Genomic DNA, 64,644 nt, shown 5'->3' with positions numbered 1-64,644 from the left:
TATAACCAAATTAATTGTCTATAAGATTATAGTTTTCGGGGTTTTGTGAAACGCAGCGAGCAGGAGCTACAGTTTTCCGAACTTCCATGAAACGCAGCATCGGCTCGGGTTGTCTGTTTAAGCCTTGCAAACGCGATGCAGTCCACAAGGCGCAAGTCACCGAATGCGAATGACTTCTAAGAGATGAAGCTTGATATAACTTCGGACGACGATGTCACAAAGCGTCCCGCTACTGAAACGAATCAAGGTGCACCAGCGTTCTTCAACTTCTGGTAAATAGGTAACAGTATTTCACTCATTTCTGCTCCAAATGTAGATGGTTATTGATCAAACTCAAACAACACAATGTCTGAAATATCCCTGGTCCATCGAGACCTCAACCATGTCTGTGCGTACCAGAGTTGCCGTGTTTGCGATTTCAGCAAGACATCAATAAAATATTCAGAGACTTTTAAAATAAGCGATATCACTCAGAAGATGAATCAAATATATCAAACATAAACTCATTCCTCGATGATATCGACCTCCCAAAACTATCTACAGAGCAGGCTACCACATCAGATCAGCCACCTACTCTAGAAGAACTCAGGAAAGCTCACCTGGATCAGATGGCTACGCAGTGGAACTCTTTAAACACTTCTGGCCACTTCTATCCCCATTATTCATCAGAATGGTTACAAAGATTAAGGCAACCTCCACCACGCCTCCGCACATGAATACTGCTATCGTTTCGGTTTTGCTCAAACCCAATACGGACCCAACCCTCACCTCCAGTTATAGACCAATAAGCCTAATTTATTGTGATTTAAAGATTATGAGTAAAATACCAACCAACAGAATCGGAAAGGTAATTCCATTCATAATTCACCCAGACCAAACAGGCTTTGTCAAGGGCAGACACTCATCCAGCGATATGTACCGTTTATTCAGTCTGATCAGCATATCTCAAAGGAACAACTTAAATACTGTTTTTGCCTCTTTAGATGCTGAAAAAAGGATTGGACAGAGTTAATTTGACGTATCTCTTCTCCACCCTCAACAAGTTTGGCTTTGGAGAGTCACTCGGAATCCTGTACAACTCACCATCTGCTTCTGTGACCAATGGTTGCACTTCACAGCATTTTCACTGTACAACTTGGCCCAAGACAAGGATGTCTGCTCTCCCCTTTACTATTCTCCATCTTTATTGAACCCCTCGTGGCGGCCATGCGTCAAAACAGCAATATCCTTAGCATACAAACAGGATACTCTGTTCACCAAATCAGTCTGTAAGCAGATGATATTTTGTTGTATTTACGGAACCCAATATCACCCCTACTGGAAGTGTTCAATCTTATATCTAAATTTTCAGCTATCTCAGACTATTCAATGAACTGGATTAAAACCACCCTCTTACCACTCAGAGGGGAAGACTGGAATGCTGTAACCCAGAAACTTCCCTTAATGATCATAACGGGCAACATTAGATACCTTGGTATTGATATATTCACCAATCCGTCAGATTTGTTTACCCTTAACTTTACTCCATTGCTCAAGCCCACTGAAAAAGACCTCATTGGATGGAACAACCTACCCATCTGACTAATTGGTAGAGTAAGCAGCAGTGAAAATGAATATACTACCAAAAATAAACTACATATTTTCAATGACCCCAGTCCAACCAACAGTACATTGGTTTAATACTCTAGACTCAATAATCAATAAATTGTATTGGAAATACAAGAAACCGAGAATTAAGATAGCAACGCTACAGAAAAACAAAGACTGTGGAGGCCTAGCAGCCCCACACTTCAGATCCTACTATTTAGCGAACCATATTCAATTCATAATTAAATGGTTACAACCAGCGGCGCTCACCGGGTAGAGCGTACCATATACAAGGCTGAGTCCTTAACACAGCAGCCCGGCTTTGATTCTGGCACGAGGCCATACGCTCGCATGCCGTCCCCTGCCTTCCCTTTCTCCCCGCACTGTCACTACCAGAAAAGGCATGAAAATGCCCAAAAATATATATCTTAAAATGGTTGGCGATACATTGAACAAACATAATGTCAGGAGTTATCAATGTCTGATCTCCCATTTCTTACTGAATCAATAAGGAATCTCCAAACAAATTCACCCCAATCGGGCACAACCCATATTTTCTAGTTTAAAACAGACAGATAATGTTCAGGTCTTGGAAAAGACAAGGAATTACTCATCTGGAACACATTTTTGAAAACAATTTGCTTATATAATTCCAAACCTTAACCCAAAGGTATAATATTGGCGGCCACAGCTTCCGTCGTTTGCTTCGGCTACAGCCGTCTCTAAAAGTTCAAACTGACGAACAACATCCTACAACCACCTCCGACGATTGAACATCTTACTCAGGTAGGTCATTTTAAAAATCCCTTTTCCAGATGACATTTTATCTTTTCCTACCATGGAATGGGAAAGAGACCTTGCTGTTTCCACCGATATCAACCTGCGGAAGCTTATTTGCAACAACACTTCTATGACCCCGCAATCCCAAAATGCAACTCACCCAATGTAAGGTTCTGCACGGAGCTCATATCGGCCAACACAAAACATTTTTTTGTGGATAAAGACGTTTGCTCTCACTGTTCCCTTTCTACCAGAGATAACTACTTTCATGCCATCTGGCTCTGCCCACCCATCCAAACCATCTGGACCAACATCACTGAGAAGCTATCAACCCTTCTGGGTCACAGCATTCCAGTCTCCCCGACCGTACGTCTCCTCTGTGACCTCTCCTCGGTTGACCCACAACTCAAACGCCGCCAAACCCGTTTTAATCGCCTAAACAAGCCAAGAAATGAAATGATATTACTCAAGTGGAAAAACAGAGATCATCTCACCACATCCCAATGGTTACATTTATTAATAGAATAACGTCTCAATTTCAAAGACTATTGGCAATATCCAAAAACAGGTTGATTCATTTCATGAAATATGGGCTACTTTTATTACTGACATACAGTAACTCCATCCACTAATACTTGAGTCTTCCTCAGTCAGGGAATTTTGTGGTGTTTTAGGGCATTTGGGGGGGACCCCCTGGTCTCACCCGGAGGCTGTGGGGACGTCCGCGGCGCTTAGTCTTGTGGTTTTGGGGGGCCCCCCGGGGCTCCACGGGGGCGTGAGGAGGGCAGGGTGGTGGCGCCCGCTCTTGTCCCCGGGTTGAACTGGCCTGAAGAGGAAGAGGGGGAGGTAGAGAGAGGTGAAGAGAATGGAGCAGGGGACGAGAAAAGAGGGGGAGAAGGGGGGGGGGCAAAGGAGAGAAACAGGGGATATAAAGGGTAAATAAGAGGGTATAAAGGGTATAAAGAGAGCAGGGTAAAGGGTGAGGAGCAGCCTGATGATTATCTCTCTCCCTCCCTCTCCTTCTCTATATAAATATGAGATAAAATAAAAATAGCCATGCAGATCCTGATTACAAAATACAAAAAATATAGTATGAATTGTATGTATGTACAGCATATAATATTAATAATTTAATTATTGTTTAATATATTATTATTATTATTATTATTATTAATAATAATAATAATAATAATAATAATAATAATAAAATACTGTCGTACATGTAGAATCGTATTCATTTACAAAATTAACGTGACTGTGTGTGAAATTTAGTAGAGTAGAAAGTACAGGTATATTAGAAATGTACAGTAGAGGAAAAAGTAAAAAGTACAGATATATTAGAAATGTAGTAGAGTAAAAAGTACAGATATATTAGAAATGTACAGTAAAGTTTAAAAAAATACAGACGTATTAGAAATGTAATAGAGTAAAAAGTACAGTTATATTAGAAATGTACAGTAAAGTTAAAAAAAATACAGACGTATTAGAAATGTAATAGAGTAAAAAGTACTGTTATATGTGAAATGCACCAGAGTGGGATTTCTAGTACAGCACAGATACTGTATATTGCTTGATGCTTGATGCGGCCACCAGGGGGAAGTTCCTCCACTAGTTGTTGTTCCTCCTTTCCACTCCTTTATGTTCTGTTTCTCCTCCCTTTTCCAAGTGTTTCCATCTCCCATCTCCCATCTGTCTGTCAAGAGGTGGAAAGTAACTAGTTAAAGTAGTGGATTATATTTTCAACCTGTAAAAAAGTACTTCATTGAGTATAACTACGATTCAGTGACTATACCTTTACTGCAGATCCTGATCAAAAAATACAAAATTCATAGTATAAATAGTTGATAGTATATTTAATTTTTTGTACATGTAGAATCATATTCATTTACAAAACTAATGTTACTTTACTGTGTTGAAATTTAGTCTGGCTAAAAGTACAGCTATATTAGAAATGTACATTAGAGTAAAAAGTACACATTTCAGATATGTAATGGAGTCAAAAGTACAGTTGCATTAGAAATGTAGTAGAATTAAAAGTACAGATGTATTAGAAATGTAATAGTTAAAACCACAGATATATTAGAAATGTACAGTAAAGTTACAAATTACAGACATATTAGAAATGTAATAGAGAAAAAAATTACAGATGTATTAGAAATGTAGTAGAATAAAAAGTACAGACATATTAGAAATGTAATAGAGTAAAAAGTACAGATATATTAGAAATGTAGTAGAGTAAAAAGTACAGATGTATTAGAATACTTAAGTACATTTTCAAGTACCTGTAGGCCTACTTACTTAAGTATATTCAGTTGAGGAGACTTTTTACTTTCTTCATTACATTCAGTGGCGTAACCACCATATACGCAGGTAATGCAGCTGCACTGGGACCTGCAACAATTTAGGGCCCACACACACGGGCCCCTCTATATTGCACGTCACACTTGGCGGGTGTGTCGCTGGGGCCCCAGGGACTTGCAGTGTCGAATTTGGTGCAATTTGGACGCGCGACACGTGTCATATTGATAGACAACACAGCAGCAGGGCGGGGCCTCATGGCTCACAAAGACTGTGTTTCCCGGGCGATGACTTACCCGCAGTTCCGTCTTCCATATGTGGAATGAGCAATGTTGTTTATGAAGAGGTGCTGATGAGATTAGGGATTTACAGTCCGCACAAACAGGACTGAGACAGGAAACCGTATATGCCTATACTTTCTTGCAAAGTTGTCCACACATTTTATTACGTTGTGCCATTAAATGTCTGAGAAAGTGTTAAATTTTGAAGCCGCATGTACTAGTCTTATATATAACAATATATAAGAGCCCGATCACAAGTTATTTAGTGAACTAGGCTGCTATTCTGGCAGAACAATCCGTACCGAAGGGAGAGGAAGGAGGACGGCAGAAGAGGAAGGAGGACGGCAGAAGAGGAAGGAGGACGGCAGGAGAGGAAGGAGGGAGAGGACTGCATCACTATGCATTATGACGCAAAGTGATGGGGCCAGCCCGTATTGGCGAATTAGTACAGCCTTGCAGTTTTGATCTTGCAACACAAAATACATTTTAAATGGTTGAAACGCTGTAGTACCACTTTTTACCATATTATCGCCTCTCGGGGCACTGGATATGACAAGTACATTAATGTATAATACTTTAAGTATTACTTTGATTCGTTTGTGGAGCGGGCGCCAAGTGACATCTTCCGATTTGTTACGCATGTCCAGGTTGCGGCTCTGGGAGGCCCTGTGGGGCTGTACGATCGATCATATTTTCATCCTCAACGCGAGATAAACATGAGCGATAAGCACATTGCAAAAGACTGCCTGAAACGTGATGAATAACAATAATATTTTTATTAAAGAAATATATATATTTTTTTTTTCGATGAACCAGTGGACTCGTTCTCTGCAGGAGAACTCGGAAAGCCCGGAAGTAGTGCTGCGTTCAGTGGAACTGCAGTTTGCGTTGTTCTCCACCGGATGCTTTTGTCGCGTTTAAAAATAATTGTGCCATGAGTTGTGCCATGAAATGATTGCACTTTTGTGTGTTTTCGTCTTCCCGACGCTGGTCTAAGGCGACAGAGAGCGCAGCGGGTAGAACGTACGCGTTGTACCGTGTGAACTGGGAAACGTGTAATCGCTGTCGGTAGGAAGTGATGCTGCGTTTCGTGTATCGCTGCATGCCGCTGGATTTATTATCAAAACTATGAAAAAACTGTCGACGTGTAAATGTACTCAATGAATTAATACATGTCATAAATAAACACTTTGTGTGCAACACTGAAATGCCCCCGCTCCCCCGACTTCCGGTCCGGCGGCCGAAAAAGCGGCGCGCACGCCGGAAACAGAATCATGACCGAAAGGAGCTGAAGCGTCAAAACATAAACAGAGCAGGACCGCGCTGCAGCGCCGTCCCAGCAGCACCGCCCCAGCAGCCCGCACTCCCTCATGTCGTCCGCCGCCTTTCTCTCCACCGTTTGCACCCGCGGCACATAGGCAGCCCCGTTGGCCGAGGAGGAGACCGTAAACCAACAGAAAAGATTAGGAACGCACGGCACAAGTAGCGCCTCAGCGGGCCTTCCAGGAGAGGTAATGCTAACCCCGCTAGCTGCCTGCTAGCACCCTGCTAGCTGCCTGCTAGCTGCCTGCTAGCTGCCTGCTAGCTCCACTGGGCACTCCAAGTGACTCCAGCTTGTTGTCGTGACAAGTCCCGATCACCCGTGTTTGAGAGTCTGTCGTCATTTAAATGTACCGTTGGTAAAATACTTGAATAATAAAGAATGTCCTGTGTGTATATAACCGGTGTATACATATTCTTCTGTATCTGTGTAATAATTATCATTACATTGCATTTAGCAGACGCTTTTATCCAAATCATAACAACTTTATTGTTGTTATTATTATAACAATTAAAACATTGTACTGTTGCACAGTGTATGTGGATACATACATATACATACATATATTTTGATTATGCCTTTATATGTTTTTCATATTTTGTTAATTTTATTTTATATTTTTCTACCTCCATGGTTTTGTGCAGCCCTTGGGAGTTTTCCCTTTTTATCATTTCACTGCCCACTACTTGTCCAACCCAGCTATAGAAATTGAGGTTATATGCTGTTATCGGTGAAATTATTGTTTGTTTAAATTTGTCTCTGACTAGTAGCTCTGAACTTCACTTATTCTGGATTTTGTTTTTTTTGTGTTTTCAAGGCTGTCCTTCGGGTCCCAGGACAAAGGAGACGGCATGGCAGAAACTGACGGCACGTCCGGCATCCTGAACGGTATAAGGGATCACAAGCATTTGGGATCAGTAGGCCTTTTGATAAATTAATGCTAATTAATTTTTCCCACCTCCTGATGTTCTGGGCTTCTGCCAGGTTGCTCTGAAGAAAAGGAGCTAGCGGAGGAAGAGCCGAAGGAAGGAGACGCCTCTGGAAGTAAAGAGGGAGAAGAACAGGACCGATCTCCAGAAGGTAGATGATTGTTCTCTCATATATGTAAATGTCTACCAACAAAAGTTACGTGTTTAACAGTGCGGGTCCCAAATATCTGCGGCTTTTAATGTTTTATTTTGTCAATTCCAGGAAGTCTTTCTCTGACCTAAACTCTTTTTTTCCCCTATGTATTGTTCAGCCCCCAAACAGGCAGGAGAAGCCTCCAGAGTCAGACTCATGGCCGGTGCAGAGATCGAGCTAGGGGCTGAAGGAGAAGAGGACGAGGAGGAGGAGGAGGAAGAAGAGGAGGAGGAGGAGGAAGACAAAGAGGAAGACACAGACAGCATGGACGGCAGCGGCCTCTTCTCTCTCACCGAGGATGCCGAAAGAAAGAGCGAGGGAGGCAGAAGACAGAGAGCCAAGGAGAAGGACGGCGAGAGGAGGGCGGCCCGGAAGAGGAACAGACCCGGCCTGGGCACCACCCACCACTCGTCCAGCTCGGACGACGACGACGATGACGAAGATGAAGATGAGCCTGAGGACGAGGAGGAGGAGGACAAGCAGTCGATGGAGGCTTGGCTGGGCTCGGAGCTGTGCGACCTGCGCGGCCCCACCTGGCGCGCCGTGCCCTCGCTGCGCTCCCGGGAGATCGGCCGCGACACGCCTCAGTTTGTGCGGCGCGTGTGCGGTGCCCGCGGCCTGGTGCAGCGGCTGGAGCTGCAGGGACGCCTGGAGCGCCACACGGGCTGCGTCAACACACTGCACTTCAACCCCTCGGGCACGCGCCTGGCGTCTGGCAGCGACGACCTGCGCGTGGTCATCTGGGACTGGGCTCTCCGTCGCGCAGAGCTGGAGTTTGACAGTGGCCACAAGAGCAACGTCTTCCAGGTGACGTATAACAACGAGGGCTGGGACGTAATGACTGGAGCAACGTTTCCCAACCTTTATTCTGCCAAGGCCCACTTTTACAAGGAAGTAATCCCACAGCGGAACGCGCAGTCTCCCTGTTATGCACGGGCGCTAATTATGGATGTGGGGAGACAGGTCCCGATCTATACCTGATCTGAGGTCTCCTATAGCCTTCTCTCCTCTCCTCCCGTGATAAGCAAACTGTATCACGGGAGGAGATGACTAAACTGTGCTGCGACTCTTCTGTGCACGCACGAGCAGACACTTTCGGTTTCACTTTTATAGCGTCAGACTAAGTACGCTTACTTTACAATTTTTTTGTCATTTGATGAACATTGGCGCCGATACAAGAAAATTAACTAAATGTTTTTATTTAGGTTTTATTTTGATTTAAAAAAAAAAAAAAAAAAAAAAAAAAAGGCAAAACAAGTGGGGGCTGTGGAAAAGTAATGTACGCCATTACATTACTTGGGGGGGGGGGGGAATATGTCAAAATGTTCACTTGTATTAACTGTTTTCACTTTCAGTGTGAACCTTGAGCTTTTTCTGACGAACACAGAGCTGCTGTTCTGCTGGAAGTCATGAATTAGTGCCGCCATGCAATTCTTATCTTGAACATAACCGCTAAATTCCATTCTTTCTTTTTTTTTTTGTGGAATTTGAAAAATGTTCACAGCACACTGTGCTGAAAAACACTGGACTACATCAAATATCAAATCATTAGTAATGAGGATATTTTGAACAAGCAGCTAGATGCGTTTTAGATCAGTCTAGAACAGTCTGATGTTTAGAAAAGTGTATGACTTAACTGTAATTCAGCCTTAAACACAACATTTAACTATATTACGATATTACAATGACCAAAATCTCAGACAATAATTGTTTAGTCTCATATCGCCATTTCAATATTATATCACTATACCACGAAAAGGAACGCGCAAAAACCTGAACCCTAAATATTAAAACAGTTTCCCCAAAGAGAATTGCACATGGAAATGATTCAGAAAGCCTTTGAGGGAACGGCTCGCAGACCTGTTGAGTCGATGAGGAAGGCACTAAACTATTGTACAAACACACCATCTTCCTAAAGTTGGTTTCAATTTGAGTGATTCCAAGGTGAAAGTTTATTTTTTGAATTTCTCCTTGTCCTTCCTGGTGCTCAGGCCAAGTTCCTGCCGCACAGCGGGGACTCCACCCTCGCCATGTGCGCTCGAGACGGACAGATCCGCGTGGCCGAGCTCTCTGCCACCCAGCGCTGCAAGAACACCAAGAGGGTCGCACAGCACAAAGGAGCCGCACACAAGGTACCGATCGATCAATGGACCAATCCATCGATTAATCAACCTTCATTTCACGTCAAGGTTTGTGCTGTGATGGCTGTGGTCACCGTACCTGGTACAGGAGATACACAGCATCCTATTGGACCTGCAGCCCCTTGAAGTGTGTGTGTGTGTGTGTGTGTGTGTGTGTGTGTGTGTGTGTGTGTGTGTGTGTGTGTGTGTGTGTGTGTGTGTGTGTGTGTGTGTGTGTGTGTGTGTGTGTGTGTTCCTGTTTCTGTTCCTGTTCCAGCTGGCCCTGGATCCAGACTCTCCCTGTTCCTTCCTCTCGGCTGGAGAAGACGCTGTGGTGTTTGGCATCGACCTACGTCTGGACCGGCCCGCAAAGTGAGTGACAATAACTGAGGAGGGGATTCTAAAAATTATTTTATGACTAGTCTCTCTCTGTATCTGTGATTTTATTTGATGTGTTTTTGCTTAATTATATTGTATTGTTTTTGGTGGAGGGCCAGGGTGTTGGATAAATGAGGATGTTTTTATTTACAAACAAAAAATCGACACATTATAGAAGTGAATACCACAAAATCATTAAAAACAATTTTTGATTCAAATGAATACAATAAATGTAAAAAAATATATATATACGAATGAAGAGTTTAGAATCCTCCGGAAGGTCAATGCAAGTAGAGTCCAGGTGTAACTTGAAGAGATGGCAGCCATATTAATTTCCAAAAAAAAAGCTACTGTTTGATGCACAGCTGATTTGGATAAAAAGAAAACCGCACATTTGTCAAGATTTTTATTTTTTTAGCAAAACGTGCACAACGTGTCTCAAAAGAAGGAGATTCAAACAATTAATTTCACCACTTAGAGTTGTGATGCGGTGGCACCCATCCTAAGCATGCGCAATATCCAAAACTCTGGGAGCAAATAGAGATTCGGGATGAAGGTTTTTTGGGGTAGGCAGTAGCTGGTAGCCGCTTTAGCTACACAAAGAACAAACCCTGGATCTTTCTCCAGCAGAGCTCCTGTGAGTGAGAAACGCATCTCTAAATAAGGATCTCTAGCCCCCTTTGCCAAAAAAAAACAAACAAAACTCTACTAATGCTTCTTATTCCTAGAGAAGCTCTAGCTGTCATTATACTATGTACAGTGGTTTGTTACAAAAGACAAAATGTACTGTTTGTAAGTTGCTTTAGACAAGAGCACTAAATTATGTTACGTAATCTTTCTGCACCATGGCAAATATTAACCAAAGGCAAGGCATGTAAGAAATACTGGATTACACTATAATTATTATTTTGTCATTTGTTCTTATAAAGTCATGAATAGAGTTGTCAGCCAAAAGACTGATTCACGTATCAAAATGTCACAACACTAGTATAACTTCCATGCAGGGTCTGCCAATGTTATGAAGTGTAATTGCATATCGCTTTCTTTGGAATGGATTAAATCGCGTTAAACCTGTTTCCTCTCTCCTCTGCGTCAGTAAACTTGTGGTGGTGAAGGAGGGAGATAAGAAAGTGGGTCTCTACACCATCTTCGTCAACCCGGCAAACACCCCCCACTTCGCCGTGGGAGGGAGGGATCAGTACATCAGGTAGTGTCTGTTTCACTCCCTTTGATCTATGAAGTAAATTAAATAAAATCGAAGTATTTTCTTGTTTCACACATAACCCCTAGCATCTGTTATCTCATTGATCAGCTGTTGAGGCCTCTCTCCTCATTTTCTGTCCTTCACCATAGATATACAGTATATAAAAATACTTAGTATAAATTATTATTATTATTTTCTTTTAATTTTTTTCAGGATCTACGACCAGAGGAAGATCAACGAGAACGATAACAACGGCGTCCTGAAGAAGTTCTGTCCGTCTCACCTGGTGTCCAGCGAGTCCAAAACCAACATCACCTGCCTGGTATACAGCCACGACGGCTCGGGTAAAAACACACCTGCATCGAGAGGAGTCATCATCATCATCATCATCAACCTTTATTTTACCAAGCAGGTTAATTAGGGAATGAATATTCAGAATTAAAGGAAGTCGGTTTAAACTTCTCCAAGTAGTTTTAAAACCATTAGCTTAGCATCAGTTAGTGCTGCTGCCACCGTGGAACCACCAAAACACCTGCGTTGGTTAAATGGAAACCTAAAAGCTACTTTGACCCTCCAATATTTTACTTTTTCATTATTTGGCAACAAGGTGTTTTATGCAGGGTTGGCAGAAATAGCTGAATTCATTACTTATTTGTGTTAATAATTACATTTGGAATCATTTTGAGTGGACTACTCGGACCAAATGACTCCCTGGGAGAGATTGGGTTCTAGTTTTTTGATCATTTATACTACAAAAGGCAACACCTCCAAAGTGCTAAAGCGAAACCTAGTACCAGACGTGATTCATGGGATTTTTTTTTATCTCCTTGGAGCAATAACAGCTTACATAAAACAAATAGGCTATAATAACAAAAAATGACAATATATGGAAAATGTGGATATATACAATAAAAAAAAATAACGGTTAACTAACTGTAACTGCAATAAAATATGACAATATACACTAAACCTAATGATAAACAACAAAATATATAATCTAAAAAAAGACTAAAAATAAATACAGGAAAAACTGAAAAATGTGCCTAAGATGAGAGGGGGAAAAATACTATAAAAATGGCAATGTACGATAAACCTAATGACAAAAACATTAGATATAAACCTAAAAATTGGGACAATAACGTTATGATTCTATAGGATGATAAGATGGCTGCCATATGTACAAATGAAGTGTTAAGATTGTTTTACGAGCTTATTTTTCTGACACCGCGAGCAGCAAACAGTCAGCGTCTCTCGGGGGTTTCCGCTCACCGGGTGTGTCACTGGTCCCCACAGAGCTGCTGGCCAGTTACAACGACGAGGACATCTACCTGTTCGACTCCAGCCACAGCGATGGCGCTGGCTACTGCAAGAGGTACAAGGGACACCGCAACAACGCCACAGGTACGACCAACATTTTAAGAAACGTCCTTAAATTAATCGTTAATAAAAACACAATAACGGAATGATTGAGGACACCTCGTGCAGGTTTTTCCCTCTGATTAAAGCTTAATCTAAACCGTATTACTTGACGGTATACCTTACCTTGTCATTTAAAACATGAAGGACTTTGAAAATAGGGAGGGGGGGAAAAAAAAAGTGATTTTGTCTTTAGACTTTCTTTTGAAAGGAAATTTATAGTAACAGAAACGCAGATGTCTCTCTGTGAGCGTAACCATCCTCCCTGCCGCAGTGAAAGGGGTGAACTTCTACGGGCCGTGCAGTGAGTTTGTGGTGAGCGGCAGCGACTGCGGCCACATCTACCTGTGGGACAAGTCCTCCGCCCGCATCGTCCAGTTCATGGAGGGAGACCAGGGTGGAGTGGTAAGAGAGTCCAAACTTTTCTTGTTTGGAAACGAGCGTGGGGCTGAGTGCAAGGCTGCCTGCACGCCAACTCCTTTATATCACTGTGAATTCTTTTAAACACCGTCTCACCCTCCTCCTCCTCCCCCTCTCAGGTGAACTGCCTGGAGCCCCACCCCCACCTGCCCGGCATGGCCACCAGCGGCCTGGACCACGAAGTCAAGCTGTGGGCGCCCACGGCCGAGCAGCCCACTGGACTCAAAGGCCTCAAGGAGGTACACGTCTGGCTCTGTTTTTATTTCTAGGTTTTTGTCACCGTTTCGAACAAATTTCTGAGCCGGTGGTTTCAGGGGTTCTCAATGTGGGGTCCTTCCCGGGGGTCCCCAGCAAAATGATTGATAGTTAAACGTCATCGTTATTTCATTTACAAGACGTCAGAGGATGTTGATCCAAATTTCTCTGTACCCTCTTCCACACCTGTCTGGCTGTAGTACAGACAGGTGTGGAGGTTTGGACTGACTCATATCTAACGATAAAAAAATCTTCTCAGATTGGGCTTCCAGAGACTGGGGGCGCTTCCATGACTGTGGGCCATTTGTTTTGTTCCGAATTGTGTTTTGTTATTTTTCTGACAGTTGCAATCGCCCCTGGGTTTGTTTTGTTGTTCGTTGACGCTGCAACATGTTACAGCTTGGGGGGGGGGGGGGGGGGGGAGGTTGAAAACCCCTGATCTGTTCCTTCCAGTCCTTTGGCGACATTTGATAGATCTGATGAATGAGTCGTTCCGAACATTTAACTTCCAGACGATGCCCGGATGCTCTGGAGGCGGCGTGGGGGGGCTTTGAGGGCGCCACAATTAGCGACAAAGGCAATCATTTCTCTCTAGTGAATTTGTCTCCCGAAGTTTCACGGACCCCCTCGAAAAAAAAACCAAAACGGAAATTCTTACCAGAGGACTTCTGACGCCCGCGTCTCTCTCTCTCCCCCCCCCCCCCCCCCTCACGCGGTGTTTTGAAGGTGATGAAGAAGAACAAAAGGGAGCGTGATGAAGACATCGTGCGTCACGGCGACCAGTACGACACGCAGCTGCTGTGGTTCCTCATGAGGCACATGAGGAACAGACGGCCCCAGAGGGTGAGTCGCCCCAAACGTACAAGCTCTCCTTGTTCATCTAGTTGTCCGCTGAATCAGGCTATTCATGAAGGTTAATTATAACGTCCTTAAAAAAAACCATTGAGCCCGACTATCAAGCGGTTAAGGCCTTAAATTGCGTGAGGCGGTCCGAGTGAAACTGAAAAATCGCGTTTTCATGTGAATAATAATTAAAACTAGACTTTTATTGGGCTTTGTTGGAATCATTAAAATTCCTCTCTAACACGGGGGGGGGGGAATCCATATGCATGGGTAATAACGAGCAGCTTCAGATATCATTTTGCCTGATCATTAAATAATTGATGTAATAATGTGTTAATATTCGTTCATATTAAAATTACATTCAATAATAGATATAATTTAATGCTTAAATGATTTAAATCACTTTTAAAATGCTCAAAAAAAAAAAAAAAAACTTTGAAGGTAAGAATCTCTGACCCAAGGACGCGCAGTGTCCTATTTGGGTGTATTTCGTACACGACACGTGTATTGTTAATAGAGTTTCAATGAACAGCGACCCAGCGGTGGGCGGGGCTTCAGGGCTCTGCGACTGAGTCACAAACAGTGTCTTTCCCCGGTGAATGACTCCAAACGGCAGCTTCTTCTTCCATTGTGGAACATGGGACTGAATCACTCACCTTTTATTTAAACCCTCATTAAAATGTTTGTCAATATATACATGATGCAAAGTTGATGTTGAATTTCACTGTTTCAATGACACTATTAAAAAAAAAAAAAAAAAAGGGGGGTTTAAGGTTTGGCCCCTGAGACCCACATTTATTTTGAATTTATTATTATTATTATTATTATTATTATTATTATTATTTATTATTTTTTTATTTTTTTTTAACCTTTCTTCACTAATGTCCCTAAACGTTCACCTCCTCCTTCAGACCCGTCGCGAGGGAGAGGGAGACACGGACGAGTCGTGGAGCTCCCCGGACTCCTCCGATGAAGAGGACGGAGGCCCCGACCACGTCCAGTGCATGTCCTCCTGAGCTGCGCGCGCACGCACACACACACACACACACACACCCCTTTATCGCCCTAGCATCAACGCTCCTAGACCAGCACTATCACACACACAGCAACAAGGTTTCACACACCCATGTATACGATCTCGGATCTGAGAGCCGGGTTTTCCGCCCGGCAACCGGCAACAAACACACTTCCTGTTTTGTTTTTGTTTTTTTTGTTGTTGTTTCTTTTTATTATTTTTTGGGGGTTTTAATTTCTGACCTGGGCAGAAAGGAGCGTGCCAAGTACTCACAGCACACACTCCCCTATGGAACCACTCAGACCCCCCCCCCCCCCCCCCCCCATATCCTTAAGCCAAAACATTCACGTATGGCGCCCCCTGTAGGAAAGCTGCGCTACCACGTCACCAGCAAAAATCCAAATTCACAATTCTTTTGATTTCCCGCCAGCCTAATCGTGATACATCTACTGTTATTACTTACTGGTATTTTACTGGTATTCAGAGGGGGGCGGGGGGGGAAATAAAAACAAAGGAACCCCACCTCCACTTTCCAGCTCTGCCCCCTTTGCACTAACTCAGTTGTTCCGACTACTTGGCCTCTCTCTCTCTCTCTCTCTCTCTCTCTCTCTCCCTCCCTCTCTCGGCTTTATCCATAGGCCTCTCTCGCCCACTACTGAGTGCACTTTGAATCAGGGATGTTTGTGGAATCGAGACGCAGACGAAAACGTGCACTCAAGCTGGGGTTAGATTAATTAAGTTTGTGTGTCAGGAGGCTTATGAATAAAAGTACTTATTTCAGAGGGGCTTTTTTTTATTTTTTATTTTGTTTTGTTTGTTTGTAGTCTTTTGCACTTAGAGATTGATCTGAAGGGAAAAGTTTCCCTTTTTGCTTCCACCGGCGTTCCCACCCCCCTCGTCCTCCCCATGAGCCGCCCCCACCCCCTGCACCCAATCCGTTGAAGTTCAGCCCCGTTGAATTGGGAATTGTGAACTGACCACACGGGGGCGCTGTTTTGCAGTTGAGTCGGGCCGTGGACTTGTCGTCGATCAACTCCCATTGCTGTAGTTCCCACGGACCTGAGCTCAGCTTGCAATTTAATCGCTGCCTTCGTGTCGAGGACTTAACTGGCAACCCCGAAGGAGCAGGGTTGCCGGTTGCGGAATTTCTGCAATCCCCAATTCTACGCGAGTTCCGTCGATCATGAGTTCCATCGAAACGGCTTGGACCCGGGTCCGCTCATCAACTGACGAGAAGGAGAAGGAGTTGGGTTGCCAGTTGCGGTTCAATCTCTGCAGTCCCCTAATGATAATCGATTTCATTTGAAAGTTTCAAATGGTGTTGGACCCAGGTTTGGTGTTGACCCAGGTCCAGCTGACGAGTGACCGCAAAAGGAGCAGGGTTGTCAGTTGTATCATTTCTGCAATCCCCTACTGCTAAGCGAGTTCCATCGATCATGAGTCCCATGGAAAGATTTCAAATGGTGTTGGACAACGGTCGGTGGTCTGGTTCTGACCCGGGTCAGGTTTTATGCGAGGCCGGAGGCGGTGGAAGAGTTCAATCCGCTTTGCGATATCCTTTTGTTGTGGGAGAGCGATAAAAGTCCAGCTTTTCTCATTTTCTATGAGAACCAATGTAGTTGAATCTATATGTACATATATAAATATATGTTTAAAAAAAAACTGTAAAGAATTAATAGAAAAGCAACTTTAGCAAGTGAGGTTTGAAATCCAAGGAGAAAAAAAAAAGTCTAAAAATTTGATTGGTATCCATGCAGAGATTTATATTCTATACGAGGACAAAGTACTTTTGAAACGGACTTCAGAAATCTGACTTGAGAAATAATTTTTTTAATTTCACTTAAGAGACTACGTCCCAGTTTCGCAGTCAGTTTGACGGAGAAAATCACTTTCGGTTCCTTTTCATGTTCGGCAAACAATGTCTCCCTTTTCGACCTAGAACTAGAGACAAATTGTTTCCAGGTCCTCCTGGCTGTAATAGTTTGTGTTCTTTATTCATATTTAGGCTTGATGAATGACTTTTTCTTCCCACCACTGCCTAACATCGCATTCTGCCAGTTCAGTTTGAGAAATGTACCATTTGTGCAATAAACAAAAAGACAGCGCTGTGTTGTAACTTTTTTTTTTAATGCTCTTCCGACCTTGATTGTGAACTTTACTTTCAGAGAATGTGCAGGGGAGGTGGTTTCTAAACTTAAAGCCATAAGATGAACAATGATTAGTCATTTTGGATCATTGGCTGAAAAATACATTTGTAATCACAGCTGAAATGCAGTTTTCAGGTCCCTATGATCAACCATTTGTCTTTTTATGAAAAGAATTAAACACTAAATGTAACAATCTTTAAATCATACATTTTCGAGGTCAATGTTTTGTCAAGTCCCTTTTTATAAAGTAATCAAATATTTTACCTACAATTTCCAAGGGATTCTTGTCACGACATTCAAAACATCCAGTTACCCACAAGGGTAACGTTACAAGATTTACATAGTTGATCAAAGGTTTATGATTATCAATGTTTTTGCGGTGGTGCATCTCAAACTGAAGAGCCTATAGTTGGGCTCGGTCATCCTTAATGAAGAAAAGTTGATGAGGTGGAAAAAAAAAAACCCCAAAAAAAACTGCTGTGTTTTATTCACCCGGTGTCTCGGTGGGTTTCCAAAAAAAAACCCAATGTAAACACCTATCCCCAGTCATTCCTGACATCCAAATATGAAAAAGAACTGACAAAAACAAATGAACCTCAATCACCAAATCTCATCACAGTAGAATCCCAAGAGAACAGAAATAGTGGGTTTAAAAATGTATACAAGCAAAACATCCTCATGTGGTGAAGCAGAGCGAGAGAGATGAGCACAACAGTTTGGAGCCGTCACATCGTCTTTACTTCTTCGTAGCAAAATACAAATTTGTCTCTCCAAAAAAACTTTTTTTTATACAAGGTAAAATGTACACGCAGCATCAAACAACTGTCGGTGGCGATGTTCTCACGGTACTGGAGACCTGAACACAGGAAGTTCATCCAACTCCCTGCAAAGAAAAAAAAACCTGATGCTCCAGGTCTGGAAGGATCTTCAGGTTCCAAGGACCTTCCAAACATGATTCTCCGTAAAAGTCATAAATACAAAGAGGCCCTCGGTAATCCACCTGCGTGGGTGGACACACACACACACACACACACACACACACACACACACACACACACACACACACACACACACACACACACACACACACACACACACACACACACACACACACACACACACACACACACACACACACACACACACACACGACTTGAGCGTCACGGAGGCTGGACTTGAGCGTCACTCCTTGTAGTCCAGGAAGTGCTGCAGCCTCTTCCTGTGCTCAGCCGACAGCTTGACCGAACTGAGGGAAGCAAATGCATTGAGGACAACGTTAGTATTGGGGTTCGGCGGCACCATTGCTCAAATCGTTGCCGAGATGAAAATGCAAAGGGACGCGATATCCCCTCCGCACCGAACCGGCCCATCGGAGGCCTTTAAAACACGGGACAAACTCAGCAGAATGACCAGAGCGATACGGGCAAGTCTAAAAGCCAAAATGGACACATTTGTTAAGAGGAATTCCGCCCATTGGCATCTCATTCAAGTTGCCATTAGTGAACCGAAATGCTTTGCGAGTACAAGCCATATTGTGCACCTGGAAGCCAACTCTGAGATGAGGAGCGGTGCCTTGCAATTAAACCGAAACCAAGCTCTGGGTCAAAGCGCGCGTCTCCCGCCCCTGAAGCGCAGCGTGGCGGGCGGCAGCTATTTACTTGAGGTGCTCCCTGAAGGTGCTGCTGATCCTGTAGATGGAGGTTTTCAGCGTGGCCCTCAGAGCGAAGCGCAGCGTCTTGTACGACGAGTCCCCCATGCTGCAGTGCCACCGCACCGCCTTACTGGAGGCGTGGGGGAGCTTGAAGTGACGGTCCACCGCCTGCAGACAGACAGGTTATTGAATCAAACATTAGTTAATTAAACAAATCCATATTTATTTCAGTGTTCCTCCCCACTGGTCGCTCGCCATGTCGGCTCCTTGTATTCTGTTGGCACTCAAGTGTACAAATGCAAATGATGCCTATGTTTTTGTTTTTGTTTTTTTTTTTTTTTTTTTTTTTTTTAAATTGGAAATGACATACACAGCATCCAAAAGCAAGACAAGTGGGCATAAAAAAATTAAATAAAATATAAAAAACTAGAATAGAATTTTCCATTTCTAATGAATTTTGTTCATTGTGGCGTTTTGACAGGGGGCAGCCCAGTCACTTCTCAAACAGGAAACATGTGCACAGCTCAACACCGGCAGCAGATCACAACTACAGCACGGTCCTTTCACAGCTTGGACTCATAACAATAGTGTTGTGAAACATAAAAGTTTGCCAATGCACAGCGTGTCCCGTCACTTCTCAGCTCGACGCCACCCAAACTGGGCTGGACTGTGACGCTGTGTTGGAGCGCGGGACCGGCCCCACCTCCTGCAGCAGCAGCATGCTGCTGAGGATGCTGGGAAGCGTCGTCTGCACCACCCCAAACTGGTCTTCTGAGAAAGAGGCCGCTACGAGGTGAGACAGGCCTGGAGGGAGGATTATTTTTTATTTTTTAAGTACGTATAAGTGTATATATTTACATAAAGGAATTTAAGAAAAAATATATACATATACAAAGCACATGACTAATGTACCTTCCAAAGCCCAGATGTGAGACTGGCTGTCTGCAAACAGGGCTTGACTGGAGGCCTCTGGGAGCTGCAGGTCAGGAGGGATGAAACCAAGTGAGCTGTTGGTGAAGTGATGGATGCACTACAGCAGTGATTCACAATTTTTTCATTTTATGATAGATAGACACACACACTACTCACAAAAAGTTAGGGATATTCGGCTTTCGGGTGAAATTTCAGGATGAAGATACAATGCACTATAACCTTTACAGGTGAACTTAATTTGACCTTCTCTAAACTTGTGAATGCACATGTCCAACTGTTCAATGTTTCAGTACTTTTTGCACAGCTTGCTGTTCTCTAACAAGGAGCTGAACGGCAAAATTCACAACAGGTGTTTGATCCATGAATTGACCAATACATTTCCTGGTTCAATTAGAATTGGTATTTAAACAGTCACCTTCATCATGCTGTTCACATTTTGACATCATGAAACCAAGACGACATCTAACAATTGATCAACAGTACCTCGCCATAGCGAGGCTTCAAACAGGATGTTCTCAGAGGGAAGTGGCCACTGAGCTTAGAGTGTCATCAGCAGGTTGCAACAGAGATAGTCACAGAAAGGCATAGAAGTGGACGTCCTTTGGCCACATCCCACACTGATGACCGCTTCATTGTGAACAGTGCCCTGTGGAACCGGATGATGAATGCCACTCAACTCCAGGCACATTTAAGGGAGGTGGGAGGCACCAAGTGTCACGTCAGACCGTTTGAAACCGTTTACATCAGCATCGTCTGTTTTGCTAGACAACCTGCAAGGGTACCTGACCACACCACCAGGCACATGCATCATCGTCTTGCAGGGGCCAGGGAGCATTGACGCTGGACGAGGCACCAGTGGCCTCAGTGCTGTTCTCTGATGAAAGTCGATTCACGCTGAGCAGAAATGATGGCCGCCAACAATGTTGGAGACGTCAAGGAGAGCGCTACGCATCAGCCACTGTTGTCACCAGACGAGCCTTTGGTGGTGGTGGTGTTACAGTGTGGGCAGGTGTGTCTAGTCAATACAGAACTGCCCTACACCTTGTGAATGGTACAGTGACAAGCTCATACTACCTGAATAACATCATTAATCCAGTCATTGTGCCCCTGCATGAACAACACAGGCCTCATTTCATCTTCATGGACGACAATGCTCCAGCTCATGGAGGTGGCATCATTAGGGAACGGCTGCTGGAGACTGGGGCACCTCAAATGGAGTGGCCTGCACTTTCTCCAGACCTGAATCCCATAGAAAACCTGTGGGATCAGCTGAGTTGCCGTGTAGAGGCTCGTAACTCTGTACCCCAGAACCTCAATGACCTGAGGGCCGCTCTTCAAGAAGAGTGGGGGGCCAGGCCTCAGCAGACAATAAGTTGACTTGTGAACAGCATGAGACGTGGTTGTCAGGCTGTAATTGATGCTCAAGGGCACATGACAAGTTATTGAGACATTGACATTTTTGTTGTGGTAAACCCACCACTGTTGTTGGCTTTTGTTTCAATAAATTGTTTGAGATGAGGAAATCACCATTGCTTGCTTCTACTTAAATGCCCTACTTTCATGATATATCACTGTAGCGTGAACCTTTACACACACACACACACACACACACACACACACACACACACACACACACACACACACACACACACACACACACACACACACACACACACACACACACACACACACACACACACACCTCAAACCTCAAACCTCAAACCTCATCAGAAACTGCACACACACGAATGCCGCACACTCACCTTGTTGAACAAATACATGATCAACACCCGCTTTGACAGGAATCTTTTGACCTGAAGGGGACAGACGTGGAAAGACAATTCAAGTCGTCGCTTTTTAAATCCCCCCCCCCCCCCAAAAAATGTAATAACAATGAGACTGTGCAGAGAGTGTCTCAGCTGGGTGGGGGTTCAGGACCTGCTCCTTCCTATTGTGGAGGAACTGAGCCAGCAGGCTGGGCTTGCAGACGGCCGGCGCTGGGCTGGGCAGCGAGGCCGGAGAGGAGACCAGGCTGCAGTTGCTCTGCGACTCTGGAGGAAGGAGGAAAAATGTTTTGTTTGACAGGACACGGCAGCTGTCGCAGGAGAGCAGTGCGACATTAGTGTTGTTTAACATCCACATTTGTTTATTACAAAAAATTTAATATTTTTTTAAAAAGGAGGTTTCAAAGTCTGTTTTGCTCTGATAACATATCTCAAAATATATATTCAGTACAGAGTGTGAATTATTTCAGAATGACAATTGCTTGGAGTAGCTCAAGGCTAACAATTTGAGGCCAATAATTCCAGACTAATAATGACTGAAGATCATCCGTTGAGGATCAACCGTGACCCAAAACCGAAAGAGAGGATATTAAGTCACTTTCATAAAAACATTTTGCTTTGTTAATCGTTGCCATTTGATTGTGTTGTATTGATGTGAAGTACTTTGAGCTGCATGTTTGCATGCAGACGCATGTATGAAATGAGGTTTTCAACTCGGGTTAGTATTATAATAACACTGTCACCACTAGTGTCGCACAGCGAATTGTTCCGTCTTTCAAAATGTGCTCCTTCCTCCCTCACCCGTGGAGGCGGACCACAGTTTGGGTCCCCTCCTCATGACGTGGGGGCTCTGCAGCGTGTTGCTCCAGGGCGACAGCAGCTCGGCGGCGTTGGCGGGGCTGGCGGGGCCGGCGAGGCGGCGCACGGCGGGGGAGGAGAAGGGGCTGTCAAAGTCGGGGGTGAAGGGGGCAGTCACAGGGCTCTGAAGGCCACCCAGGAAGGGATGAGACAAGCCCAACGCAGGGGTGCGCAGGAGGACGCTGGGCCTGGGGGTCAGTAGGTGTTCTGGAGCGGAGATATATATATATTAAAAAAAAAAAAAAAAAAGGTCCAAAATTAAAAAGACCATTTGGAATGTCTTAGATCAGTGGTTCCCAAGCTTTCTACAGTCCAGTGCCCCTTCACACATTCAACCTCCAGTTGCATACCCCCTCAACAGGGCCAGCTCTTGCCATTTTGCCGTATTAGGTAGAAACAGGGAGGGTTATAAACTAGATGATTCTAAGAACTGTTTTGTGTCACGGCTCAGTATGTTTATGTTGAAATTAAGACCTCACCATTTCATACTTAAAACTATCCAATGGTCAAAAGTTACTGTTAAACCAGGTAATATAAAATTAAAATGTACTTACAGGCAAAATTAAATCTTTGTTTTCTCCAATTACTTTAAAGGGGACCTATTATGCAAAACTCACTGTAGTGTGGGGGTGGTCTGGTGAGAAAACTAAACCAAATTAAGAGCAGAATTAACACTGCTTTATTTTTTGCGCATTACACATGGAGAGGGTGAGATCGAGGCACAATCTGGGCTTGCCGCGCCATTGTCACTAACTCAGAGCAGGGTCTCATGCATGTGTGAGCCAGGCCAGAGAGGGAGCCAGCCCCGCCCCCCTCACCCATATCTCCGGCGAGGGGAGAGAGAGGGGTCTCCTGATAATAGCGAAAATGCTTAGACAAAAATCGTAACCTTATTGCAAGTTAAAAATGAGGTACAGAGCCTAAATAAAAAGAAAATATATATATTTTTTTATTTCTCCAATACTGTTAACAGTACCGGTAACATTGGAGCTTATCGATACTACAGTCTTTAATTAGCCCCGGGCCCATTTAATACCGGGTCGGTCGGTACTCGTGGCCTCGGGAGGGTGGCTCCTCCCACTTAAACAGAGCGTCAGGAACACGATGGATTTAGAGGCATATTTAGAATGGCTAGAATGCATAATCTGAGTGGTATTTTCTGCAAAAAATAAAAAAAATAAAATAAAAAATGAAATTCAAAAACAATATGTCCTCTTTAAGACATAGCATAGGAAACTTTCTTTCTCATCCAAATTGTCTTCACATGGCAACTTCCTGTTTCCATGTTTGTATGTGTCCATGCAGCGTAAGCATCCTACCTGATCCGTCGGAGGAGCTGGACCTCTTGTCGCAGCCGGTAGACTGAGTCTTGGCTCTGCCATTGGTCGCCACTGTGTCATGGTGCGCGACCAGTCTGTGAGTCAGATCAGCCAGGAGGGACAGGCACTCGCCGCTGATGGCGTTCCAGTTGTGCGGGTGTCCACCTGACCAAGACATTAATATGATGTTACGGAACAGAACCAAAACAACTGAAGAAATGATTTATTGGGATTTATTAAATAGTGACGGTGGACCTGGCTGACTGAGGCTGAAGACCTCGAGGCGTTGTGACAGGGAGTGCTGGGACAGCAGAGCTAAGTCCTGCAGAGCTAAAAACTGAAGAGGGAAATGACAAATCATTGACCAAGAACAACAACTCATGCAAATAATTGTCTTTTGGGTACAATGCACAATGAATGGGAGGTTTGCAATGCTGCCATGTCTAAAATGTTTCTTTTACCTTCAATACCATGGAATGTTTGGCGGTGAGGACTTTAGGAAGGCACTGGTGGGTGTTCTCAACAAACAGGGATTGCACAGGAAAACTGTACACCTGGAAGTAAACAGAAGGCATGAAAACTACTGCCTTACATAACTTCTACAAAACGACATTCACCGTATACACATTAACACAATCCAACTAATCACTTTGAAAAGGATTTCTGTTCTTAAGACCGTGTCACAACAATAACATTCCTCTCCTTGTGGTTTGGATAAATTCTTTGAGCACATCCATGTTAATTTGCAGAAAAGAAAATGCAAAAACGCCAAGATTGAGTCCAAAATGGAATCCGAGCATACTGTTTAGGATGCCACGATGATATAGTGCATCCATTGAAATACTGTAGTGTGCAAACATTGGACACTAGGGGTTTCACGACTGTTTTTTATGAGTTGCCAAGTTTTTCTTTTCTAAAAGTAGTTGACTTTTACTTATTATGTGAGAAAGAAGCAGAGAGAGGAGTTCTAGGTAACAATGAACGGCGAGCCGATCAGCAGTGACGTCACAGTTTGCCCTTTGAGGCGCGCGTGCTCGCTGCCATCTTCCATTGTAACAGTGTGAATCACAAACACTACAAATCAATAAAACAAGCTACATATTTCCGTCAGCGGCGCAAAACTGGAAATTAATGATATAGACAACTGTTCAACTCCGTAACAGTAACGCTGATCAGACGCACTGACAGCCTTTATGCCGTGCGTTCACACATCCCTTGTCTTGGATCTGTACTCGCGACAGACGGCCTGTTCCGCGGATGGCGGTGTGTCCGTAAAGGCGGTTCGATAGTTTGGTCTGAGAGTTTCATACTACATAGCTTAATTAAGATAAAAATGTAAATACATGTGTAGGCGCTGGATTAAACATCTTCATAAATCTTTGTTTGGTAATGGCTGGAGTGAGGAGGTGCAGGCTGGCGATGTCAGGAATCCGTCTCCATTTATTTCTCAACACAACAATGTCGCCTTCATCCTGACGTCACCGACCTGAGCCTCCTCGCTCCAGGCATTACCAACCTAAAACGGTTCAATCCTCAATCCATTCCTTGAAATCAACAATGATGATGAATTAGTGTGGCCCAGCTGAACGTACCTCAGTGAGAAAGATCCTGAAGAGAAGTACGGTGATGTACCAGGTGAGGAGGAGGAAGGTGCCACTGATCCACAGGTGGTAGAGCAATGAGAGGTCCAGCAGCCCGCCAATGGTGTCGACGGGGTACAGAGAGCTGAAGGACGGGGCGGCACAGTGCACAAGTTACAAACCGATAACAAGTGCTTAAAGGCTGAATGGGAACACAAGGCTTGTTTTGTTGTATCCAAACGACTGTACCGACCTGTTTAACTGCAGATTCAATGTGTTACAGATCCATGATCTTGGAATATAACCTGACATAGAAAAAAAGTTTAAATGGATTAATAGCAGGTTTACAAATTAAACACAAAAAGGAAGTAGATCAAGATTCGAGAGTACTTAAAAAAACATAAAAATAAAACAAAAAGACCTACCCAAAAAGAAATAAACAACAAGGTAGTTCCTGATGGCGTAAAAGGCTCGAGTTGCGCTGTATTTCACCACCGAAGGCAGAGCTCCTTTAAAACGAAGATACTTGTATTGCTGGAGCGACAAAAGTGAAAGGGTCACCATTAAAAGCAAAATGTCAACTTATCTTTCATCAAATGTATAACTTTTCAGCGTGAGTTAGAGAAGAGCAAGAGGCAAACTATGACACTACCTGCACAGGGTGGAAGGACACATAATTCATGTTGTGGATCACACCCAACAGACTGTGACTGTAGCCGATGAACGCTCCCGACAGCAGTAACACAAAGTGGTACTCGTTTAGGCACATCTGAGGGCTACTGCAATTAAACAGAGACCAATGATTAATTCCATGGCATCTAAATGTATAGCACTCACACAGCAGGGGGGACTATTTAAAATGTTAATAGGGTTTTATAGCGTCTTACCCATCATCCGATGTGCAAAGGGAAGAAAGTGTCCAATATCTGGGTCCGATGGTGATGGCGCAACACCAAGCCACGATTACGCCGAGGGCACAATGGACCAGAGAGTGGAAAAACTGACGTGGGTGGAGCAGCTGCCCCAACAGGGCAATTTTGGAGCAGGCAATGGAAGGGATGACTTCAGACGAGAAAGGAAGGGAAAAGTTTATGAACTATGAATCAATCATGAGGTGTGAATAGATAGTATTTCTCATTTACAGAATGCTGTCCCATCTAAGAAGTTATAACTAAAGATATTTCGCAACTGTAGCCATAGCTACAGTTATAAGCGATAGTTAATGGATAGATAATGGCGACTTGTTAGTTAAAGGTCATTACAATTTGCTCTGGACTAATTCATATCCATGGCAGCGTTTCCGTGATCAGGTAATCTGTTGAAGTCTGGCATATGTAAATCTCTCCGGTCATAATTTCCGGTGAAAATAATTCCCTCCAAGCACAATTTGAATTAGTGCTGGGTGGATCATTCCGATAAAAAAAGTCTGCAGATCTGTTAATTTCCGCGCTCGGCAAGTTGCAACGGGAGGCCAAACAATTTGGACGATCTAAAGCTGATCTGAAAGCTTCACCTCTGACCAATCACGTTTTGTCGATACAGAACTAAGCCCCGCCCCTCCCTCGCGGACAGGTTGCGCTTGTAAACACATACATGGAGCGGAGACAGAGCCGCAGCGTCTAGAACTCTGGGGAGAAACAGAATGGATGAATAAACAACAGTTACCTGTGTAGTACTCCAGGTTGAAGAAACCAACCACCACCACCACCCCGCAGAGCAGGATGAAGGACAGCATGGCGTTGGCACTTGTTAAAAGGGAAAGGCATTCTATAAAGGAAAAATAAGACAGATCAGCTTGTAGGAAGCCTCGCATGAGGATATTGCGGGTTTTTTTTGCGTGACACACCCCACAGTGAGTGGGTCAGTTTCTGACCTGATATCCAGTGGATGGGGTGGAGGAGACTGAATCTGCTAAGAAATACAAAGACGGCCGTGACGGGCGGCAACAGCAAGACAGCCCAAACAATACTGGCTGCAGCTCTCCAGCATATCACCTGATGTACACAGTAATGTTATCATCATCATTAATAACAACAACAACAACAACAGTACACACAGTGAATGGAGAAAAGAGTGCATATTACACTTGGTTTATTTCCAATATAACCTGGAATATCACAGGGTATCAGAGTTCAATCAACCACTTTTAAAAGACAAATTTCAAACAAAATGTGCAAGAATGTACTATATATTCTGTCTATTAGGTGGAAACGGAGCAGGATATGTACCAGATGATTGTAGGAACTGTTATTACAATAGTTCCCTTTAGGGAGAGCAAGATAAGAAATAAAGAACTGGAATAAATCGAAACATTACACGTCAGACACGTAACTACAATGACTTTCTTGGATTTCTCTCCGCGGGTAAGTATGGCAGGTAAGCGTGAGGTCCGTCGGGTTCATCTGGAACGGGGTGCAATATTTTTCTGTCCACATCTCATACAAAAACGGTCAAATAAAGTTTGTCGGCAAGTTGGCGTGCGCCGCATGAGGTACACCTTTGCCGCGCACACATCTTACACGCATTACGTATTGCAGCTGAGAAAGAGAAGCGCTTGTGCAGTCGCCACGTAACTTTAACGCACCCCCAAATGTCTCCCTTTGACCCGATCTTAAGAGGACCACGCCGGCCCTTGGAGCCTAAACAGCTCAACGTGCAGGTGGGAGGTTTCGACTGTGACATCATAGTAATGACATTGACTTAAAAGAAGAGCTCGCAAATTCAAACGTGAGACTCTGCAATGACACCGAGGGCCCGCCATTTATGAATGCTGGCTTCTAGCGTTTCCACGGACCCGCAGAGACCCCGCCACCATGTCCAGCACACCAACAAAAACACACACAGCGCAGGCATCTCCCCACCCTGCTGGGTCGGTTGGCTAGCTCGACCCGACGGCTCAGCGGCTGCTTCGTTCGCATCTTGCGTTTACGACACGTACCTTCCGCACGAACCAACAACCCCGCTCTGCCGAGAACATGTCCGCACCATGTGTCAGGAAAGACCTATAAACGCAGTTTGCGCCGGTGGCTCCCTCCTCGCTCCGCGCTCCTCCGAACGTCTCCCCGGCGACTGAGCCGCTTCATAGCGCGCCACATGCATTCAAAGGACCTCGGAAGGACCCCGCGGCAGAGGTGGCCCGACTCACTGCCTGCTGTCCGCGCTCGGCAGTATTAATAAATAATACAACGATAATATCATTTTGTTGAAAAAACAAAACAAACAAACAAACAAAAAAAACAACACTATGAACAGTGTTGTGCAAATAGTTTATTCGTTTCGACAGTGCGGCAATTTAAAGATCTGCTATACAAAAAGAAAGAAAGAGTCAAGAAAAAGAAACGGGAAATTACTGTAATAATCATAACTATTTTATTTATTATTATTAATTATTATTATTATCATTATTATTATTACTACGGAAGGGTATCAAGGTCATAGATGACGATAATAAAATAACAATGTACGAGGCAAAGTCCATGATTTGAGATTTAAATCAATAATTGAGAATTAAAATCATCGCTATGTTTCGCGAGTAAACATAACATTTCTAGACAAAAAAAAAAAAAGGCAAATTTTTGATTTTGAACATTCCCGAAAAAAAGGTGAACTATTTCAGAATACTTTCCAAGGGCGCTTTCTTCTCAAAATGTCGGTCTCAAAACTTTAATCTCAACATGTAGACATTGTTCTCGAAATTTAGCCTACTATTGAAACGTTGCTATTTCAATTTATTTTTCTATTTTTCAATTTCTAATTGGGACTTTATTTTCAAAATAGAACAAACTTTTGTTTTACTGTCTGGCGCCGCCCCTCTTACATACATTATTATTATTATTATTATTATTATTATTATCATCATTATCATCGTTATTAAGTCAGACACGTTTTTTAACTGGAAGTTTTTGCTTAGTTGTATTTTTGCATTTGTTTATACGGTTAAAAAAAAAAAAAAAAAGATTTTTCCAGATTTAGAGAAATGTGAAGTAAGCAGGACTATGCGTCCATATCAGTTCCGAATCCCTTAAGCGTCGTTGTGTACGAAAGCCGTCTTGTTGCGGTGGTTGCCGTTCGATAAAGTTGCAAAACCGGCATCATCCAAAATCGCTTTCCTGTGAGAGTCGCCGTCCCTGTGGAGCGAACGCCTCTCGAAGGCGTCGGCCGGGAGCTTCTGGGCGGAGCTGATGGACATCTCGGTTTGAGCGGCTTTGTGGACGGCTGCCTTCGGCCTGTGGGCGATGGCGGGCAGGGATAGCTGCTCTCTCTGGCTCCTCTTGTCCTCCCACAGCTTCAGGAGGCGTTTTTGGTTGTTGGTCATGTCCTTGAGGTTCTGCTGCAGCGACTGCACCTGGTCCTCCAGCAGCGTTTTGGACGTGACCGTGTTCGCCAGCTCCGCCGTCAGCTCGTCGATGGTGGAGCTCAGCTTTCCGGCCTTTACCACCAGAGAGGCGCACTGGCGCTCCTTCTCGTGCAGGTCGCTGACGACGTCCTTGGTGGTCTTCCCGTTGAACTTGGGGCTGGCCTCCAGGCCGATCTCGGCCCGGAGGGTCTTCACCTGTTTCCTCAGCTCCTTGTTGTCCGCCGCCAGGGTCTTCAGCTTCTGCTTCAGGGCCTCCGTGGAGCGCATCCTCGACTCGTGCTGCCTCAGTTTCTCTCGGAGGAGGCTCTCCCGGTGCAGGGCGTCCTCCCTCTCCTTCCTGCATTTCTCCAAAAGCTTCAAGGTCTCAAATTTGGACACTTTTTCAGGTTTACCATTGGATGAGGCCATTCTCGCTCAAGGGTGAATTACATTTTATAAAAGCCCAAAAGATATGCTTCAGGGTGGCGAAAATGAATTATCCCACCGAAATTAGAAAGCCCAAAACTTTTTTCTTTTGTTTCGTCTTTTCCCAAATAAGAGTTGTACCTCAGCATGTTAGAATATAATCCATTGATAAATCCGCTCCATAAACAAGCACGGCCAGCGGCATGCATCTCTCTGGAGCCAGTGACAGTCCTCCAGCTGGTTATCTAGCAGGCTCCTGTGTAACTCAAAGCTGGGGCTAGAATGACCATTAATTAGGGCGCCACCATCTCCTTGACACAGTTTCAAGTGACACAATTTCGCTAATAAATCTATTTTGTTAATGGAACAAAAACGTGGCTCCCCTTGACGATTCAGGATAGGCGCCTGACCTGCTTTTCGGGGTTAATGAGTCGACCAAGAAGGGCCGACAACTGACATTTTTTCCACCTCGGCTGAACCTGGCAGCCAAACAAAGAGCGCGCAGACTGGACTGGTCCTCTCAGACCTCACAAGACAGATGAGATTGATTCGCTGGAAACAACCGAAGCCGGCGCCAAAAGTCCACTTTAAAAGTCAAGACGCGCCGCCGCTGCGATTACCCGCGCGCCTATTAGTTACGATCTTGCGCTAAAATATTTAAAATGTCAAATTGTTGACTTGCCGGCTTCCTTCAATACTTTGAAGAGATATTAAGGAGCCACCTTCACCAGACTGAACTGAGCGCGCTTTCAGTTACAGGCAAAGAACTTCTGTTGCCAAATGCTTCGAGTTTGAAATGTGTTCATGGAAATATATTTTGGATTTGAGGAATTCTCTAGGCTTGCAATTGACTGAGATCGATTTTATTTGAGCTTGTTTGCTTGTTTGAGGAGACGTGGATTTGAGGGAACAGCATTTTTATTTTGCACATAAGGAATTGGGAAGCGGCAGTCAATCTCTTGGATAGGGATACAACATTATGGGATGTGAACAATGAACACATTTCTCACATCAACAGTTTATGTAATTTGGTTAATTTATTTCATTCAATTTCGTTCCCCGGAACAGCATGACCCCCGCCCACCTCCACACCATGAAATACTTCAGAAAAAAGTACCAAATGCCAAAAATACAAAGTAGTAAACCACATACCATTTGTTAGATAATCACACATTATTCCATAACAACTTAGGTTTGGCATTAATTAAAAAGCATTTACATGTTTATCGAACAGATTCTTTTTTTCTGCATAAAATAAACATCGAGACTTGTTTTTGATGCAGAACATACAGTATATCGTATATAGTAGTCACATCCTATTAGAGAAGATAGAAAATTGTTTCTAAAAAAGAATCTCTGAAGCCATAGAGAGCCATACCATAGAGAGCCATACATAACCAGCCGGAGGTCATTTACACAGAGATAGTAGTACCCCCCCCCCCCCCCAAAAAAAAGGTCTTGTCTGTACTTAGTAACACCATACCCTGCTAGGTATCTTTAAGGAGGTGTCCATGCCATCCCATTAGAAGTAACGCGCTCGCTAACAGTGTTCATTTCCAGAGGTCATGTTTTGGACGTAGCGAGCACATTGCGTCTCCGCGGCTAGAGACAGAACGGGCCGGGTGCGGCTGAAATCCAGACGACCCGTGACTTCATCACTACGGAAACCCGACTCTTTCTAATAAGGCAACAGGAGAACCTGCAATTAAAGACAAAGAAAAAAAAGAATAACACTTGCTTCGGCAAGGAGAAATCCATGTAGAGGAAATTGGGTATCGGATGTTCTACTTAGGGGGTCAAGACCTTAAAAGAAAAGGTCCTGCATTTAAAGATGCCGCTGAAAATGCACAACGTGCGGGGGAGAAAACATAGTTTATTAGGGTCTTGAAGAATTCCTTTCCATCTCAAGTGTCACACTCTTACCCCTCAGGCCCCCCAAAAAAGCGCTCATTGAGCCTTTGTGGAGAATGTTGCTTTGATCTGCTCCACCACGGAGGAGCTGTCGGCTTTGATCGTCGGCCCTGGTGAACTGAAGAAGTACGCCTGGAGAACAACAAAGAAACAATCAAACCAAGAGGCAACTGTCACGAAAACCATCAGAAAATATACAACGCGGGAACATTTTTCTAACTTTCTTTACAAAATAAATAAATAAATAAAATGGGAGGACTGAGGCCAGGTTAACTTGGGTCAGGTTTGTCTACAAATGAGTGACCGTGCATTGATAACAGGTCATAATAAAATCACTCAACCGTTGCCAGCTCCGCAGACTAATTACAAAGGTGTGAGGAGACATGTGATACACCTGTCCACTGACTGTATTCACACATGGAAGTGCGCTGACAAGCCGTTTCACATGCGAGCTGGAGGCGCAGACTCAGAGTTTCCATTCAACAGACACCTGGTGGACTCCACTGGACTGGAGTTTCTGTTATCTGGTAATTACCGTTTTTTTGACTGGGTAAATGTGTTCAATTCCGACACATACATCTCTCCGGTCATAATGTCCGGTGGAAATAATTCCCGCTAAGCACAACTTAAATTTGTGCTGGGTGATAAAACAATAATGATAATTATCACAATTTTTTTTTCCTCTATGACGAAATAAAATAGACCGACCATTTCAAAGAAAAAAAAAAAGTTCTGTAGATCTGTTCATTTCCGCGTTCGGCAAGTTGCAACAGAAAGCCAATCAGATTGGACGATCTAAAGCTGACCTGTCACCTCTAACCAATCACATTCGTCGATATAGAAATAAGCCCCACGCCCTCCCTCGTGGACAGGTTGCACACACACACACACACACACACACACACACACACACACACACACACACACACACACACACACACACACACACACACACACACACACACACACACACACACACACACACACACACACACACACACACACACACACACACACACGATGTAATGTGACAACAAGGACACAGACTGTACATCCATAGTTTGGCTGTTTTTATGGATATTTAAGTTCTGACCCAAAGCAGAGGGTAAATATCCAGTGTGTAAAATATATCGAGGAGATGTGCAACACCAAAAACTTTTATTATTTATTTAGACCTACTTGCAATATTTTTGTTTTTGGATTTTATCAAAATTGTATTTGAGTAAAATGTTTATTAAAGCAGCTGGACATGTTACTTATTGATCACGAACGTAAATGATTGAAATTAATTTTCAAATCGCAATATGTGTAATATTTATTTTTAAAACGGTGTAAACTGACGGGATTTATTTTATTCTGAATATTACATAAAAAATATGATAAATCGACATGCATTCATGATTTCATGTTTTATATAGCCTGCCTATCAATTGTATTTAAGCTCAATAGCTACAGATAATATTTGACTGGAATCTCTCCCATTTGTCCGTTGACATTGAAATCTTCCAGGACACAGCAATTTTTTCTAACAGAAACTCTGAACTGGACGCGGTCACAAATTGTAATTTTTCCCTTTCTCTCTCCCAAATAGTGAAATATGAACACAGGCGATCGGATCAGATTGGAGATAGATAGTAAAATTTTAACAGTGCCAAGTAAACAGAAAGAACAGGATACACGAGGAACGCCTACAAATACTTGGCTGTTTTAACAATTTAGTTCAAATGATCACATCAAATGCCAATATGTCAGTATTGGAAAGGTCACACAACCTTGTGCTCATATTAAATTATGTCACTCCGTGTAGGTCACCCCAAGGCTGAGAATCCCTGTGCTTAACCCATGCGGGTTATCCAAAACAAGTACATGCACTACAACAACACAACTACAGCAAGCTTATGTCTCCTTGGGCACATTTTACCTTGCAGCCAACAGCCAGCAGGATGTTGAGAAGCACAATGGCCGACATGATCGCTATGGCAACCCTGGAATTGTCCTCCCTGACGGCAGGCCAGAACGTCAGCAACAGAACTGACCCGGAGAGACAGAGCGCTGCAACTATTGAACACCATCTGAGAGCTTCAAACGGGATGATCCACAGCACCTGGGGAACAAGAATTCCCTTTTAATAGAAAGTATATTGACAAATGGATGCTTTACACTTCCATGTTAGAAATAGATCTAATGTAAAACAAGAAAGTAGCATGTTATGTACAGAGTAACGCAAGTCAAATGAATACTTTTCAAAATAGAAAATGTAAAGAGGTTTTTACCACTGCCGGTATGTAGATGAAGAGGGAATATCCATAGACACAGACGATTTCCATGAAGGAGTAGGACACCAGGCTCATGACCTTGTTGTTTCTCCACAGCAGCACTCCCCACAGTGCCAGAGGAACCAGCCAGGCGTAGCTGTAGATTGCTGTGGCAGCAATGGTCACTGAAACAAAACAACACATTAGAAAGACAAAAGGAGGAAAATGGTCAAATACATTGCATACATAGATGCTGGCTTTAATGTCCTTCTAACAAAACAAAAATACCACGTACCTTTTCTGAACTCTGGCACATATTTATACTCGGGATTTCCCATGTGCACCAGGAAGTTAGAGACGTTTCCACTGATGGCGATCGCAAACACAAGAGTAGCACAGATCCAAAATGGCCCTAATAGGACAAGAAAATGTTTAATATAAATGGACAATGCATGATCATTCACCTCAAAAGTTGCCTCCATTAAAGAAGGCCACATTCTGACAGGACGGTATTATCACTAAGTACCATATTGTTTATCCTATTAGGGTTTGAGGGTCTATATTACAAATAAAGGTTATAGAAATGTTCCAAGTTCTAACCATAGAGATCTGGATTCTTGCTAATGTAGAGCTGAATAAAGTTCTTTCCTGGCCAGGGCAAAACCGAGCCAATAATTCGACTCTTAACCTGAAAGAAGACAAGCAAATTAGTGTGTAACAATATATAACCTTATACATGTAGTAATCAGTGGTCGTCACGGCGTAATTATATTAAATCAAGTGGGAGGCAGCAATAAATAGTGAATTACCTGATGGGTCTCAACGTCGAAGAATGTCTGGTAGTACTCGAATGTCCAGAAAGGGGCCGTTTTCTTTTGTCCAGACAGAAGCTTTTATTCCAAAGGGGAAAAAGGAAGAAAAACACACAATTAATATCAACGCACCAACCATCAACAAGCTCTACAGAACCTATTCGATGTTGTTCACCTCTGCCTTGTCGTCGTTAACCAAGTCGTCCTCTGCGTCCGCTCTGCTCTGCGGTTCCACGTCCTCGATGCTAATGGTGGTGGCGTCCCTGTTTTCCTCCAGCAGAGCGCCAGCCTCCTCAAATTCTTAGTGTGTATATATATATATATATAAAACAAGATCAAAAAGAGGAAGGGAAAAGAAGATCACGTTAAAGGCTGAAGGTTTGTTTTTTTTCTTGTTCTAAAAGTCAAACAATAAGAGTCTGTAAGTGTGTGTCATGGCCATGGCCAATCACAAACATACCTTGAAATTCAAAAGGATCCTTTATCGACGCCATTTATTATGGATGTATCAAATGTCCACTGGTCGTGTGAAATTCGAGTGAGAAAAAAAACAACAACGCTGCTTCCAAAGTCAGCTGTGGGAGATGGATCAAAGCATAAGTGACAGCGCCCTCCATGAAAAAGATAAATACAGCACCAGAAACACACAACGCTGCCTCCCACTGAGGACAGACACCGAAATATTTCCCCGTTTCCCTTTTCGCAATTTCCCCTTGTGTATTTAGGTCGTCATTTCGCCGCAGATCGCGCTGTTTTTAGCCTGGGGGGCGGGGGGGGGCGTCTCACTTCGAACTACACTTCTCGGTCGTATACCTGCGCAGGTGCTCGTAGCGTTCACAGGCTTTGCCAAACGCAATTGTATCGACCGCGCGCCCCCCATGTTTTTTCCCCAAAACGGGCACTCGGGACCGACCTGCGACGGAACGCGGCAGCGCGTCGCAGATTACGCAGCCACCTTAGCGGCTAGCTTAGCCGTTCTGTGGGGGGAAACGGCTCACCCGACATTGCCAGCGGAAGCGAAACCGCGACAACCCCCCGACAAATGGCCGACACCTCTGAAACAAATCGGGTTTCGCGCATTCGAACCGTGCGCGCCGTACCAAACGTTTCTTTCCGCAATCATCAGCGCGGCGCTTCCGTCCGGGAGACGCGTCGACGTGGCGCGTACGTACGCAGGCCTGCCCAGCTGGGCGGATTTTCAGAGTAAGAGCGCGCTCAGCCGCCCGCTCAGCCGCCCGATTCGGACCGTGACTTGGACAAACGGCGAGAGGGGGATGCGGCGAGACGACCATAACAGTCATGTAGAGGGCGACGAAAAGGCGCCGGGGCCCGCGCAGAACGTACGGTACGGCGCGTGTAATGTCTCCGCCGGAACGAACGTCCGCCGGTGAGCGACTTTTACCCTGAACTAAACGAGCCAACGACGTCGCTGACCCGGAGGCGCACCGGAACAACTGCGGTGTAAATAAGGAGAGCGGTCTTCGTGGGTGTCCCTCGGCGGTGTCGGTCTATAAACAACCGTCCAGCTGGTTTGGTGATCCGTACCGGGTGGATAATCACAATAAACCCCCCCCCCCCACCCCCCTCGTTTTGTAGGGTAAAATGTGCGAAGTGGACCCCGGCAACGGCCCGGCGTATGTCCGCGAGGGGGGGCAGCTCCGCGGCGTCAGTAACATCGTACTGGCCGATCCGAGGCCGGCGTCGTCCTGCAGGAGAACCAAGCCCCTGGCGCTGCGGAAGGAGCACTTCAAGTTCACCTACAACGCCAAGGGGAACCTGCGCTACTCCGCCAGGTCCCTGTTCGACATCTCGCTGCTGTTCGTGGCTGACAACACCCACCGCCTGGACTCACTGCGGGGCTTCCCCGAGCAGATAGGCGAGAAACTGTTCGCCGCCGCCGAAGAGAAATGTGTGTTCTCGCACCCGGACACTGCCCCCAGGGCCCTGCAGGTGTTCAGCGACGCATATGGGGACGTGGTGCTCAAAGCGCTGTGTCTTCGAAATAGGTTCGTGCAGGAAATCGAGACGCTGTGCTTATGGACCGCGGGGCTGGAGGATCATTTCAACATAATGCCAGTGTCGCGATGTGAGACTAGACATCACCTCGGATTTTCTGGTGTTGTAATGTAGTAAATCGTTGGCTGTGTAAAGTAGGCAGTTGGCAGTAAAGCAATGTCCTGTTCTGGACTTCTTTGATTGTTGTCTATCTATCTATCTATCTATCTATCTATCTATCTATCTATCTATCTATCTATCTATCTATCTATCTATCTATCTGTCTGTCTGTCTGTCTGTCTGTCTGTCTGTCTGTCTAATCAATTCCTCTACCTGCCTGGTCATAATATCAACATTACTGTTTTTCACCGTTTCTATTGTTTCTGAAATATTTCTTGTGTGTAAATGTGTTATGAAAGCACCACGAGTCAGCCCAAACATATGCGTAGTCAAATTAATCCCGATCAAGTTATTTGTCCAAAAATAACTTTATATTTGATTTTGTCTTTATATGTCAACCCAACCCGACTATACCACCCACATTTTAAGTGCGATGTGCCTGTCTCCCCCGTCACGCTTCCATTCTGCTTCATCTGACAGCTCATCCCCTGTTTGTTTCCCCAGGTTCCCTCTGCTGTCTGAGAGGATGTGTGAGATCAAGACCTTCCACAGCTTGGAGTCCCTGGATCTGTTTGGCTGCAGACTGGGAGATAACCACGACATCTTCCAGCATCTGACGTCCAGCTCATTGGCCAGGTAGTGGATCAGTGTGTGTTTACAAGTCGTTTTGGTTCCTTGTTCACTTCAAAATGAGCTCCTCTCCTCTTAAAAAAAACACATAAGTCGATAAATCCTCCCAGGTTGACTGTGTTGGAAGGATTCTGTTGTGGTTCCATTTTGGCTTCGCCATACCATGATTTATTTCCTAAGTTTACCACAACTTGCCATACCTGTCTGTTTTGTCTTCACTGCATAAATCAGACATTGTTTTCATTGTCTTTTTGTTTTCTTCAGCTCCTTGATTGAGCTTTTCATCGGAGGGAACTGCCTGTCAGACGTCGGCCTCCAGAGACTGACCGCTCCCATCAGGATGTTCAAGAAGGGGCTGAACAACCTCCAGCACCTGGATCTCTCTGGTCAGTAAAACCTTTTCCATCAGGAATGGATCTGGAAAGTTAATTTCTACCATTGACAAAATTGAAAATGTCAGAATTGTATTCCTTTTTATTTGCAGACAACCCCATCTCAGAAAAGGTTGTGAGGTACCTCACGTGCCTTCCTAAACTACAGAGTCTTGATGTGTCAGGAACTCATTTAGAGGTAAGGAAGTTGATTCTCTTAACATTTCGCTACAGCCTTTATTATTATTATTATTAGGGGTCCAGCCTGTAGCTTTACATCTTGTTTGAACTGGTGTGTCTCGAACACCTCATGGTTCAAGTTTCATCCAAATCGATCCGCACGCGGAGCAGATATTAGTGAAAAACCGAACAACTTTGATCCCAAACATTCAGTGTCCAGTGTGTGGTGTAGACTGCATCACTACACCACCCGAATCATTTTGTAGTGGTTCGACGTTACCAACTATCGAGTTACCTGTGTATTTATGGACCTTCTTACCTGGTAGACGTAAGTAGATCCGTTCGATTTATATTATATATCCGTGGTCCACATTACTTTGCCGGATTAATGAAAAATGTGAAAAAAGTAATCCACAAAAACTCGTCTCCACGTCGAGTCGAATCCACTGAAATGTGCGACTGCGTGATGTGTTCAAGATCCAGCGAGGGGTCAGGAAAACAGAAGCCCTGCAATGATTATTTATAGTTGGTTGGTTATCCATTTATGGTAGTACATGTACAATTATTAAGCAGAAATCCTGTTATGCAATCGTTGATTCACATCAATTTAGAAATTTAGAACTGACCTATGTCATACAACACTTATGTCACATTGCAACTAAAAATCAATAGTTGACGTCTGGTTGAAATGGAGATGCTTCATACGTGATGCCATGAAAGTGTGATTCGTGGAATTACGTGGGTGTAACTACATCATGTTTATAAGTTCATTTCGCTGCATTACACAAAAGCCGAAAAATGTCACGTGCCTAAAACGAATAAACTGGACCCGGTGTATTGCTGCCTATCGGTGATTTTTGCCACAGAAATCACCGATCACCATTATTTTACATGAGAACTTAGGATCATTGGTTGAGGTCTCGTTGAAATGGGAACGTTGCATAGTTATTGTCGTCCAAGTTTGATTCACATCGATCTGCATTTGTATCAGGAAATATTGATAAAACGTTACAAATTCGCCAACAATTAAAGAACATTGGCGTTACATTGAGAACACATTCACTTTGTGACATCATGACCAATGCCATATAAATTCCATGGCTGTCTCTTAAGTGGTTGTAAAAACTGAAAAATTCTAACTAATTGTATAGAATTCGGAGAACTGTAATACGTATCTAATATGACTAAACTGGACCCGGTGTATTGCTGCCTGCAGCTATATTTATTATTATTATTATCATTCATTATTATATAACGTCAACCCCATTCCCAGCTTGGCACGGAGCTAAAGAAGAGCATGTTGGACCTGACGGGACTGGTTCATTCTGAAAATCCACTGAGCATCTTCAGTCATTCCAGATGCAAAACAGAAGGTTGGGCCGAGCAAGTAAGACGTGTTTAATGAATGTGTATACAGGCAGCTGTAGATAGTTTTGTACTTTTTTGATATCAATTTCATTTTCACGTTCCTTTTTCTGGTTAATTGTTGTTAGATTCATTGTATGCGGCAAATTATCTTCTAGTTATTGTTTAGGTTCATTGTAGATTAGCCTACGTTTATTAATTGCGTTAATTTTTATTTTATATTGTTTTTTTTATTATATTTTTATATTATTTTAATTGTTGATCATTAGGGTTCGTTGTATATTGCTGTGTTTTGTTTGTGAATTTTTAGGTTTATTGTGTGTATGTATATTGATATTTGTTTTTATTTTTTTCAAATTTTCATCGGTCTTTCAATCTATTCATCCATCTTTCTGATTGAACCTATTCAAAAAATTGATGTTTCAACGCTTTTATTTCCCAGGTTGTGAACCAGTGGGAAATGATTGCGTCACAAGTTCCCAAACAGAAGAAGATTGAGGAGTCCAGAAAGTCGGCACTTCGTTTTTGTGAGTTATTCTTTCTTTGTAATCCAATCTCGGGGCCAACTGACAAGCCAGCAGCACCGTGACCGCGATAACGCGTAATCTGATCCCATCTGATAACGAGGTCATTTCTCCTCCAGTCGGCAGGCAGAAGTTCGTGAGCGACGTCCTGAACTCGACGCCCCTGGCGCGGGAGAAGGAGCAGCAGGAGAAGACGGAGAAGCTGCATTTCCACAGGCCGGCACCGGGCCATTTTAACACGGAGGAGAATGTTGCCCGCCCAGCGTACAACCACAACCACGGCGGCAAGAAGAGACAACGTCACTTGGAGGGCGGCAGCGGCGGCGGTCGGCCTCACAGCCCTCACAGCCCTCACAGCCCTCACAGCCCTCCGGCCAAACGCTTCTCGTCCTCGTCGCTGTCCGTGGAGGACGTGGATCTGCTGAACCGCTACTGACGCGTCGTCCCTCACGTCGCACCAAGCGCTCATCTGAGGGCCAGGACGGGCCGGACTGCCTGCGGCGGCCCCTGGGTTCTCTTTTCAAAAACACAATGAAACGCTGATGTCCCGGAGATTGTGATTTTGATTTGATTTTGGATTTTTATTTTTTCCCCATGCAAGGAAATGTGAATGTCAATATGTCAGTTTGTTTTGTCAGGGTTTTTTTTTCTTTTTTCTCGTGTTTACAAATAAATTTAATATGTTTAAAGAGTTCGTGTTCACTCTAAAATAAATATAGTATATTAATGGGACTTTTGGGGATATGATCATTGAAACGCACACAACATTCTGCCTGAAGCTCTGTAAATATTCAGGGACAGTTTTGCGGCAGCAAATCAGCCTGGACTGTAAACCTGAAAGAAAAAATGTGGAATTCTCTAAAAATAATAATGATAATTCTGTAATTCAAGCCAAATGGTTGAATCCAGTACGTTTGTCGAGGCCGGGTTCTTGTCTGCCACAGTTATAGTTTCGATGACGTTGAGTGAACGTGTAAATGCTCCAGACCGCGACCATTTAGTCGCATTTTGCGACCATTTCTGGAGACGGTGCAACTACATGTTATAAGTAGAGAACCAGCGCGACTCGCAGAGATGCTGAGCGTAGTTGGTTTTTTTTTTTTAATCGTCATCGTATATCATGTGAAACACTAGGAGGGTGTGCGTGCGTGTGTGTGTTGGACGATCGTGTCCCACCCTCCTCCTAATCCCCCGGGGAGCAGAGACCCAGACCGGGGGGTTGGGACGGCTCCTCTCTCCGGGAGAGTTACGCGATTTGGTCCATTTATTTTGCTCCTTATTCTTTGCTGTGATGTTTAAGACAGCGCCCCCCCCACACAAAAAATGGGAAACGGGGGGGACGAATTATGCGATTGTTTGAACCGAAGCTCCGCGCTGCCCCCCGGTGAGACCCGCTGCCCCCCGGTGGGACCCGGTGAGACCCGCTGCCCCCCTCTGCCCCCCGGTGAGACCCGGTGAGACCCGGTGAGACCCGGTGCTCCGTCCCGCGCGGTGCGGGCCGTGTGCACCGGGAGTGTCCGGACGGAGCCTCTTCCAGATTCTGCCTGTTTTTACTGTGGTTTTTAACCTTTTATTTTCAAACTGAGTGGGCATCAAGCTGGGGGGGCTGCAGCTGCTGAGCTGGTGGGTAAAAACAATAGAGCGCTCGGACAAAGCTCGTTGACCTGCGCGCACAAAGGGGACGCATGTGGACGTGTGAGCGTTTTCATTCACAAATAATAATACATTTCTGCTGAAACGCGGCCTGTTTTTTGAATGTTTTTCCAATTGTCAGATTCGAACGTCACTGACTTTTTACAATTCAAATAGCATTCACATATCGTACCATCGTTTGACAGCCCTAGTGTGTGTGTGTGTGTGTGCGTGTGTGTTAAAGAGCTGAGGCTCTCGTCATGGTTGATAGCGGCAGTAGTGTAATGTACCATACACCTTATGTTTAATTTTGTTAATTTATTATTTGGTGTCGGTTTAAACAAAGCCCTATTGAACTTAAATGTTTTGTTTTCCTGTTCAAGCACTTCTTCACTTTTTGATTTTTTTTTCTTTAAAATAAAAACTGCACATTATTTCTGAAAATTGTCCTCTTATTTCAAAAGCATTTATCAGTAGTACAGTTAGGATGGAAAGAAATGTGAATATGTTGTGTTGCATGTCGATTTCAGTGGTGCTGCTAAAATTTTCAGGAGGTAGCACCAGTGCTACTAGTGGAACAACAAGTCTGGAGCCCTGAAAGGAATAGGGAAGGAAATGTTTCCACACAAACGTCGTAGTTTCAGAGCCTTTTATTCTGATGAGACAAGAGCGAAGTTACAAAGCCCTAAGCACGGCCATTTTGAAGTATAGAAGCATAGTATTGTGTCATTTAATTCAGAGGATTTACATTATTCAGCACGAGGCGAGAGAGAAAAGGGAGAATCAGTGATGTTACAAACCACCAGTTCCTTCACAGGTTTACCCGTTTGGTGAAACTGACAGCTCCCCAAATCCCAGACCATTAACAGCATTATCTGATAAAAAACAAAAAAAAAGGGAAAAAAATCACCACACCAACAGAGGACAAATGCAAAAACCAACCCACCCCCAAAAATGTATTCTGGATTGCACTGCCTTTTGATACCGTAATGCCTCAACTATAGCAAGATACAGAAAATAAATCCTTCAAAAACACCCCCAAAAAGCTCAAAAGACAAACAGGAAACATCACACAGTCGTTTGTAGAAAAGGTGCTAAAAGTAGTTCTTCCTATTCAGACGCCAGAGGATAAAAATTAGCTTCACAAAAAAACCCATTAAAACAGCGTCACTGTGAAGCTGCTTTTTGGCTTCTTCTAGATGTTGGGCTGCTCCAGGTCCACTTTGGACGGCAGCGGCCCCGCCTCCTCCTCCTCCTGCAGCCCCTCCTTCTCCTTCTCCCCCTCCCCCTGCCGCCCCATGGAGGTGATGATCACCAGGGAGGAGGCCGGGTACGGAGTCAGCTTCTGCTCCTTGACCAAGTCCATGTCCCCGTAGATGCTCAGTTTCTGCAAATAAAACCAAACAAACACAAATCAGATTCTTCCACCAGGGTACATTTACTTATTACTAGGAATTAGTTCTGGTGAGGTTTGGTGTGTTACACTGCAGACCAATGACATGAAGTTATTATAAATAATTAATTTAATTACAAACAAACAACAATAAATAAATAAATAAATAGATGAACAAATAAATAAATAAAAATAAATATAAAGATTACCAGTCCGAAAGAATGGAGTATAAAAATAACAATTTAATAAGATGGAATAAAAGTTCAAATTAAATTAAAATTAAAATGTTATTGTCAAATATATATAAATAGCCAAAGAAGAGTTATTTTATTTTTTTCACTGGTGCATTCATTTGACATGTGCAAAATATAATATGCAGAATAGTCCAAAGTTATCCACACCAAATAGTTAGTTGTTCAAAATGTCATTAAGTTCTGTAATGCGTAATCACTAAACATTACAACTGGTTCATTTTATCACTTTAACCAGAAAGTGAATTGTTGATACAGGGGTTTATGTTCTTAGGTCTATTGCCGTTGTTTTCTATTTTTAGTTGCATTACTTTTATTAATACTCTTACCAATTTTTTAAGAAACGTACAATGGAAGCTATTGAAATGTGATTTGTTGATACAGAGATCTATTTTGGGAATTTATTGACAACTGTTATTATTTTCTTTATTATTATTGCATATTTGTTTTAATGTGAGCTGCTGTTACACTGCAATTTCTATCTATCTACAGTATCTATCCTCCCACCATGCACCACCACAGTTCCAGCACCTGGACAACAACTATAACAAACTTTTTATTTCATTTTTATCCATAGAATTAAAAAAAATATATATATATTTCGGATTATGCATGTTCCCATGTGACACAAAAAAGAATTAAATCTCGGGGATTAAGTTCAAATTTTTAAAAAACACTCTGACTCACCTCAGCAGGGACGTATTGGTCCACAGCAGTCGCCACGGTGGCGCAGCAGATCCAGATCAGGACCAGCACCGACAGGACAAGGGTGGTGGTCAGAATCCAACCCGGGATCCATGGGTTCCTGAGGAAATACAATCAATACACCTGGGTTAGTTTTAGTGAGTTATTGTACCCGGGCAGTGCTGTTTTAGTGATCCATGAAGTGATTAGGATCGGGGCAGGTCCCAACAGACCGTGAGAGGCAGCTGAACAGGTTGTAGTCATCCTCCCTGCGTTCCCCAAACATGTCCCTGTCCCTCTCCTGGATGACGGAGTGAAGGTAGTCTTTGTACATGGGCCTGCTCAAACTGGACGCTGGAAGATGGACCAAACGGCAGGTTAATTCACTCTTTTCGAGATGAAAAAAAAAAAACAAAAAAAAAACAAACACTGTTTGGCATTTACAATGAAATAGCAGTTATGGAAGATAAGAAAAGGAGCACGTACATGTGCTCTGAGGCTCCTCTTTGACTTCCTTCTGCAGCTGGAACTGGGGAATAATCTGGATCTGGGGCTCAGTCTGTTGGACAACAGATTAAAAGGCTGGCTGTTATATAATATTCTTAGTTATTTCACACAGAATGGACTGAACGTAGATAAGATAAAATAAGATAACATAAGATAAGACTTTTCTTAGTCCCCGGAGGGAAACTCAGGCGTTACAGCAACAAAACAGTGCAGGTTAAGAGAGAGATACAACTTAATAATTGAGGTAAGATACATCACATAATAAATAACAAATACGTACACATCTATCTACACAGGTTCACATGAGGTTGCGCTATGCTAACTAGTAGCACTATACTAACTAGTGACGAGTGAGTCCAGTACCGGAAGTGGCAGTTAGACTACAGTAGGCAGACTAATGTTTGATTAAATTATCAAATCAATGATGAATCAAATACTTTATTTAGGACCGTGTGTTAAATCCCGCCCTGAAACAAAGCTTTGTCCCGTGAAGCGGTACACGACCTGGAATATGATGACTTTCCCGTCGTCGGCTTGGAGGTAGAACGTCCAAGAGGAGGTGATGAGGTTTTGAGCTTGACTCATGACATCGTCCCAAAAGCCTCTGACCAGGGCCAGCGGGTAGAGCAGGTGGATCCTTGGCATCATCGCCATCAGCTGAGAGACAAACAGCAGGAGGATCAAAGTCAGAGACGGGATTTCAAAGCAGACCAGCTCTGGGATCCATGCTCCAGCGTGGGCTGTACCTGCTCCTGCCTCTGCTCGGCGACGGGAAGCTGACTGTGGCAGCCCAGGTTGCAGGCGTACTGCTCGTCCGACTGGGAGTAGGCTTCATGGCAGCCTGCGGAGAAGTAGAGGTGGAGGCAGCAGAACCACAATCAGTTCATTTCATGAAGTACATTTTCATATACGAGGGATTTGTCGTGGTGAGCACTGGTGCCTTTCTGTCGAGACGATCAGCATTAGAATGTTTGCTGTTGAATCTTTTGGGATATCTTTATAACCATATATTTTATTTTTGGCCATGACCTTTCATTTTATTTTTATGTCTTTTTCATTTTTATAATTTTTCTGATATTTTAAGGTGATATATATTTTTTGTTGTGTACAGTTAACTGCTAGGTTTATTGTACATTGCCCAAATTCTCCATATATTGACAGTCTTATATTTAAAAAAAATATATATATTTAAAAATTGCTTTATTATAATTTTGCCGACTGTTTTGATGTGAGCTGTTGAGACAATTGCAATTTCCCTCCGGGATGAATAAATGATCTATCTATCTATCTATCTATCTATCTATCTATCTATCTATCTATAAAAGCATGTAAAAATATGAAATAAATCATTTCCAAATATAAAGAAATAACCAAAAATACAAAGTGAAAAAAGCCAAGTATATAAAAATACACACCGGATATAAAAAGTGGGATTCCACAGGATAAACTATTGGCATAGTGAACTGCTGATCATTCCAATGTACTTGTGGTGTTGGAGCTGACCATTATGCCTCAAAAAAGGGGCGCATGCAAAACGTTGTTTCATCATCAGATATTAAAAAAGCACCCGACGCAAAGAACAACGCCTCTTACTTGATTCACATTCAGTCTTAGTCTGTTTCAGGTCTTCACTGTCGCCGACAAACTGGCAGATAGAGAAGAGACGGCAGCCTCTACGGCATGCAAACAGTTCTTCCTCCTGTATAAACAAACAAAGAATAACCAGTTCAGTTACAATCATACAGGAATGATGAAGTGGAACGATAAAATCAGAATGAAACATTTATATACACAATGTTTTGTGTGTGTATGTAATATATATATATATATATATATATATACACATACATACATACATACATACATACATACATATACATATATATATATATATATATATATATATATATATACACACATACATATATACATACATACATACATACATATATATATATACAAGAAGCAAAAATATAACAAAATTCAATTATAGATAAGCTGTTCGACAGTTGGTAGGGGTGCTATCCACAGCTGAAAGTATGATGTGCAATGATGCAATAAAAGGGATAAAGGTCCTGTATGCACAACGATGCAGATTAGATTGTATATTAATATCAATATCAAATGCAATGACAAGAATTTTATCCAATAGCTACCGGACCTGGGGGCTGAGTGAGCAATACTCACTCCCATGTTATGCTGTTAGAACCATTTTGTTTTCCAACCTGGTTATCATACATAATATGCATGCAAACTTGCACGTTTTCCTATTTTTGGGAATTGTTGATGCAGGGGTTAACTGTTAATCCTTAGGTTTGCTGTACAAACAATGCGTCTACAGTTGTTGACTGCATATTGCCAATTTCCTCTATTCTTTATGTTGACTTTTAGCTGTATTGTATGATGCCCTTTGTCATTTATTATCGCCTCGCAAGGAGGTATATATATATATATATATATATATATATATATATATATATATATATATATATATATATGCACCCACCCATCTAGAAAAGCGGCGTATTCATCATAACGACGTCTAGTAGTTGTGCGGCCACCATGTACAGTTCGTGTAGCGCAGCTAACCTCATTTAGCAGCTAGCAAGACGAACGACTCACCCGCGGGTACGTGTGTAAACTGTAGGTCATCTGACAGGTCTGGTGGCAGGGCGCCGTGTCCCCCAGGACGCTGTCGAAGACGTCCGCGGCCGCCGAGGCGCAAACGAGCACCGCGAGCAGGACGAGCATCGTGTCCCGAGTCGCTGAAGTCCGCATCTCTGCCCGCGGAGACCAAAACAAACGCGGGGCGCAGCTTCCGCCTTCTTTCTGCTTTGACGTCTCGCGAGAACACGACGTGGGTGAACGCGAGGTGGTTGACGCGAACCGAAGCCGCGCGTGCGCCGTGTTGCGGGTTAGCTTGGGTTAGCTTGGGTTAGCATACGATAGAAACAAACTTAGTTTATATTGCGTTGCGCTCTTTCCCACTGAGTATTTATGATTTTAATAGTATTTTTTTTTTAATATGGACAGAGACAGTGTTTTTTTTTTTTGTCAGAGTTTGAAAGATATCGTATCTAAATCAAGCCAGAAAGCCCGTTCAACACGATGAGCTGCGGAGAAGCGGGGGGGGATACGTGAGGATGCTCGGGGACAGAACGTGATCGGTTTCCTCGTCCTGGCCGAACAAAAAGAGGACTCCGTTTGAAACCGTTTCTTCAAGTAGGGGCACAATTGGAGACCTGTGCGCGTCTGGAAATGGACAAGTTCGTCGTGCGGTTGGCTAAGGGCGAAACAGCCAAGGCAACGCAGAGCAAACGGAAGGTTTACAGACAAGCCACGATAGAGTCGCTACGGGTGAGACGCGTTATTGACACCATTTTATTAAAGTGGTAATCCATAAGACTATTTTGTATTTTTATTATCATATTTGATATGATCCCCTTGTTCCTCTAGCTGCCACATAATGAGAAACTGTATTTGCTCTAGGCATATTCTTCCCTATGTGCCGATTAAGTTGCTGGTGGCGGGGTCCGCCTTTCCCGGCAAGAATGCAACGATGGTGCAGAACGTGAAAGGCGGCCGCAGTGAATTTGATAAACCAGCATAGCTAGGCCCGATCACTAAATTTGATATAGTTGAACGTTCACTTAAACAAAAAAAAAAAAAAAAGAACGCACGGGAAGGAGTATCCCCCACCACCTCAAGTGATCGAGGGGAAATAAAACAAAATCCGCCGATCAGAAGAAGCAATCGCTTGTTTTTTTTTTTCACATTAACATGGTTGGTGTTGGTGTTTGTGTTTTTGGCAGAGAGTGGTCGTGATCGAGGACATCCAGAGATACAAGGCGATGTTGGAGCTGCCTTCCCAAACGAAGGACAACCTTCTCCTGGCCCTGACGGAGCTCAAGAAGAAGATGCCGTCCAGAGAGGTCCTGAAGTCCACCAAAGTCGGTGGGTACATGGATTCTTGAGTTGCCTTTTTACATGACCTCCACTATTCATCACTTACAATATGGGGGAGGATGTACTGTGTTGTTTAACTGTGTTGGTGTACGACCCAAACACTAACCTCCCATGTTTGAATATTTATATAATATTTGCATCCTTCAAATTCTCTCTTGATTTACAAATGAATGAATACATTTAATTTGAGTGGAGGTCTGATGTCCTACAGTCACTGATGGAAGAAGAACTCAGATGACAGTTTAAAAAAAAAAATAGTACAGGCCGTGTCATAGTGATTTCCAAACATAGTATGGACCCTCATGAATCATACCCATCAGAAATCAGCAGTTGAATGTATATAAATGTAAATCCAGATTTCTTTTGTATATATATACTTACTTTGAAATGAGAATGTTTTTATATGGCTGCGACTGTGATATTCAGTCGTTTGTTTTGTTTTCTACCGACAAAATGTACTTATCGTAAGTCACTTTGGATGAAAGCGTCTGCTAAATTATGTAATGTAATGTAGTTGAGTAAAAGTTGCTGGAATATTCTTAAGTAAGTACAGAAAAATGCTTAAAAATGTACTTAAGTCCAGTAGCAGTACTTCCACCAGTACTAGAGAACTAGAGCAGTACCAGAGTGGAAAGTGCTTCCACTCCGTTGTGCTAACTTCTAAAAGCCAAAGCAGCGGCAGAGAAATGAGAGGTCTATCCAACACTTTTCCTCTCTAAGGTCACGTTGTGAACAAAATGCGGAAGTTCCCCGATGCCGAGGTGAGTGAACTGGCAGCTCAGGTTTACACCGAGTGGAGGAGCTTCATCCAAAGTAACTCCAACAAGCCGTCCATTGAAGTACGGAGCGACAAACAGTCCGAGGAGCTCAGGAACAACGGCAGGAGACTTATGGCCGACGCCTTGGAGGTGAAGGTGAGGAATCCTCCCTCACGCACGTGTCTTTCACTCTTCTCCTTATGTCTTTTTTTTTTTAAATCATTATTTGGACATTTCAGTCTATAATTTTAAGTCATGTCTTCGATTCAAATCACAACATTTGTAGCTTCATACATAGCTTCATACTCACATCTACAAACACTTATGCAACATGCAAAAAGTTAGCAATTTTTCATTAAACCAATCATTATTTACATTCAGAATTTAGCAATTGTTAGTTAATTGTGACGCTCAAAATATATTTACCTTATTTTGCTCTCAGCCAGCTATTAAGGAAGAAATGTCCATCCCAACATATTCCCATAAATAGTAAAGACTTTATTTATAATAGATACAAAAATATTACAAAATATATTGGAAAGATTTGTGAGGTCTGGATTTGGATGTCCTTACGCAAGTTGAATTGACAAAATGGTACTTTTTCACTCAGTCTTGCCGTGCCCGGATTATTTATTTTACTCATTATCGAAGAATGACTGTTGTGGACTGTGTTTAATGAATGTCGTGATTCCCACGCAGATGAATTGCAGCCTGATCGACAACATCGAGAGAGAGGTTTTCCACCAGAGCTCGCGTCTGCTCAGCAGCTCGTACAGACGCAGCGTCAGGGCGCTGGTCTTTGCCTTCAAACACAAGCCTGAGGTCCGAGCTCAGCTGAAGAACGGCACCATACCAGTGAATCAGCTGGTTTCCAGCTATAAGAAGTAGTGTTGAAGTGTTTTATGAGAGCCTTTTGGTGGGGTTTGTTTTTCTCTTTTCATGGAATGGGCTGCAGATTTTAATCATTTCTTTTTGCTTTTTAAATCTATTTTTATTTTACATTTTATTTTTAAATGAAGTGAGCATTGTACTGTTTTGTAATTATTGCTTGCAAAGTCTTGTCAAAAATATGTTATTTATTGTCAAAGATTTGGGATTTGTCATGCCATTCCTTTGCACTGGAATCAGAGTTAACATTAATCATTGTAGATCTAAACCCTGGAATTGTCCTGAATACCTCAATGAACTGTTTCCTACAAAAAAGATCCACATTTGAGTCCGTGTCCTATTTTGACTTTATTTTGCGGTAGCGAGGGAACATTTCCTTAAAGCAGCACGAGCCAGATAATGGCTATGACCATGAGAATGACGGCCAGGGCGCAGATGCTGATGAACACGATGTCACTTGGGTCGGGGGGCTCGGTGTCCTCCGGCGGCTTGGGCCCGCCGCCGGTGTTTTCCGCTTGGCGAGCCAGCTCGTTGAGCCGGCGCCGCTCCTCGGTGGAGATGATGGCCACGGTGGCCACTTTGCGCTGGGCGTCGCACTGCACCTCGTACTCCTGCACGTTCTGCTGCTTCCCGTCAGAGAAGTCGATGTAGAGCGAGTTCACCAGCATGGTGATGTTCTGCCGTTTCTGCAAGGGAGGCAGTGGTTCAGAGGGTAGAGCGCTGGGCTCAAAGAGAAAGCTTCACTTTTCTGCCCTAGAAAATATGTTCTACAGTCAGGAAAATAAAACAAGATAATTATGGTATGATGATTATTTGTGAAAAGAAGATGAATTACACCGCTGCCATTATAGGGTCACTGGCGGAGCACCAGGGGTCGCAGAGGGATCCCTTCAATCATGGGTTGATGTAAGAATTAACATGTAGTATTGTTACTCTTTGTTAAGTACATATGTGTGTGTGTGTGTGTGTGTGTGTGTGTCTATACCGATCAGCCACAACATTAAAACCACTGACAGGTGAAGTAAATAACATTGATCATCCGGTTCCAATGGCATCTGTCAAAGGGTGGGATACATGAGGCAGCAAATGAACCCTCAGTTCTTGAAGTCGACGTGTTGGAAGCAGGAAAAATGGGCAAGCATAAGGATCTGAGCCACTTTGACAAGGGCTAAATTGTGATGGCTAGATGAGTAGGTCAGAGCATCTCCAAAACAACAGGTCTTGAGGGATGTTCCCAGTATGCAGTTAGTACCTACCAAAAGTGGTCCAAGGAAGGACAACCTGTGAACCGGCAACAGGGTCATGGGTGCCCAAGGCTCATTGATGCGCCTGGGGTCCAGCCCGTCTGGTCTGATCCCACAGAGGAGCTACTGTAGCATAAATTGCTGAAAAAGTTAATGCTGCTATCATAGAAAGGTTTCAGAACACACACATGCATCGCAGCTTGCCGACTATGGGGCATGTGTAGTCGCAGACCGCTCAGAGTGTCCATGCGGGCCCCTGTCCACCACTGAAAGCACCTACAATGAACACATGAGCGCCCAGAACTGGACCATGGAGCAATGGAAGAAGGTGACCTGGTCGGATTAATCATGTTTTTATTTCACATCGTGTGGATGACGGGGTGCGTGTGTTGTTTACCGGGCGAAGAGATCGCACCAGGATGCACTATGGGAAGAAGGTAAGCCGGCAGAGGCAGTGTGATGCTCTGGACAATGTTCATGTGGATGTTACTTTGACACGTACCACCTCCCTAAACATTGTTGCAGAGCAAGTACACCCCTTCATAGGTGCCTCAGCCTCGACGGGTTAGAGCTGTTTTGGCGGCAAGAGGGGGACCTACACCATATTAGGCAGGTGGTTTTAATGTTAAGGCTGATCGGTGTGTGTGTATATATAGATAAAACAATTTTATTAATGTTTTTATTTTTTTATTTTCGCCTTTTTTGTGAGCTTTGCGGCCACCGACTCCACCTCTTTCATAGAGGCTGCCATGGTTGCGATCTGCAACCTCAACACTAGATGCCACTAAATTCTGAAATCTTATGTGTGTATGTTTGTGCTTGAAATGTTTTTTTTCTTTTTTTGTTTTTTTTAATGGTCAGGTTGCTTTATGGTGCATATTTTGATTTTAACTACAATTGAAAATGGGTAAAATACAAGATGTGCTGTATCGTCATCAAGAACCGCCCAAATAGTAAGCAGGACCGAGGGTGTGCGTGATCGGTCGATCAATCAGTGTCATCGATTGTGAACAATGCTTTTGAAATGAGATTCCCAGACGGGGTCGGTCTCGGAACTAGCCTGAGGTAGTTTGAGGAACCAGCAGGAGTGTGTGTGTGTGTGTGTGTGTGTGTGTCGTGCTGTTAGTGTGTTTTGCACCCATTCCCAGCTTCATAATGGTCCCCTGGTGGCCAGGGTCCACTAGAAGGTGTAAAGTGTAATGGGGGTAGCTGAGTTACCTGTCCGGCGGTGCCGCAGTTGACGAAGCGGGCCTGTATTTTGTAGGACGTGGCCGTCACCTGGGCTGCACAGGACGGATTACCCAGGTAGATGCTCTCGCGGTCCAGCTGAGGCACGAGCTGCAGTGGTATCAGGATGGAAAACTCTGTTCTTGTGCAGCTAATGTTCACCGGCACCACTTTGTGATTGTATTCGAGGGGGGACAAAAAGAGAGTTTATGCACATAAGGTTATGGTCGACTCTTAAAGAAGCTGTATCACTCTCACTTTCAGAGGCTTTAGGGACCCAGAAGGACCAGGCCTAGATCCACACCGCAAACATTTCAAGCGGCCGCTGTAATGCGCCACATGCCAGGATAAAGACATGGCTTTTGAGGGCTGACACTCACCGCCGACGTAGGAAGCGGAGAAGCCCCCGCGAGCCTCATTTCTGTCTGTGCTAAGAACCACCAGCAGCTTGTTCCCCCTGGAGGTAAGTGAGGGGGGCTGTTCCCTGCCACACCAGCGGCCTAGCAGGGCGTCCGTCTGGCTGTCACCGTCGTACACCGCCACCGAGTCATAGTCGCACTCGTCTGACAGACTGTTGCGCTCCTCCAGCTCCATGACGGGAAAGAACAGTTTGATGCGGTACCCTGCTGCCAGCGTGATGCTCCAGTGGCAGTTGATATTGTTGGGGTAGATGTTAGGGAAGTGTGGACTGCTAAAGTTGCCGTTTACAGCTGACAGGACTTGCTGGCATTCTCCTGGAAGAGATAAGACTTTTTGAAAAAGAAGTAGGTCGAAATATTTTGGCAAAAAAACATTTGAAATACCGAGCTCAGGGGCTTAACTGCGCTTACTTTCAGTGCACGTCTTGCAATGTGAGATAGTACTTGAAGGATGCCGTACCTGAGTAGTAGTACGCCTTGAACCCCCTTCCCCCAATGTTAAAGTCAGACTTGAAGACCACCAGAAGCTGGTTAGAGGTCGTGAAGGTATTCGGGGGTCTATCCGCCCCGCAGTAGTTGCCCAGGTGGCGGTGGGTGACTGTAGGGCCGTCAAACAGGGCCACAAAGTCAAAATTGCAGCCCTCGTTGTTCTCCAGCTGGAAGTCCAGAAAGACCAGGCTGACCACGGTGCCGTTGGAGACGTGGATGATCCACGAGCAGTCGGCGTTGTTGCTGTACTCCCGAGGGTACCCCGGGCTGGATATGATGCCCGACAGGCCCGTCAGCATGCCACCACACATGTCTAGAGAGGGCGACGTTTGGAGGGCACATTTGAAACAATCTTACATTGTTTGTACTACAGGATGGACTGTAAGAGTAATAAGAGTAAGAGTGTAGTAAAATATATAACAAACAACCCAAGGAAATGACCCTTATACCCGTACGTGTTGTACCCTACATGCCAATTTGGCACAGTTGAAATTAAAACCTTGGCTTGCACTTATGCAGTTTTTTTTTTTCCTGATGACTCCGTATTTTCCTTACTCTGCGCATTTTTAATTGTGAAATGTGAAAATGGGTCTCAAAAGTCTATTCCCAGTAAAAAAAAAAAAAAAAAAACTACAAAAAAACACACATTCCTCATTAGCTCCCTACATTTCTGAGACCTAAGCATTTTCCAGTCAGCAGAATGTGACAAGTCACCTTTCCTGTAGGCCACGGTGAATCCCCTGCTGGCCACGTGGCGGTCCGAGTGGAAAATAACGGACATGACATTCCAGGACGAAGTGAACTGGGGCGGCGAAACGTCTCCGCAGAATGTCCCCAGGAGGTTCCCCTCGTCCTCGGACACCCCGTTGTAGATCTTGATGTAGTCGTAGGCGCAGCTGAGGTGGTACTCCAGCTCAAAGTGGTGGAAGGTGAGCAGCACCGACGACCCCTCGGCCACCACGATCAGCCACGTGCAGTCGACGTTGTAGGGGTAGGGGCCTGGGAAGTTGGGGCTGGATATGTTGCCGGAGGAAGCGGAGAGGATCCCGCCGCATTTGACGCCTGGAAGTGGGCGTGAAAAAAAAACAAGAACAAACACCGAAAAATACATCCAAAATTGTAACTGTAGTTCCAACGGACCGACACATTGGAATGCACCGCCGTGGTTTTCTGCTCCTCGCTCACTTATTCTCCTATTTTTCTCCTGTTTTTTTCCCCGTAACAACTTGATATGACCTTTGTTGGTGTATTAAAAGCTGACATTGAACAATGAAGGCCCGACTTTTCTCGACGCATATCGCGGCGGCAAGACAAAGCACCCCCATCAAGCCTGGGCTTTGCCCCATCAAGATAACAAATAGCAACTCACCTCTTCTGGAGTCAGCCTTGCCAGCCAGCAGCAGCAGATGAATCAGCACGGCCACCCCGAGACGCATGGTGTTTGCCGCGGATCCGGCTTCTGTCACACCTCGGACACAGCAGCGACGGAGGACGGCGACGGCGACGGAGGACGGCGACGGCGGCGGCGCCCGAGCTCCAAGCCGCCGGGCATCGGGGGAGAATGGAGCGGGACGTTGAAAAATTCATCCACCGGCTGAGCGAGGAACCCGATAGCCAGGGCTGGCCGCCCTCTGCCGCCTGCCTTCGCTAAATTTTAATGACCAATACCCAACGAGTGCCCGTGGCTTGTCGGGACACTGTTTGGGGAGATGGTGTAAATGTTTAATGATAATGTCACACGGAGAACACATAAGCCGAGGGGGAGCCGATGGAGTTGAAAGAGAAGATTTGAGGGGGGCGCTGATATGAATATAGGTTCTTTATGGAGATGTGAGGGAACCAAAGGGTCATAACCGCCGAACACTGCAGTTGAGAAATACAATGAATGTGCACGGCGGCAGTTTCCAATGCCGGATTGTTGTTATTATTAAGCGAGCGATTAATGACGGCCCTCCAGAGATTTAGCCTAGGCCTGAATTATTAGCACATGTAATAAAACACGTTCGGTCTCCTGATTTATGCTTTGTTTTGCGCGTGTTTCTGTTATTGACATACCAGTCAACAGGTTGAAGAGGGGACTCTTATTAGTCAAGTGCTCTTGAGTTGCATTGCCGCGAATGGCTGCTCAGCAGGCCTTCACCGTCAACAGATGCGCTTTCATTACAGGGTAAAATGCTGATTTGTTTTTCTACCTTTACACCTTCGACTTCCGTAAATGACAACATTGCATGTGTGAAGTCCTCATTTACTTATTTTTGTTTTCTCAGTAAATGCCAATCATATTGCATTATTCATTTTTTTTTCGAGGCTTATGTGAAAAAAAAAAAATCAGAGCTGACTCACACCTTGAGTAAATGATTATTTTGGAAATAAATAAAGTCTCTGTGGCATCCCAGAGTGAATGTCTCGTACTTGGGTCAGGTTTTGCTGCCAGTTCCAGGCTGAACCGTCTAGATGGTGCTGTTGCACCAGGCTCATCCTGAAAAAGCACCACTGGCTTTTTAAAAGTCATGCACAGCTTTAAGCTGAAATAAATAAGAATGTGATTAAAATCAGTCAAGTGTTTTTCACACAGCGGTTCCTGGAACTAAAATGAGACGCCTCGCCTTTGAATTTTAATTCCATCCTCTCTGAAAGCTTGTCATTGTTCAAGGATGTAAGCACTGGGCAATGCTGAAATGTGTTTCAGAAAGATATCCTGTCTTTAGTGCAATTAAATCACCTTTATTTCTTTATATATCCTTTATAATTAGCAAATAAACACCACTTATTCAAAAATACCAATAAGGCGAGGTTGAAAAGTGTTGGAAAGTTCAGGCAGCATGGAGGGCACTTCAGTCACATAAATTGCATCCATTTGCATTTCTACTATTTTGTAGCATAATTAAATGACTGGTGCCCAGATATATGAATCCATCCATTATTAATGTTACATGAGTGACATTTCCATATTCTGGGACGTGCGTGTGCCTGTTTGTGTTTGTGTGTTTGTTTGACACAAGTAAACAAACCACGTGCAGAACAGTTTTCTACCAGATAGATCTTGTAAGATTCCCATGATGGCATTTTGAAACACTTACTGCTGCGTGTTGTGTTTGAGCTCAAAAATACAAATATATATATATGTTATACAAGCTCCCATCATCGGGGTAAAAATCACATATCGATGTATGAATTGATGATGCATGTCTTCGAATGCAAGCAGATACTTTGCACGTTGGCATGGTGATGATGGCCGCATTGTCCAACAGGCAATTCTGCAGAAAGTGGAGAAAAAAAACCATGAATAAAATGAAACAGAAATAGCCACATATACAGATATATACCATGTGATTCTATGCACAGGATAAATTGTTTGTATAATTATATATGGCGTAAATTATTACTGCAGTCATTTCACATATCATTTCACTTTTGACATTTTGAATTGACCCCATCTATTGTTTGCTTTGTTATAATGGAATATTGTCATGGTAAATGGTCTATTGTTTGGTATCTATCTATCTATCTATCTATCTATCTATCTATCTATCTATCTATCTATCTATCCTGTCACTTATCATGATATAAAAATGGGAAGGTTTTGACATCCTGACGACTCTCTACTGTTCTAACTTATTGTACATTTTCCAAATTTCCTCAAACCCTGGAAGAGTGTTCCACCCACACTGAGTGGATACAGAGGAAACTGTTGTATCCGAGCCGCTGCTGCTGCTGGCTTCTAGCTGGGCACTTTCCAAGCCTCATCCTAATTCATCCAAATCTGTCTCTCTCTCTCTCTCTCTCTCTCTCTCTCTCTCTCTCTGCACTACCTTTTTTCCATCTTCTCTCAAGCAAGCACAGCATTGATATAAATGAAGGACTTTAATGATAAGGGTCTGGCTGTGCAGCACCAAATGAAAAAATGAAATGAATGATAAGAAATATAATCAATATTAATACAATTTAAAAAAGCCAAATATATAGAAATAACCAAATACTGTATATAGAAATATAACAGAATATACAAAGTGTTATTCTATGCACAGGTTAAATTATTGCCATTGGTTTATAGGGTATACATTGTTACTCTGTACTTATAATTATTATTACAGTTACTTATAACTACTACAGCCATTTCACATATAATTTAAAGCATCTTGAATTTCCCCCATCTATTCTTTTAGTACAATGGAAAATTGCAAATGGTGGGTTTGTTTGAATCATAATGCATAACACCTCTGCCACCCGATGGCCAGAACCTGTAGCAGATGAGATCACAAAATAATTTCCAAAAATAATTGACCCTAAATTTCTCGAAGAAGGTGGGGTATGAAAATAAATGAATGCATGAAAGAATTAAGAACACGTACTCAAATGTATTTGCTACACATTCTTTGTGGCTGTGGAAAAAAGCTATAACATTAAGATGGCTCAAGAGGATCCTCCGGCTTGTGAAGAATGGTTGAATCTACTAAGAAGAATCGAATCAATGGGAAAAAAAAAATGACATACATGTGAAGATGACAAAATACACAGTTTAACGAAAGGTGGACAATTTGGAGAGAAAGAATGGGGGGAAAAAGATGGCAATGAACATCTCATGTAAAAAAAAAAAGTAAATATACAGTATATAGTACTATACTATACTATAATACACAGTATTGTCTGTCAGAAATATCATTATATGATAGAAGATATTTTCTATCATATAATGATATTTCTGACAGACAACTCTCAAAATAAAGAGAGAACATCATAAATAAAAAACAAAACATTTTGGGAGCAGTGTTGAGCGTTGGAAGAGTTGAGTTGAATGAATACATTTACTTTAAAATGATCTTTATTTATTTTGCATCGTTTGGGTTTTGGCTTCTGGGCTGTACTGCTCATCACTCCCAACGAGGTGAACAGAAAAGAATGAGTGAGCTAGTGAGCTGGAAATATAGGAGTGATGAGCTTGAATCCCCCCACTGGATGGAAGAGTAGAGCCCAGCTGGAGGCAGGGGAGGTGGAGGGAGCGCAGCAACACAGCAAGCAAGGCAGCGAAGCAGGCAGCGAAGCAGGCAGCGAAAGCAGACAGAAAAGCAGGCAGTAAAGCAGGCAGTAAAGCAGGCGAGGCAGGAGGGGCTGGCTGCTGAAATAGGCCACCCATAAGAGCGTGGAACTGAGTGGTGCAGTGGAGTTGTCTGACAAAACTAACTCTGCAACTACGCTCATATTGTAACCTAGTTGTAAGGTGTGTGTGTGTGTGTGTGTGTGTCTGTGTGTGTGTGTGTGTGTCTGTGTGTGTGTGTTTGTCTTGACAGTAAGGATGCCATCGATAAGGGGTTTGGTAACATTTCACAAGATGATGTTTAGTTTTTATAACCAAACAGTGGGTTACACTTCAATCTAATCCCGAGACGGGTTTCGCAGAGAGGGACAGAACAATATCAAAGTTATGTCGCGCTGCCAAGCAATTTGGGATGAATGGCGCAGACAGCTTTTGTTGTTTCGGTTAAAAGGCGACAGCTTTTTAATTAATCATTCACATCAGCGCTGCGGTGTAAATACTCCAGATAGCGCTCGCCCCGGAGGGAGGAGGAGACAAGGGAGCGATACCACGACGTGCCCCCAGCAAGAGCACTTCATCAAGCTGCCTGACCGGCCTTTAGCCACCGGCCGCAAAAAAACATCCCACTCATAACCCGACACCGTATCAGAAGATTGCTCCCGTCGCGGATCGTGCATGAATATTAATGCGAGAATTTCAATGACGGAGGGGGAAAAAAAAAAAAAAAAAAGATAGAATATGTTTCTGGGTGTGCGGGTGCGTGTGTGATAAACGCCGCAGCTTCTCCACGGTAAAAAATATGACGGCGGCAATGTGACAATGTTGGCAAACGTGGCTGCCAGGTGCAGTGCTGTCACTTTTTTGCATGTTTTTTTTAAGCCTTTTGGAAGCGAGCGTCCCCCCGGGCTCACCGGAACTCTGTCGTAAACAGGTCCCGGAATGCCCTCCCTAGTCCCTACACCGTCCTAAAGGTCTGGTGGCGTGGTCGCTCTGCCAGTTCGACACCGCGCCGCAGGGGTGTGATATGACGGATGCCAGTTCCCCACACTAGTGACTCACACCAAGGAAAACATGTAGCAATACCCTCATTTCCATGTCAACGGTGTTGGTTTGAACGTGTAGTCCCTTTTTGGTAAAAAGAAAAAAAGGAAACTTATGACCTTATGTACTTATATACTTAATAACCTTGTGATGCCATACATATGTGGTTGGTATCGTCAGATGCACAAGCCGTACAGTTTTTTTTTTAATTTGGAAGAGGAAATCTGGTCCCCCGCCGTAGATATCCTCCCCACCGCTGACCTATATGGCCTTGTGGCCTTTTGGGAACGCTGCTGACTGGTGCTTCCTGACAGATGGCCTCATGTAGCGGCCATTTCCAGGTCTACAGGGAGGGGGGCAAGGGCACCAGCTGTAAGTGCAGGCAGGGTAAAGTACTACGCAGCCATTATACTATGGCTCCAAAACTGCGTTCAAAAATACATCATCTTGTAAATAATGAAGAAGCAATGTTATGAAATGAGCGTGTCGCAGAGCGAGCCTTTATACCTGCAGCGGCAACGGCTTTGTCCTGGTTTCGTCTCATCGTCTTATTAGTTAACGCAGTTACGCAACAGTCCATTGAGCCAAAACCGGTTCAAAGACGGAGCCAACGGAAATGATTCCCAGACATTTCTGCTTACGTACACAAACAGCATTCTACCCAAAGCAATTCTAATCCGTGTTGAGACGTGTTTAAAAGAGATAAGAATTCATAACTTGAAACACTCTGTCTCCCTTCAAGTAATTTTCCCCTGGGATTATTAAAGTATTTCTGATTCTGATTCTGATTCTCTTGAGGAATGATCCATTGATCCATTCCAGATTCCAGACTTATTTTTCACGTACACATACGTACGATCATGCATATATGCAGTGGAATCAGCCATTCTTCCCGTGAATAAACTACTTGATGTAATTAACCCCTTGTTGAGACCCGATGAAAGTTCTTCCTGGGAGTCGCTTGGAATTGATAGCGCCCCTGAGAACATCTTAATGGTTTGGGGCGCAGTGCAGGCGAATGGGAACTGAGGGTTAACACCCACTGGTCAGCCCCATTTCCTGGGAAGCGAAACGGCCAATTACTCCCATTAATGGGTGGTCCAATTAAAATGCCGCCCCCTTTGTCAGAACATTTTCGAGTAATGTTTCCCTGTGTATTAAAGCGGGAAATTGATATTGCTTTTCCTCCGTTTCTCCCATTCTCTTACTCCCACACAGTCCATATCTGAGAATCACAGGCGTTGCAACGCATTATAGTTACTTGAAGACTGACTGATGAGAATGTATGCGTGTGTGTGTGTGTGTGTGTGTGTCTGCGTGTGTGTGTGTGTGTGTGTGTGTGTGTGGGGGGGGGGGGGGGGGGTGTGTGTGTGTGTGTGTGTGCGTGTTGTGATAGTCGAGGGGTTGTTTGCGCTGTGTTCCCTCATCTATCAGTGGGCTGCCCTTCTCTGATGGCGACTGAAGCTCTATTAGTCGCCACCGCCCTGATTGATGACACCCGGTACTGTGTTGGAAGGCCAGCCTTGTCGTTTGCAGCCATTACACGCTTGTTACAGCGCCCGTCAAGGGGACCTATTACGCGGTTTTTCGCCAAGTTTATATATGTTCCCCAAAACATGTTTTACATTTCAGATTATGCATCGGAGCCATTAGAACAAGCGTCGAATCTGTCCCGTGTCAAAACGAGCTCTTTCAGTGGGAGGAGCCTGAGGCCCCTGCTTCTGTGAGCCAAAGGCGGTTCGAGCTTTACATCCGGGCTCTGTTTTATTACTTCGGTAAACTTTCACTGATTTCCCCTCATCGGTCCACCAAAATCTGCTTCCGCACAAATTTGAGGCACAATTTGAGAAATAAGCATTTCAGTCGCTGAATCTTCACTCGTATTAGATCTACGGGGCCTCATTTAGAAGTTAGTTCCGACTTGAATTGCCGTGCTCCAAGCTTGTGGGAGACGCGGACACCGCAACAAAATAAAATAAAATAAAATAAATAAATACATCTCCAATAAAAGCACCATTTTTATTGGTTTTCTTCAGAGAAAGCCACGCCGCAGCCTACAGTTTATCTACTGCTTACTTTATATATATATATATATATATATATATATATATATATATATATATATTTATAATTGTTTTTTAATAAATCCAGCAGAGTTATTTGACTTAAATACTTAAATCTCCATCGTCTGCAGTTTCTACGCGGGCAGTTCCTCTTTATTTCAAAAGATTTGTTTGCTGAGTTACTCAGATGGGGGACAGTTCTAATTCTAATGTGTCTAAATGTTACGTAGTACCGACAGGAATTAGAGCAGCTCGTTTCAGGACGTGCGTTCTGAATTAGAACGCTCACAAAAAACTGACAGAGTTGTCTTATTTCACAGTGTGTGTGTTAGTAAGCCCATCAGAGTCCCAGATGTATCTGCACAAGCACTGAAAAAGTGAGTTTTGCATAATAGGTACCCTTTAACGGACACATCGGGAGACTAGCATCCTGGTGTCAATATTTGAATTAGGACTGCACCCAAACATTCTACTAAATGTTAATCGACAAGAAGAGTATTAGTCGACCAAATTTTTCATTGGTCGGCCGGTCGCAGGAAAAAAACCAAAAACCCCATTCGGGAGCTGCGCCTCGTCAAAAGGAACCTTAAAACCTACAGTTTAGGGCTGGACCCATGTTTGAAACGCTACAGGGCTTTAAACTTGAATTTGTTTTTAACAAAAAAAAAAAGTTCAGTCTCCTTGCCGGTTGCTCCAACACATTCAGAAGAATAATTACAGCTTTTGCTGAGCGGCTTTTGCCGGTAATTAACAGGCGGCTCACTTCATGCACGCGTGACGCACAGCACTTGTAAATTACATTTATATTTTAATGGCTGGTTTATAAGTTATTGTGTTGGTATTACTGATAAATTAACAAAATGTTCAGTCCCCTTGCTGGTTGTTCCTACACATTCAGAATCATTAAAGCTTTTGATGCGGAGCTCCTGCCGCTGTAATTAACAGGCGAATGTATTGAATTTATATTTTAAAGGCTGACTATTAGGTTTTATATTCATCTGTAATGTAGCACAGTGTTAACAATGTTGGTTATAACATTCTTTCTCAGCCCTGGAACTCAAACCATTTTCTGATGCCCCAAAAATATCTATTTAAATAATTAAATTAATATCATAAATGCGCAACGACTAGTCGACTAACGGCTTGAACTGACAACTACTCGTCGAACCCCGCAAAGTCTTTAGTCAGGGGCAGCCCTAATTTACACTGACATGCATCCCTTCAAATGCCCCATCATACTGTATACCAGTGTTTTTCAACCATTGTGCCGTGCCCTGAGAGCCCGCTAGGTGGGCCGTGAAAATGTTTCAAATTACATTTAAAAATACGGAAATAATGGAGATTTGCTTTTCTGTCGCAAGATCAAAATTGCAAGGCTGTACTAATTCCTGTAATTCATCAGTTCCAGTAGAAGAGCAGCTCTGTGTTCATCAGAACAAGCCGAGGTTTCACTCTGGAAGTGACTCCTTTTTCAGATTCGGTTCTTGACTCTTGACGAGTCGTGTCGTTTTTCCGACCCTCCGTCCGTTTGGTTTCAGTTGGTGTAACGCACGGCGAGCGAGGGAGGTCTTCCCGAGTCACGAACGAGAGTCGGGAGAGCTGTTTTCGGCTCCCAGTGGCGAAATGGAATTCTCAAGGGCTCATTTAATTCCATTAAAGTTATGTATTCTGGTGGAATGTTAAGTGCAGGTCACATTCAATATGAACTGTGCCAAATGCCTCAATCTTTTTTTTCTCCTTGGACTTTAAATGAGTCCTCTGTAATTATTTTCCAGTTTGTAAGTCGAAGACACGCTCACCCACTCTTTTACTGGAGTGACTCCAAGACCTGAGTCATTTAAACGATTTGCAAAACACCGCTGTACACTGTGCATCCGTCGTCAATTGCTTTTTCAAGCACACCACGTCTCAGGGTGAGTCCGATCCATCCCAGTGTTTCAGTTTTCTTCTTTTTCAAATGAGAGCATCTAAGTTCAATTGGATGTTTCTCAAATTGGTTTGAAGATAATGCATTCTGTTTCTCCAACCTCCATTCCAGCGGGCGTGGCGGTTCAGAGGCTGCAGGACCGCTTGATTGGAGGGATCTAAGCGATTGTGATACATGACAATCAAGGACTCGCGATTAAATTGTTGGAGCTATTCTAAAAGGTTGTTGTTGTTTTTTTGCTTGTTTTTTCTTTTCTTTTCTCGACACAAACCAAAGGCCCTTGTTTAACAAGCGTCTTAGAGTAGAAAATTGCTCTGACTTTTAGACACCGCGGCGGTAAAAGCATTTTATCGACTTTCCGAACCTTGGAAGCTGCTCCTATCTCCAGCAGGATTTAGGAGGTTGAGAGCCGCCCTAACCCAGCTGTCGTCATGGCTGCCATTTGGCACAGGAAAAACCCATCACAAAAAACGGTTCCATCACCATCCAGCCCATCTCTAATAAAAAGAAAGAATAAAAAAAAAAGTTTAATAGCCATTTTCAACACATCTATCCTCACTGAGAAAGTCATTTACATGCTTGTCTGTGCTCAACTTAATACTCCACGCATTAAAAGAACATTTGGATCGTTTGGAAGTTGGAGCTCGTTGGAGTTCTTCCCCATCACTCAACCTGGAGAAATTCTAATAAACAAAGTCAGTTTTTGCCAATTGCTGGTTTCCCTGGAGTTGTAAGTGTTTTGGATGTCAGTGTATTTAGATCATTGCCCCATGGGAACACTACCATACGTCATTAATGGTTCCATTTCGTGGGCCCAGACTGTTGTGAAAACCTCAACGTCGTTCATTCTCAAAAGAGACGTCCAGCCCCAAAGTCAAACTTT

General features: G+C 43.7%; 8 protein-coding genes across 14 annotated transcripts; 3 read left to right on the top strand and 5 right to left on the bottom strand.

Moving 5' to 3' along the window:
* Positions 1-6,249: 6,249 nt before the first annotated feature.
* On the top strand, positions 6,250-17,152 carry dcaf8 (DDB1 and CUL4 associated factor 8). Its single transcript, XM_080011681.1, has 13 exons — positions 6,250-6,457; positions 7,085-7,155; positions 7,252-7,347; positions 7,508-8,196; positions 9,381-9,521; positions 9,787-9,881; positions 10,984-11,094; positions 11,305-11,435; positions 12,385-12,492; positions 12,782-12,912; positions 13,047-13,166; positions 13,909-14,025; positions 14,937-17,152. The coding sequence occupies exons 2-13, from the start codon at positions 7,119-7,121 to the stop codon at positions 15,039-15,041; spliced, it is 1,881 nt and encodes a 626-aa protein (XP_079867807.1). The 5' UTR covers positions 6,250-6,457; positions 7,085-7,118; the 3' UTR covers positions 15,042-17,152.
* A 1-nt stretch (position 17,153) lies between these two features.
* ndc1 (NDC1 transmembrane nucleoporin) lies at positions 17,154-28,369 on the bottom strand. Its single transcript, XM_080011680.1, has 18 exons — positions 28,251-28,369; positions 27,186-27,306; positions 26,978-27,079; positions 26,200-26,374; positions 25,965-26,091; positions 25,738-25,846; positions 25,566-25,617; positions 25,325-25,457; positions 24,194-24,286; positions 23,988-24,069; positions 23,733-23,897; positions 22,357-22,620; positions 21,710-21,822; positions 21,535-21,585; positions 19,751-19,814; positions 19,542-19,642; positions 18,846-19,006; positions 17,154-18,433 (listed from the first exon to the last, which is right to left on the bottom strand). The coding sequence occupies exons 1-18, from the start codon at positions 28,287-28,289 to the stop codon at positions 18,370-18,372; spliced, it is 2,016 nt and encodes a 671-aa protein (XP_079867806.1). The 5' UTR covers positions 28,290-28,369; the 3' UTR covers positions 17,154-18,369.
* Positions 28,370-29,333: 964 nt separating this feature from the next.
* LOC307237665 (uncharacterized protein) lies at positions 29,334-30,077 on the bottom strand (the record flags this gene model as incomplete). The annotated part of the gene is made up of 1 exon (XM_080010425.1): positions 29,334-30,077. One exon carries the CDS (start codon positions 30,075-30,077, stop codon positions 29,334-29,336), a length of 744 nt encoding a protein of 247 aa, XP_079866551.1.
* Positions 30,078-31,116: 1,039 nt separating this feature from the next.
* Positions 31,117-36,993, bottom strand: yipf1 (Yip1 domain family, member 1). 7 transcript variants are annotated; one of them, XM_080011694.1, is made up of 10 exons: positions 36,153-36,240; positions 35,513-35,627; positions 35,228-35,352; positions 35,050-35,130; positions 34,841-34,928; positions 34,536-34,652; positions 34,259-34,425; positions 33,907-34,089; positions 31,998-32,117; positions 31,117-31,773 (listed from the first exon to the last, which is right to left on the bottom strand). In XM_080011694.1, exons 2-9 carry the CDS (start codon positions 35,544-35,546, stop codon positions 32,022-32,024), a joined length of 891 nt encoding a protein of 296 aa, XP_079867820.1. In that variant the 5' UTR covers positions 35,547-35,627; positions 36,153-36,240; the 3' UTR covers positions 31,117-31,773; positions 31,998-32,021. The 7 variants fall into 7 exon arrangements, with proteins under 7 accessions (XP_079867820.1, XP_079867819.1, XP_079867817.1 ...); XM_080011693.1 differs by lacking the exon at positions 36,153-36,240 and adding an exon at positions 36,976-36,993 and having other exon boundaries at positions 31,117-32,117; XM_080011691.1 differs by lacking the exon at positions 36,153-36,240 and adding an exon at positions 36,892-36,931 and having other exon boundaries at positions 31,117-32,117.
* On the top strand, positions 36,631-41,175 carry lrrc42 (leucine rich repeat containing 42). Its single transcript, XM_080011686.1, has 7 exons — positions 36,631-37,058; positions 37,672-37,803; positions 38,062-38,183; positions 38,282-38,367; positions 39,622-39,735; positions 40,156-40,240; positions 40,357-41,175. The coding sequence occupies exons 1-7, from the start codon at positions 36,655-36,657 to the stop codon at positions 40,671-40,673; spliced, it is 1,260 nt and encodes a 419-aa protein (XP_079867812.1). The 5' UTR covers positions 36,631-36,654; the 3' UTR covers positions 40,674-41,175.
* Positions 41,176-42,504: 1,329 nt separating this feature from the next.
* tmem59 (transmembrane protein 59) lies at positions 42,505-47,525 on the bottom strand. Its single transcript, XM_080011687.1, has 8 exons — positions 47,327-47,525; positions 46,298-46,403; positions 45,451-45,545; positions 45,209-45,361; positions 44,684-44,756; positions 44,431-44,551; positions 44,201-44,318; positions 42,505-43,256 (listed from the first exon to the last, which is right to left on the bottom strand). The coding sequence occupies exons 1-8, from the start codon at positions 47,480-47,482 to the stop codon at positions 43,065-43,067; spliced, it is 1,014 nt and encodes a 337-aa protein (XP_079867813.1). The 5' UTR covers positions 47,483-47,525; the 3' UTR covers positions 42,505-43,064.
* A 104-nt stretch (positions 47,526-47,629) lies between these two features.
* On the top strand, positions 47,630-50,626 carry tceanc2 (transcription elongation factor A (SII) N-terminal and central domain containing 2). Its single transcript, XM_080011695.1, has 4 exons — positions 47,630-48,061; positions 48,517-48,658; positions 49,391-49,584; positions 50,128-50,626. The coding sequence occupies exons 1-4, from the start codon at positions 47,963-47,965 to the stop codon at positions 50,314-50,316; spliced, it is 624 nt and encodes a 207-aa protein (XP_079867821.1). The 5' UTR covers positions 47,630-47,962; the 3' UTR covers positions 50,317-50,626.
* A 67-nt stretch (positions 50,627-50,693) lies between these two features.
* On the bottom strand, positions 50,694-55,131 carry cdcp2 (CUB domain containing protein 2; the record flags this gene model as incomplete). Its single annotated transcript, XM_080011682.1, has 6 exons — positions 50,694-51,002; positions 52,779-52,957; positions 53,168-53,521; positions 53,667-54,008; positions 54,410-54,757; positions 55,065-55,131. 6 exons carry the CDS (start codon positions 55,129-55,131, stop codon positions 50,694-50,696), a joined length of 1,599 nt encoding a protein of 532 aa, XP_079867808.1.
* Positions 55,132-64,644: the final 9,513 nt, after the last annotated feature.

The sequence above is a fragment of the Zeus faber genome (genome assembly GCF_960531495.2).
Source record: "Zeus faber genome assembly, chromosome: 12".
Classification (NCBI taxonomy): Eukaryota; Metazoa; Chordata; class Actinopteri; order Zeiformes; family Zeidae; genus Zeus; species Zeus faber.
This window is presented reverse-complemented; position numbering and strand designations above follow the sequence as displayed.

Coding starts and splice junctions, on each gene's coding strand:
- lrrc42 (XM_080011686.1), top strand. CDS start 36,655: ATGTGCGAAGTGGACCCCGGCAACGGCCCGGCGTATGTCCGCGAGGGG. Junction 37,804..38,061: donor ACGTCCAGCTCATTGGCCAG/GTAGTGGATCAG, acceptor TGTTTTCTTCAG/CTCCTTGATTGAGCTTTTCA. Junction 38,368..39,621: donor TGTCAGGAACTCATTTAGAG/GTAAGGAAGTTG, acceptor CCCCATTCCCAG/CTTGGCACGGAGCTAAAGAA.
- tceanc2 (XM_080011695.1), top strand. CDS start 47,963: ATGGACAAGTTCGTCGTGCGGTTGGCTAAGGGCGAAACAGCCAAGGCA. Junction 48,062..48,516: donor CCACGATAGAGTCGCTACGG/GTGAGACGCGTT, acceptor TGTTTTTGGCAG/AGAGTGGTCGTGATCGAGGA. Junction 48,659..49,390: donor CCTGAAGTCCACCAAAGTCG/GTGGGTACATGG, acceptor TTCCTCTCTAAG/GTCACGTTGTGAACAAAATG.
- tmem59 (XM_080011687.1), bottom strand. CDS start 47,482: ATGCGGACTTCAGCGACTCGGGACACGATGCTCGTCCTGCTCGCGGTG. Junction 44,757..45,208: donor GGAAAGTCATCATATTCCAG/GTCGTGTACCGC, acceptor GTTGTCCAACAG/ACTGAGCCCCAGATCCAGAT. Junction 43,257..44,200: donor ACCAATACGTCCCTGCTGAG/GTGAGTCAGAGT, acceptor TTTTATTTGCAG/AAACTGAGCATCTACGGGGA.
- dcaf8 (XM_080011681.1), top strand. CDS start 7,119: ATGGCAGAAACTGACGGCACGTCCGGCATCCTGAACG. Junction 8,197..9,380: donor ACAAGAGCAACGTCTTCCAG/GTGACGTATAAC, acceptor CCTGGTGCTCAG/GCCAAGTTCCTGCCGCACAG. Junction 11,436..12,384: donor ATACAGCCACGACGGCTCGG/GTAAAAACACAC, acceptor TGGTCCCCACAG/AGCTGCTGGCCAGTTACAAC.
- yipf1 (XM_080011693.1), bottom strand. CDS start 35,546: ATGGCGTCGATAAAGGATCCTTTTGAATTTCAAG. Junction 34,929..35,049: donor TCGACGTTGAGACCCATCAG/GTAATTCACTAT, acceptor GTCTTCTTTCAG/GTTAAGAGTCGAATTATTGG. Junction 32,118..33,906: donor TGCTGGCTGTTGGCTGCAAG/GTAAAATGTGCC, acceptor GTTGTTCTCCAG/GCGTACTTCTTCAGTTCACC.
- ndc1 (XM_080011680.1), bottom strand. CDS start 28,289: ATGTTCTCGGCAGAGCGGGGTTGTTGGTTCGTGCGGAAG. Junction 27,307..28,250: donor GTTGTTGGTTCGTGCGGAAG/GTACGTGTCGTA, acceptor TGTGTACATCAG/GTGATATGCTGGAGAGCTGC. Junction 26,092..26,199: donor CTTTGCACATCGGATGATGG/GTAAGACGCTAT, acceptor GTTTAATTGCAG/TAGCCCTCAGATGTGCCTAA.